The sequence below is a fragment of the Thermobia domestica genome, chromosome 7, assembly GCF_964235325.1.
Source record: "Thermobia domestica chromosome 7, izTheDome1.hap1.1, whole genome shotgun sequence".
Lineage (NCBI taxonomy): Eukaryota > Metazoa > Arthropoda > Insecta > Zygentoma > Lepismatidae > Thermobia > Thermobia domestica.
The window spans coordinates 279,510,743-279,582,831 of NC_137460.1; the positions used below are offsets into that span (position 1 = coordinate 279,510,743).

Here is a 72,089-nt window from a genome sequence, read left to right on the forward strand (position 1 = left end):
TAGTGAAACAAATGGTTTTTGGCAATGATATTAGCTTTAATAGGACTTCATATTAGTAAAGCTCCACTTGTAAACAGTATACTGTGTCTTTTACAGAATTTCAACAACTGACATTCGTTATTTTCGTGTAATTCTATAAAACGCAAACAAGGTATGTCAGAATCTTGACATATACGCGCTATTACCACACTGTCTTTTCCACCACTAAATCATAGCAACTGTACTTCTCCGCCAAACAGTCACTTCCGCCTCCGCATATAATATCCCTTACAATATCAAACACAGCCTACAGAAATCTCTATTCCCTTCACCTGATTTTCCCTTACTCTTCCACTCAAACCAAAATAAATTCTCCAATTCACCCTGTAAATTTCCAAAAATTGGTCCGGCGATACAACACTTACACGGTAAAGTCCTTGCACAAGCACAACGTACAGGGATTTAGTAAACGTTACCTTGAACGTAAGCACCAGAAGCCGTAAACACAACCTATACAAACCAGTGTAGTGCAAGGTGCACATAACCATGTGTATGGAATACTTACCCTTGCACTTTCAATTCCATACTCTTGATTTTCCTACATACGTTAATGGCACCCAGGGAACAGTCGGAATATTATTCAGATAAAGTCACGAAAATTAGCATGTTGTGCATGTTTTTTTTTTAAAAAAACTAGATTTAAAATGTACATTTTGTAATCAGCTTAACCATGAAAAATTGTTTCAAAGGAACTATGGCATAAATTACTGTTTGACTACTGAAATATAATATACATTTTAGACAAGTTAATTCATTTAAAATATCCAGATACTATTATAAATACAAAATATTCCATTTACTTTTATATGTGACTCGTTTGATTGGTTGCTGGAATCTTTTCAATCTTCATTCAAATAATGCACAGACAACACATCAACCGAAAACACACAATATGGCGTATGTTCATGTTACCTTATTGTCATGGATACATTCTTCGGTACAAATTTACTGTACCCATAAATCTTCCATGTACCCACTAGTTCATGGGTAAGGGCTGAGATGCGTTGTGTACCCACTAAAGTCTTCGGTACATTGAATTCTCATAGGTACATCAGCAAAGTTCCTTCTATTTCATGGGTAATTGTGCAAAATCATGAGTACTGTTTTTAGAGTGTATCAGCAGTGGAACAACTGACCGGTGGAAGATTTATCGTGAGTAAGTGAATAATTAATTATTCGAGCCACCTAGCCACCTTTTTATTGAAGGAAAGCAAATAGAAATGAAATGAAAGGTTGAAACCATCAAATAAAATTGAAAAAATCTACTTGACCGCTTGTAATCTCTTAATGTTCTCTTAATTTGTGTAATTCAGATTCAGCAACACATTCTTTGCACAGTTTAATTAGTTTTTTTTTGAGTTGTATCGTAAAGTGGTTTCTTTGTTATTCGTTAATATTTGTCTTGAAATTAATAATTTTCATATATTTCTATTTTACGGTCAACCGTATGTGCCAAGCTTCGGGTTTTCGATAAGATATAAGTTCGGATGTAATTGTGATTTGCCGTAGTAAAGCTCGGGTGAATGCTTAGGTTTATAGAGTTTTAACAACGGCAAAAAAAAAAAAAAAAAAAAACACGATTACAAACACATAGTGACCATGATAGGACAAAATGATCAATCTTCGGATGTAATTGTGCCCGAAGATACTACTGATTTACTTGGTAAACACGAAAGTATTTAGAACAGGTATTGTAGTGTTTGCGTATAGATTCCAGAGTTTGAGTCACGTAGTATATGTAGCAAACTAGTTAAATTTAATTTCCTTGGAAATAGTTCAAACTTGTGAAAAAGGAAAGAGAAAATAATAAGCAGGCTTTAAATAACATAAAATAAATTTAATTACTATAGAAATATTACTAGTATAAGTTTTTCGTAAGACATTAAAATATAACATTTTTATCTTTGTTCGCAAAGTTTTCCAACCGTCAACTTCCAATATTACGCACAGATGAATAAACACTAATCAGCAGATCACAGCCAAACACACACCAATATAGACATAACCTTCTGTTTACACCTTTATTTATACTTATGCTAAGAATATTGTGAGAAAATAATTATAGGATACGTGTTAAGCAGGGGAGGGGGCAATTGCCCCCCCCCCCCAAGAGTTTGAGGAATACATATACTTTAATCATTGTATCATCATCAATCAAATCCTTCAGACGTCTTCCTTGTGACAAAGTGATCTGTACGATTCAACATAGTCATATATGGGACTATGCGAAATAAGAACGAAGATGTAGCTATTTACAATATATAAGTTATCTGCATATAGTATTTTTCCACATTACTTGTAATAATAACTAACTTAGTGTTGTTCAGCTGTAAATTTCTCCTCAAGGGATAGAAAGAAAATAAGAATAGAACATGATTCAACTAGGAAAAAAAACTGCCTTTTCTGAAACATGAACCTAATTAATCATTAATAACCGAACGTCACGTTTGGATCGTAGTTATCTAGCATCTGTGTAGCAAAGAAAGATATGCTTAATAAAACAAATGGGTTACACACGTACAATCTTTTATTCAAAAGCTATCATACATGAAGGGATTTTTTCACCCTTTCAAAATATACCTCTAGGGTTTTATAATGTGAGCATTTGCATGTTCATTTCAGCTTCAGTCACATCGCACTTTATGTGTGTTCATTTGCCTGTCAACATCGCGCTTTGTTCATCCCTTTTCCCTACAAAATGGAAAAGGAAAAAAATTCTGTTAAAAGACGAAGTGAATGCAAATATTCATAAAAAAATAGCCACAGAAAAATCTAATAATTACGTTAAATAAGTATGGATGTATGGAAAGTAGTAGGGAGATGACACTTGTTGGAATTACTCGCTTTATTATTATGATCCAGTCATAAGACAATGAGACCTGTTTTGCTTGAATTGAAAAATCTTTTCGCTAGAAATATGTAAGTACATGTGATGCTGCGAATCAGTCGCGCTTCTGACAAGAAGTGAATATAATACTAAGTATTAATTATAAACCAACAACGAACTTTAAAAAGCAGAGAAAGCACACGAAGTTTGGATTTAGTTCGCATAGCGATGAATATATAAAGTTAGCCTTTAAATCAGTAATCAAGCCAAAAGGCAAAGACAAGCAACATAGCTAACTGTCCAGGCCAATCGAGGCACACACACATTCCAGTTCGAGCTTTGGATAATGACGTTTGTCTCTTTTATTCATTGTTGAACATTACTGTCCCTTGAGGTAAGTAAAAAATTGTTTCAACGAAAGAAAAAAAACTATCCATTGAATTCATTTACTTTCTTTTGTATCAGATGTCATGTAAAAAGTGGAAAACGGAACATATGAAGCCAAATTACTAGCATTACTTTGTTACAAACCTTGAGATAGAAGTTAGAAAGGAGCAACTAAGTAATAAACAAAATACAATATTGATACAAGTATTTGCAATGGGATGACCAAAAATTACCCGAACCGTACAAAAAAGAACAAGATTTCCGCTGGACACACACACACAATGAAGATAATGTGAATCAACTGTGGTGTAGAAAAGGGTGTCTACTGGTACTTGAAATACTGGTAATCTACTGGTATTTGATTTTCTTACTGGAAATATTGGAATGTACTGGAAATTATTGTCTAATACTGGAGAAATGTAAAGATTTCCTTTGAGACCCTTCAAGATGGCAGTCCCATTATCTGGGTGTCGGTGATGATAAAATGAATTGGTCAAACATTGAAAGAACTTGGTAATTCGAGAAAGAAAATCAATAGTGTTTCCTTTTTTTTAACCCACTAGTTTCTATGCATTCTTTCCATCAGAATATTGAAGAACTAGCTTTATCAACACATTTTAGAGCTTCTTGAATATCATAGTATGACCTTTTTTTTTAAATCCAGGCTGGTGTTTTGAAAATTTGCAAGTCTAGACGTCAACTCCAGTAAACACCCTGTAGAATCCCGAAGGACGATCGCCCCCAAGCAGTCTTTTGGCATGTTTATAGTTTATGTGAAAGTATATCGTGTAGGATTTCTTGGGACATGGCAAAACAACATTAAAAACGAAGACTGCCTGGCCTGTATGGAGATAAAAATACAGAACTATAATAATTACAATAGCCACCTACACTGGCGCGCGTTGGTCATAAAACGTATTTAGTAGCGACACATCCCACTTCGTAAATGGGTTTCCATGCCTATCGCGGGTGCGTTACACATGCAAAGAGAGTGTATTATTAATTTTACAACGACTTTTCTGGACTATTAAGTAGGATCGCACAATGGTGTCTTTGGTGCGACATCAACAATACATTATAATACAGAATAATTTTCTGTATTATAATTGATTGCTTGAAGCTTCCGTTCACCACGTCGACTAAGCAAGAGCAAGCAATTTACAAACCTAAAAGTGTCAATATGTTACTTACGTTTCTCTCTTTTCATTCTTTCCGTAGCGTGACGAAGCAAGCATTGAACTGGTCTTTTGATCTCAGCATCTGTAGCAAATTTGCTGGACGCGTGTTGCCTCACTGTCTCTGGAAATATAACATTGCTGAATGAGAAAAACTGGCAAATTTCTGCAATAGATATGTGTGATAACAAGAAGGAATATGAAATATTCGACATGCATTTCAATAGGTGAAATGAGGTTCCAAAAGTTATGGGATACAAAGATAATAGGGCTATCGTGCTATGCCTTCTCGAGCATGGCGAGTGCAGCAACTTGGAATGGCATGGACTCGACAAGTCGGTGGAAATCCTTCATAAAGTCTTGGTTGTTGGCTATTATGACGTGATTGTTGCAAGTAAAACGTGTGCACAAATGGTTCGTACGATGATATCGTACATGTTTCTATTAACTTTATGTCTAGCAGTATAGTTGGCCGATTCATTGTTTAGAATGCTCTGCAAATCAATCGCGAATAATTTTGGCTTGCTGATATTTTCTAGGTCAATCGGACTGGAGGATCCAAGAATGCCATATAAACACGCACCACATAATTACAGGCCACAAGCTTGTAACTGCCTTGTTGACAACTTGAGTCTACGGCGTCTAGAGTCTCCGCCACATACGCGCTCTACCATCAGTTCGTATCAACTGGGATCATGATCAGTATGGCTATCCGGCATATTGGCAGTTATCAAGAGCAACACACACATTGATAGTTTTCGTCGTAGAAGCAACATCACGGTCAATGACCTTTTACAGAAGTTCAAGTAACAGAAGTCGAGTGCTATGTGCATTTATATTTGTTTTCCGCAACACATGAAGTGGTTCTATACCGCTATCCCATAACTTGTAGGACTTTAGTGTATTTCAAAAACAACATCCTAATTTTATTTAAAATCACGAAGCATTTCAGACACGTGGTAGCTTGTAATTCTACCTTATAACTAAGTTTAGAGGTTTTTCAAAACATGAGAAATATTTGTGTACTATACCATACTTCATTCTTATCGAAGTTGGTTGTTTTCAATGTTTCAGTTAAAAATATTTCTCGGACATTAAGAAACACCAAAAAAATACTCAATATATTGTACACATAGCGAGAACATATACCATTATATTCACGATACATACTAAGATTTATCGCACAACAAAAAATTTTCGAAGACTGGGCTTCAGCTAAATGTTTGTCTCCGACGGTGTGGACAAGAAAAAAAAAGAAATTAAATCAAGATAAAAAAGAAAGAAATAAAGCAAATTTTTTAGGCACTCAAGGTGTATCTGACACATTCAAGCCGGTTGTCTGGTTGTGTAGATTTATTAGTTTCATTTGGTGTCTCTTGTGGTTTGTTTTTTGAAAAATGTTGATTGATTTGTCTGTTGTAGGTATGGTAAATGCCTGTTTTATTGATGATTTTTTTCCGTATGTAGGTTTTTTTTAAGAACATATTGGCTGAGCACATATGTAACCATGATCAACGTTTTTAAAAAATGTTCTAGAAGGGTCTTAGCTCTTCGTAGTCTCCTGTGGCAACGGGCCTGCTACATCTTAAACATACACATAAAACTGAATAAAACTGAATTAGAAACATATTTGAGGCTGGCTACTCTTTTGGGATTTCAAAACTCCCTTACTCCAAGTTTTCTCACAAAATTTTACACTAAGTTACTCAAATGGGTACTTTCGAATTTTGAAAATAAATAACACACTTCAGCTATACTATAGTGGATAAGAAGAGCTAAGTAAGGAATTGTAGAAGCATAAGAATATTTTAAATGTTACAGAAGTTATAAATATGTATCTCTATTTGGCAACTTTCAGTCTGAAGCTTAGCACAATTTACATTACCATTAGTGCACCACAAAAATACAGTAGTCTACCTCTGTATGCACGTTTACATTACAAGAAACCTAAACTAAAAGGAAAACGTAAATTTCAAGATGATTATCAAAAACAAGAACTGAAAAACTGATTGATACTACTCTAATTTAAATTTAAAACTTCACAGCATGGGACCTAAAACTGCAAGCAAGTTACGCCACAAACGTTCCTTATACATTTAAAAGTGATCACCAGCATAACAAAAAATGAGTAGTAAAAAACTGCACAATTGTAAGTTAAAATACTTCGATTTGACAAATGTACATGACTCGCACATGTCCTGTTACCTATAATTTATATGTATAACATAGGAGAACCGAACTACCGCTCTTCTTTTAATCACGTAATAGTTTACTTCTTTTAGTGCTCAGCCAACAGAAATGGAGATACTATCTGTCTCACCCATAAGAACAGTAGGGGTTCCTTTACAATAAGTCATACAGAAACAAACTGGTTTTGCAGTGATTCTTATGTTTTCAGTTAAGCTCAAATTTCCCGTTTTTTTAAAAAAGAAATCCCTGACTTTTCCAGAATCTTCAAATTCAGTGGCTTTTCGCGGTAGGTGGCAACCCTATATTTGTCGTTTGTAAGAAAACATACATTTTCTTCTCGTAACTAAATATATTCAACAGATACGGAGCTAAACATACCAAACGTCTCCTAAATGCTGGATCATTTGCAATCCTCCTCTCACACTCATAGAGGTCGTCCAGCGTTTGAAGAGGGAAATTCTCCAGCGGCGATCTTCCGTTATATTCCTCTACTCGTTGGTTATCATTCGTCTTGAACGTTCTAATAGTGTCTAACTTTTCTTCTGAAGACAATCCACTTCCCGATATGCTTTCATCATATGTTAGCCTCTGTGAAGAATATAGGGGCTCCTCCACATCTAAAGTATTACCTCGAACATTTGCTGACACGTAACCAGTGATCGGGGACGTTCCATTGTTTGATTCAATATTAACTTCCTTATCTGATGATACAGTCTTCTCACAGATAGATAACATTAATTCATCTGTCACTTCTTTTATCCGTCTTCGTAAATGCCTCGAAGATATGCAATCTGCGGATTTTCTCTTTCTTTCCATTTCCTAGAATTAGTGAAAAAAATCAATGCTTGAAATTTCAGCAGGGCTCGCAAAAGCCATGTTTGAAAACAGAAACAGCTTTGAGTTTAAAACCAGACTTTTTTTGTTAGTGTTTAAACCAGGTTTTTTGGTTTAAATTGATTTGCTTTAATTATTTAGATTACATGTGAATAGAACTAATTTCGTTTGACCTTAGCTCCCTCATTGCTGTATGGTTAGCGTACGCGCCTTTGATGCGGGAGACTTGGATTCGCGATGGGTGCTCATGTGACTCAGATTCCACGTTAAGCTGTAGTTGCACTGCTACTGAGAGACCCTCCACTCCAAGCCCAGATTGTCCTTAACATCTTTATGTAACAGCGGAGACCTTATGAAGGATGGAACCTAATGGTTAAAGTGGGATCAAATCACTTACCCAGTTTCACCCAAGAAAAACTGTCCTCCGTCTGGCCTGGAACCCAAGACCTAGCTCGACCCTCTGTAGACTCATGTACAGAGGAGACCTGAAAGAAATGTGTTATATTGATCTTGCGTACTTGTGAATATTTAAAGTTACTTTAGAAAGACAACTGCACAAGTGAAATCACTGTACAGATTATTGAGGTGAGCGAGCCTTTTTTTTAAAAAACAGAACTAGTCCCAGGTATTTGGTGACCGAACTTGGCAGGATAATAGCCGACTAAGTTTCAGAACTAGAAGTTGCGAAACCTTATTGGCTACATCCACATCTTATCAATTGGACTTTTCAGTTTTAATTTTAAAGTTCCAGACTTTTTTAAGAAACAAACGTCGCTTTTAGCGAACTGGCTATTATACAGTGACAATAAAATAAATTTTAACACCATGTGCGTTGATTTCCTCGGGGTTTTCCCATTTCCTTACATTTCTTTCATTTCACCATTTCACTTATTATTATCATCAGTCTAATTTAGCCTAGGGCATAACCCTAGGAAAATTAGTATGAAAAATATCTGCTTATGAAAAATCACACCGGCACGATTAAAGCGGGAGCTTTTCGATGTAAAAAATATATATATACCGCTCAGCTCTGTACTGAAACTGCACAATCCCGATTCACAGAATACTATCCGCATTAGAATAAAGTGAAGTGGGCGAAGCCCAAATTCTGTTGTTCCCTAGTAAAAAATCAGATTGTAATTATGCTAAGGTACTGATTGCACCAAACCAAACAAGGTGCTTTTTACGAAAACTTGTATTTTAAGCGCATGCCTTATCTTCATTACATCATTTTTATCGATGTCTACTTTCGGAACAGCCTTTTATGTTGTGAAAGGGCTCACCAACCTCCTGTTGCATAAGGATGTTAACGCTACACAAACTTAGTTATATGTAAACTAAATGAATAAAGAAATCAATTTGAACAAAAAGTAACAATGTAAAAAAAAATATGGTTTAATCAAATTCTTTTCTTTCGACAAAACATGGTTTCTGCCAACCCTGGCAATAAGATGGATTTATGAACAGTAAGCACAATACGTTCTAGCTTTCCATTACTTTTACATCCAACACCGCCTTCCATCACTCACTGGCCGGTGTAGGACAAAAGCTCACTAGACCTTTTGTCTAAGCTGACTAAACATATAAATAAAAGAAACATATGACTCGGATAGTCATCCATATTTTTCGATTATATTTGCGAATTACCACTTTTACGTAAATCACACCGTGCAGATTAAGAATGAGGTAACCTGTTCCATCCAATATTACCCTTCACAAATATTGTTTTTCTATTTTCCTCCTCTTTTCAGAATACAACCCTCGCTCAGCTTTTACAATTTGAGTTACTGCAGTACTTTTATCTTTTCTTATATTACAAATCGTTGTCATAAAAAAATCTAAACTAGTATATTTTAATATATTAGCATTAAATTAAGTTTGCGTATTTTGCGAATAAAATCCAATAAAGTGCGTGAAGAGTGCAGTTGCCTAACTGGGATGGCATTTAGTATCTCCCCCAACTCGATCCATGACTTCGGAACTGGTACTGCAGCTCAGTGAACCATTGTGCTAATGAAAGAAAAAAAAAACTGCGGGGTTTCTCACCCTTTTCGCTCGTTCAGCTATATTTCGTAACGCAACTAAGTCACTGTTTTTCAGTGAAGGCAAAAACCATGGTTTTTATTGAAAAAACTAAAAAAAAACGTTTTTTGGGGTTTAAACCAGGTTTATTTGTTTAAAATTATTTGCTCTATATATTCATATCATATATGGACAGAAATAAGTTTGTTTCGCCTTGATGTTATTATGCAACAGCCTGGTTATGCTGGAAGGGGTCACATAAGCTTAAAGCGGAATAAAAAGTGCTTCTCGAGTTACATCCGAGAGAAATTGTCCTCCATTTGAACTCGGAACCAGGACTAATTGGCCACAAATGCGATACGTCTGCCGACTCACTCACGAAGGAATCCTGATAAAAATACGTTGTACTGATCTTTACATGCTTCTTAATATAGCTCTCAAGAGTCATTTCAGAAGGACAAAAAGATAAACAGTTGCACAAGTGAAAACATTATACTGAATTACATATGGACAATTTCAAAGTACAACGGAGTACAGAAGAACTAATTTAATTCAAGTTAGTTAACAACGACTTATATTGGTCCAAATTAAAGAAATACAACGATTTAATTTGCATATCACAAAGATACGAATTTTTGGGTCCACTTTGGCTCAGACTCATTTATACATAAATAGATATCGAAGATACTTCTCATTTCACTAAATGCCTCTCGTGGGGTCTGTGTGACCCTCCCCCTCACACACAAAGTACGGAATTTCGATGCATTTTATCAATAGTAAACATTGAAACAAAACAACATTTAGAATGTATCTTTGATTGCAATTACATAACAATAATAACTACAAAAAATCACAAAACAAACATTTATAAACTCACAAAAAAAAAGGAGTTGCTTTTGTAGTGTAATCTTTTTGAGTAATGAATGAATAAAACAGCTGGTTTAAACCAGCCAACCCTGCTTTTTTTAATCAATATCACTACCGTAAAAGACTGGAGGAGAAACAAAAAGCAACCCCCTAATTGAATTTCATTAAGACCTTAGTTCTTCGCATAAAATCTTTCGTCACTGGTGCCTGATAACCCGTATCACGCTTCACAGTCTCGATATTTGAAAATTCTAACCTTTCAACCTCCGTTACGTTTTGAAGGGGTTCGACTATTATTTGTAGTTGTAATTCGCAAATATGTTCGGGGGGCTTCTAACACCGTTCGCTCGCTCAGGTAGACCTACATTTCGTAAAGTAAATAAACCACTTTTAATTGAAACATTAATATAGTGGAGAGATGTAACTCAAGCTACGTAAAAAAAAAAAGCCTCCACCGTACCCTTTAAACTGTTTCATTGCATCGTCTTTGCAAGTTTCAACACTATGATGAAATTTGCATGAGATACGTCAGGTTAAAATTTGTAAAAAGGCAGATTCTGCTGCGCTGCTTTTAAGTGCAACACTGTTGTGTTTGCTTAAGTCACTTCACAACAGAAAAGAAACACAAAACATATGATGAAAGCAGTTTTAATTGAAAATAATCAATGTTCATCAATTTCGTTAATACCTTGGCGGGTTAACTTTAGCAGACGGCTCTACCAAAAGAAAAATTTATAGGTCGAAAAATATTAGTAGTAAAATAGTAAAACGGTAATATAATTGTTTAAACTCATAAACCATATGGGGCCGCGGTGGCTCAGAGGTAGAGCGTTTATCTCTGGTGCTTGGGGTCCCAGGTTCGATCCCAGCTCGCGCCAAGTGAACTCTGTGGTGGACAAACACCGTCTCCTACCTCTTTCTTCATTCCACCATTTCATTCATTTCTGATCATCACCGTTTCCCTTAGCCTCGGTGCACATTCGTGAGACGTTAAACTAGATATTTCATTTCATTCAATTTCATAAACCATATGTGGTAGTAAGTAACATAGGAAAGTATGTTATGGTGGAACTATTTGCTAAGGCAGAAGGCGGCTGAATACAAGTTAGGAACGAGATGGTAAGTGGTGTATCTGAAGATTTGGGAAATGGTTAGAAACAATGGTTGCAGTGCAAAGGCAAGGTTCTAGATTACTGGTCCCCCTTCCCATTGAGCAGTAATAAAAACAGAAAACAACGTGCCCTGCGGGGCTCTAATCCGCCTTCACTCGCTAACGCTCGCTCGGCAATACTGTATCATTTAATTGTACAAACTTTAGTACAGAAAGAAATCTACCCATCTACTAATCCACATCGGGGACCAGTAATCTAGAACCTTCCCCATGCAAATCATGTGTCACTTCAAAGGAAGAAAACAACTTGCCCTGCGGGGCTTCTAAGCCCCTTCAGTCGATCAGCTATAAGTTTTGAGGAGCGTTTTGTAACACTAGTGCTCCAAATCTAGTAAAAAATAACTAGACAATATTTGCTCATCTTCGCTTTACCACACATATCTTAACAAAATCCCAGAGGCTGGTGCTGGACACTAAATGGCTGCTTATCAGTTTGGTACATCAGGTACAATGCAGGTTTTATGGTAAATCAGTTTGCGTGCTTATTCTTAAACTGAACGCCATATTTTCAGCATGAAATAACAGTGTGAAATAAGAATAAGAAGGTTTTAGATAATTATTTGAAACATAAAAAGTGAAAAATATTTTAAAAGATTCCGACCTATTGTAAATCTGCCCATATTAATCCATTGTTCATAGCATTCCTGCTCTGTTGAACTTTAAACATTGAGTACTACGGCTGTACGATCACCATTTCATCTCTTTTTTTACAACTAGAATAACAACAACTCTTTTTTTTTTTTTAAATCACTAAAATTTTCATTTCACACACTTACCGAAATCAATTATACTGCAGACTAAAATCTGTTGGAACACAAAATATTCCACTAACATCTACCACTGCGTCACCGCTGAACCTCACGTATTCCTTCCAATACCACAAACCACAATGCAATTGTGACAAACAAATCACGGTTCCGAACGCGCACCACAGCACTGAGGACCAGGCGAAATTTTATGGTTTATATTTTCTTTTCTGCTGATTTTTAAACATATTCTTTTATTATGAGAGAAATACGTATAATTTTGTGAATTTCTATTTCCCGTTGCTAGTGGCCATCCTGCGGGACAACCGTGGGATTCCCATCCATATAGACCCATGCCTGTCTCAAGCGGGACTTCCCTGGGATGACCTATTTATATCCTGGATTTTTTAGGATCGTTGTGGGTCATATGGGACGTCCCGTGGACTACTTCTGCTATTGGGGATGATTTTTTAAGTTCCATTTCCATTTGCAGTAAAACGTAAGGTAATTGTTTAGTATTGGTGGGGCCAAAACTAGCAAAAAGTAGGATGATTTAGGGAAGAAATGAGTTGATAGTGATGTTCAAGTAGTCAAGAGAGTATCGAACACATTTGTTTAGGGCAGTAACGGATTTATACAAAACGGAAAGGTAAGTGGAAGTGATTTATGTGAAAAAAGAAAGTGAATTGTCGGTAACGAAGATAAAAAACAACGTGCCATGGGGGGTTCTAACCCGCCTTCATTCGCTAACGCTCGCTCTACAATGCTGTCTGAATTTAATGTTGGTAACGTAATTTAACGTATGAAACCATAAAACAACCGCATCGGAATAGAATATCGCAAAAAAGTAGGTGCATAAGCTGGCTCCCAATGTTAAAGAACAGCCAAAATTAGCAAAGTACTAATTTACAAATGAAGAAAATTAACCATTTTGTAAAATAATTTAGAATTATGTATAATTAGAGATTAAGTGCTCTTAATAAACCTTGAACCACCATTAATAATAGACGTCGATCTGTCTGCTCTCTCTGACTCGAATTTCTGAAGAGGTAGGCTACTTGGACTTCTTTTACATGTGAATTAACGTATGGAATTTCAAGAAATAGATAGAATGAAGGGTCGTGTATGGAATCAGGTTGAGTAAATCCACTTACATATAAATTTAAACTGTTACTATATAATTTTTTCACACATATTTAATTGATAGAACGTATTGTAAATAAATATACATTTATGTGTACTGTCTGAAAATAATCAAGTGGTAATAAGGTAACATAAACCGTTCAGAATGTACATTTTAAAGAATCCTCTGAGGACAACAATAATAATATATTGTGATATAATAATTAATTGAACTTCGAAATCATAATATAGTAATATAATGCAATTTTCTTTCTGATTTTATATAAATTCCCATTTTGGGAATCTTCCCGAGAATATTCCCGAAAAATATCTTTCCGGGAATTTTCCCATCACTAGTCGTGACATCCTCATATATATATATATATATATATATATATATATATATATATATATATATATATATATATATATATATATATATATATATATGTGCCTTCTGCGTGTGTGTGCCTCCCCAAATATGCAGAGAAATGGGCGCCCTTGCGTAGTACTATATACCTGGGTACTTGCTAGGAATTACAGAAGGTTATTCGTTTTATACCCTCCCATTTTCGGTTCGGTGCTGCCACCTGGCGTATCATAATGGAATTATGGTCACCTTACAAGGGCAGTGTTTGTCTGACCTGGAATACTAGGAGACACATTTAAAGATGCTTTTATCATGGAATCTGGAAAGTCCTCAAAACTTTCCCTTCTGTTCTTTGAGATATTTGTTAGAGATTTATGACCCCCTTACGTGAAAATCAACGTTGCTACTTCCGTCTATTGTCCCTTTCTTTTATCTACCATTCATTGTTTTTTTTTTTTTTAATGATGAATTTTGTTGTTTATGAAAGGTTACGGAAGTACGGCAACATTGAAGAGAATGACAGCGCACGTGCTGTTTAAGATCAGCCCTGGGTTGTGTGGGGGGAAATGTGTAGTGTTTGGGGCAAGAGATCTCTAAGTTTGTCTCCAATAGTTACAGTAGGTGCGTGAGTGATGGTAGTGACTGTTATCAAATGGCACCGAAAATCAACGTCTTATTCCACGAGACGCTTACACACAAAAGCCACAACCAGTTATTGTTCTGAAGTGAAAAAATTGTGTTAAAATATTAAATTGTTCGCACTAACTATCTTAAGTCGCGGCACAAGTCACAATCAAAAGTAGCGTTTAAAGCAATAATAGCACGTGTATTAAATAAAATTAGTACCGGTATACGCAACGGGAGATCGACAGTCAATCAAACCGCAATGACATACAGAAATACATTATTTGCTATTCCCGCTAAAACGATAAAGATGGATGGATACCTTATGAAACACGAGAATAGCGGTATGTGAGAGTGAGCTACACTAGCGACAAAAGATCTCACTTGAACGAAATATGAACTAAAGAAGTATACATCCGGGTTCCTTTTCTTTTTCCTCCGGCTGCTACAAACAAACAAATAATTGCCTAGAGAGCGATCGTGGCTAAGGAAAGAAGGATCTGCAGAAGAAGATGATTTTAAATATAAAGTTGCTTTTGTGAACGTTCTTGTAAATCATTTCATTAAGACTGGCAACATAAAATATAAGGGAAGTATAAGAACAGTGTTATATTCTTATTATATTTCAATTCACAATGGCTGGTGAGGCGTCTGTTAAGTTGGAATTGATGTGCAAAGAAGAAACTGCTTTTGACTTACCTCAGGAAGATCCACTCGAAGGGAAAGGGTGGACTTACGAACTGATGACTGACAAGAAAGAGTTAATATTATCCACAACGAAAGGAGAGGAAACAATGGACAAGGATACAGCTATGTGTTCTTTGGATGTGAAACTAAACGTTGATAGGGTGAAATCAGAATTAGCAGTAGAAGATGATCCTGAATTTGAAAGGAATATAGAAACGCCTCGAAAAATAGTAGTTCAGGAGACTTCCGCGTCGTACTCTAATGACTTCCAACGATTAACAACAAAAAGTTTAAATTCACTTCGCCCACAAAGGTAATGTTCAATTTTTCATATACTAATTGGCTCAGATTGATAATACGGTTACATGCGTTCGGAAAGTTTGTTGGCTAAAAGCAATACTTCACGAGAAATATTTAGATATGAGAGATATCTCGAACGTAAGTTAGTAACCTACAATTAGGAAATTGGAAGGCACAGGTAGATAATCTGTATACCAAATAAAAATAAGATAGATACGACTAATACAAATCTTGTGTAGTTTAGATCTTGATAAACTAATTATTTCTTTATAATTGATCACACACTTCTCACTAATTGTTGCACATATTTAAAATATGGGTGCTCGACAATATTGTTTTATTTATATAGAGACTTATGTAAAATAAGAAATCGTGAGAATGGTATATATCCTAATATTTTGGAAATTTAAGCGTGGAATATATTATATTGGAACAAGAACTATGGACGTTTGTGTTTTTACTTAGAATTTAGCTCAAATGTGTCTAGCCTCATTTTTCCGGAGGGCTTCGAAAGACATTAGTAAAATACAAGAGAAAGAATATTTTAACCATCAATGGATGTTCGTTAATTTTTGAGGTCCATACATCAAGCCATTTCATAGCTGCACTCATTTCTTTCAAGGAAGTCGACTTTTTACATTCCCAGGAATCATTTCTAGATTATGGACCTAAATTTCTCAATGTATAATCACTGTAGGGGCTTAGTGAACGTACATGATGTGTAAATTATTGTACAGACAACGCTAACCAGCATGTGCTAGATGGCTGTAAAAAATAAGATTGCTATGCAGATTAGGGCATTAGGCAGAATGTTGGTAAACGAGGATAGCGGAAAATTCTGTATTTAGGATAAACTTACATGTCTTACGTGTTGAATGTGTTCTTGTACGTTCATAAGTATTTTATAGGTAACATCTTGAAATGCTTTCTTTGCTTGTATATTTGTGTTCCAAACTAACGCAATATATTAGGGACGTAATTCCTTAGTTATATGAATTCCTTCCTTCCCAAAGGTTTTTCTAGTTTTGTGTCATGATTTGCCACATTGAATGTTGATATTTCATTTCGCTTACAGTGGTAACTAGCTACCGTAACACGGGGTTACTTTGCACATTGGGCATTACTTCCCACAAAATATGAAAAGAGATTCAGTCATCTGTTAGTAAAACCCTGAACTGTAAACAGATTGGTGGTAGTACATAGTTTTCTCACTGGGTGTCTGTACAGTCATATGGTACTATGTTACTGTGGCGCCACATATTCTGTCTGCTTGTATGTGTGGAATGCGGTGAGCGGGTAATTGAATTTTGGTTTCATGGCGACGATCGTGGTAACTATTCTACAACCAACTTTACTGAATAAAAAACTTAGTTCTTTTCATTTTTAATAGTTAAGTTTAACGAATTTGGATATGTGCTTTTTACAATTTAGAAATTTATAAGAACATCCCTAGGTGGCGAATACAAAGAAAGTTTGAATTCGTTCTATTTCAAGCGCTTTCCAAGTCGATTTTTTTTTCGCTGCTCTGAGCCTATCGTAGAAGTATGTATTTGACATCTAGGTGTTCCTAGTAGAAGTGGCAAGTAGCTCGCGAGTTTTTTTTTTTTTTTTTTTTTTTTTTTGTAATGAAGAAGGAAGTATTAATGTGTGTACTGACAAACAATGAAAGACATTTTGATCCTAGCTTTAAAGTTGTTTCAAACTTCGTGATCAGAACGGCTCCTACTCTGCGGATGGTATAATTTGAGAACGTTTCATTTCTTTTAGCCGAGTGAAATAAATTGAGATCTTATTTGAATATATAAAGGAAAGTAAGAATATCTCAAATACAAACCATGAAAAATTTTCCAACCATTATATTTTTAACATCTTTAAACTTTAACAGCTATTGCCAGTTATTTCGCTTCTAACTGCAGTGAATGTAATTTGATTTAACGTCTTTCTTATTAGGTGAGTTAAATATATTTTGTTACTCTGCTTTTAGATTTCAGTTGGAAGTGAGAATGGCCATAGATACAATTCCCGCAGGATTTTGTGTTTTTATATTTAAGAACATTTTTGGAATAGACGATTAAGAATAGATTTATCAATACAAAATAACTATGCAAAGTATCTCTTTTGACAATAGAGAATCTTAATATGTTTTAAAAATGTGTCCGACTTCGGTTTCTTCTTTTTGGGTTCCCTTTAAAGGGCGGTTGTCATTATGACTACAAATCGAATTCTAAGTGACGTTAGTTTCAATTTTTGTTATGGGGCAGCAACATTTTATCAGATAATGTTCTCGTTGTACTGTTGAAAAGGGTATTTTATAAACGACTTTTCGTTCTTCTACATAGAAATGTAGAACTTCTGTATAGATCATCATTATTATTTAACTTCATTTCAGAACGATGCTAAATCAAATTTTATTGTGGGTTAATGAGATGTACTCATGAAATGCCAGCGAAGCGTTATTTATTTATTTGTAAATTAGCCCTTTTAGAGTCCAGATTAAGAATATCATAAATACGATACTATTAAGTACATCCCGCCTTTTCGTTCTTCTACATAGAAATGTAGAACTTCTGTATAGATCATCATTATTATTTAACTTCATTTCAGAACGATGCTAAATCAAATTTTATTGTGGGTTAATGAGATGTACTCATAAAATGCCAGCGAAGCGTTATTTATTTATTTGTAAATTAGCCCTTTTAGAGTCCAGATTAAGAATATCATAAATACGATACTATTAAGTACATCCCGCCTTTCGAACAAAATTTCTTATTATGATAGAAAACTACATAGTATAAGCTGCATTTCATTCTTGAATGTAGGTTTTGCATTAGTAAAGCACGATGATGGCTGAGTCCAAGTTTTTATGAGACAAAGATTTAAATTGCTTTAAAAAAATATTTTCCACTTTATTATATTTCTTACACGGGAGAATATATTCTATGATCCAATCGAAAGTGAGAGTAAATCTAACCAATACAGACGAAAAGGTTATGGAGCTAATGGTTTATGGTTTACTTGTGTATTAGTTTTCTGATATATTTTGTGTTTTCACGCATTTTTTCTTTCATTAATTTGCATTTTTCTCAATTTTTAAGATTTTTTCACACCATTTTAGACTAAATTCCACCAAGATATGAGTTTTCTATCATTTTGTCAGTACTTGTGTGAATTGATAGCTTTTCCCATAGTTCAAACTGCCTTTTTGGACAGGTCTATATTTTTGCTCTTAAAGTTGTAAACGCTGAGCTATTCCATATAAAATCAGGAAGTTCACGAGTGAAGCCTTAAAAATTAAAGTTAGATCTTATGTTTCAAATGAAATTGACGTTTGTTTGATTTGCACTTGCTGATGGCTCAAACCTCATAGGATACAGACTTGGGTGTCGTTTCTAAGCTTGTGCATCACCCTTTACAAGAATTTCCATTAACAAACCTAGATTTCTTTAATTTGTATTATTGTTTTCTTTTGAGATTTTAGCTTGCATTCCCCGTTTTTTGTTGACTACTTACAGCTTTATCTCGGGCACTTGCGTATTGCTTTTTCATCCTTGTAAGTGTCTATTTCCTTTGTTTTTTTTCTGGTTAGTTATAACTCAGTAGTTTACGAAAATGCATTTTAAAATTTGCATCGTCCCTGAATTTTAAACTCAATCTTTTTCTCCTTCATTTCCTTCTGCTTTTTAACCCTTAAGAGGAAATATGTGTATGTCAGACACCTATGGTTTTTCTTTGTATTACATTGGCAACACTGATTCACTCAATGTATCGGTTCTTTCAGTACCTTCCAATTATTTAGTTGTATGTGTTTCGCAGTAGTCTATTGTTGGCGTAATGTCTGAGTGAACATTTATCGATGATTTTAGAAAGAAGCACACATTTCCATTAATGTTTATATTTTTGCGTGATTATTGGACACACATTTCCTGAAGAGAGTTTTGCTTTCAAAAATTTTTTTGGTTTACTTTTATTTACCATGAAATAGAAGCTATTGAGCTCTTGAAACATACTATTTTGTTTGTATGAGATTTTATGTATTTGCAAAATATAGACCTAGTACCTCGAGAAAGAAATTTAAGAATGAAACTGTAAGTACAGCAGATCCTTATTTCACGGCAAAAATTCCAAAAATGTTGAAAGTAAAGAAGTAATTTATATTATTGTCTTCAGCAGATTCTGACTGAGACGCATAATTTTTTCCTCAAAATCAAGAATTATCTACTGACAGTGAGGGCGATACCAATTCTGATACAGTGCCAGGTGTCAGCTCAAGTAGTAACAGAACTGTCAATGTGAGCAGCCCTAGTGAATTTTCATGTGATAACGAAGGCCTTAGATACAGAGGTAAAAACAGGTTTGTTTGGAATTGAAATGAACCACTAAGAAACCGAAGGGTTCTTCATCAAAACATAGTCAGAGGGATGCCTGGTATAGTCACCCATGTAAGAAATCTGGGAAAAGAAATCCTGTCTACCTTATGTGATGATGATATAATTCAGGAGATTTCAATATGAAGTGGGAAGAAAATCGAAACAAATTTGAAGTAAATTAGAGCAAAGTCAAACTACAGATCTACTGACCTATCTGAAAATAAAGCCCTTATTGCTCTCCTAATATTGTGTTCTATTTGTAAATCAGGCAACGAAGACATGTATTCACCATTTTCAAGACACTTTGGGACGACCTCTATTTAAAGCTACCATCTTCGTTAAACGTTTCCAAGCTCTTGGACAAATAGAACATTTGAACAGGGCATGTGGATAAATAGCATATTTGCAGGGTATTAATATGTAGAATTATACTAACTTAAAATTTTCAGTTTTTAAAATGTATGTACTATTTTTATTTAGATATTGAAATATTTTCCGAATTTATATTCCAATAAAACCGAATTAATATATGAATTCTTGTTTATCATATTTTGCTCGAAGTACAAAATATAAAGTTTCATTATTCTACATTACACATACGTTTTTAAAGAAAGATATTACTTTATACATGTCCGTATCCCAGAGACACGCATTTCCTTTAAGCGAAAAAAAATAACGTTCCCTGTTAAGGGTTAAGATATTTTCTGACTTTAAAAATTACTCTAATAGCATACATTTTACAAAAATGGAGATCCTAAAAGAGCTGGGAGTGAATCAAAAAACTACTCTCTCTTCTTTGCTTTCAGTTAAATATAATGATACTATTTGGATGAATCCTTCGCGATTAATTCGAATCAGTATTGTCATAAAATCGATAAGATAAAACGCAAGTAAAATGGAATTAAAACAAGAAGAAACAGCTGGCAATCAACGAGGATATAATCTTAAAGTTTGTTCATGGCTTTCTTTTCATTCTTCCGAATATCTCTTTTCCATTTTGTCTATTGTAATACATCATCTGGAATTACAAACATGTATTATAACGAACATTAACAAAACGGAAGTGATGTTCACCTGTTCCTCGTTATTTCGAGAGAAGATAATTTTGTTTATAACAAGTTTTCGTCTTCGTTTATAAAGATTTATAATTTGTGCTGAAGGAATGTATGATTTTTTCTTGCTTTCCTTGTTTTTTTCTTCTCCCGATATTCTTTACTATATACTGAGCTAAGTTCTGAAAATATTTTTTTTATCTTACCATTTGATGTTATCCCATGTATCTCCATTAGCTTTTTCTAATATCAATATTGTTCTCGTTTCTACCAGGGTCATAATGAGAAGCTGTGAGAGGCGTAGACATACAATCATAAATAAGGCGCACTGACTGTAACATAGGGACGTTATTTCATATGTGTATTTTTTATTAAACAGGCTGATCAACAGTTGTATATGCAGTATTATTACAAACTATCCTCGCAGACCGTTTAAACGCTCAAAATTGTAAATAAGTAAAACGCAGCGAAATGATAACTATTTCATAATAAGTTACTAGGTTTAGAAACACCTGCTCGACACACAGGTACCGTAGTGAGTCATCAAAATTGCCAGAAGGCCATTTTATAACATTTTATAACTTTTTCGTTTGTATAAAAAGTTTAATCGAATATTTCTGATTCAGGCCTACACATCCGGGATAACAATGCTACCAACTTGAAATGTACAAAATATAGCTAGAGGACCAAATATTTAAACATGTACAAATTTTGCCCTGAAATCCAAATTGAAAAGTTGAATATAATACAACTCAAAGATATGGTAGTCACATAGATTGATTATTTGATCTCTGTGGATTCAAACTTCAGAAAAAGCATATGGCATTTTACTATATTTGACCCAAAAGCCGTTGCTTGTAGGCAGCGCAAACCGTTGACCGATTTCTTCCGACGTTTGGTTTACCATGCAGTAACATGTTTAATCACATTAGGTATTTAATCTTCTAGTATAAGAATTACAGGAATTCTGACTTGTAAACATTTTCATCGTCTCTTCGTTTAATTCCCTTTTTTAGTTTTAATAGTCGGTATATTTTTTTCAATTTGTCATCTCTTGGTTAATTTTTACCATGATATGCATTTTCTGTTGATGATTGCTTTTTGCTACTTAATAGGAATTGTTCCAAATATTTCTTAAACGTTCACTTATTTCTCTCTAATCCAATTTTTTATCACTTTTCCATGTCAGCTAACCACTAACATTTAAGGGGACTGGCGTTCTAAGAAATAGTAGCTCCTTCCTCCAGTTTAATTCTTTCAGTTTATGTCTAATAGCTGGACACCGAACATGGCAACACGCATGCCCCGAAATATGACATGCCAGTATATTTCTCCAATTGGAGCAAGAAAGAGTGAATATTTCGCCATCACTTAGAGACGCACTAGATAGATTTGATAAACTACATTCACTTTGAATTCTAAGGTATGAAAATTAATGCAAACAAAATGAATATAACAATATGCATCATGCTAAGACAGAAAGCATGGACAGGACAACGAAATTTTAACTTTTAAGAATAGAAAATCTGCATTTCCCATCTTTTTGTTTTTGTTTTTTTCTTTCCTTTACGGAATATACCGCTTTTAGTTTCAATAGCGAACATAGCTTACCATGCTTAACTCCCTGAAAAGCAAACTGTAGTTCCAGGCTGCCATTCGAACGAAGATTAATGAGAACGAGTCTTACACGCTGTCGAATTGGGTGCACAATCTAAGGCGTATGCTCAAATCAGCCATAAAGCTCCACACTGCCATATAGTTGTCCCCGGTTCCATTTCAATTTTTAGTTTATTTACGGTTTTTAAATGTTTATGGGTTAACATCTAGCCTCAGAAAAAAACATTGTATTTCTAGATCAAGGTCAGGCAAATTTAATCCACTATCTTCAGAAGTTACTGTTAAGTCTAAATATATGTAGGATCAATCGAGGATTTCCATTGAGAAAAGCTAAAATATCTAAGCTAGAAGCACTTTGAATGTGGTCTTCGCGCACAATGTTGCGTATATCATGGACCGAAAGAAAAAGAAATGAACAAGCACTAAGGGTTGCTAATGAAGGACAACAGATCATGAAAATAATGGGAAAAAGAAGAAACATTATGCTTTGCCATCTTATTCGGCACTCCGATGTGATCACCATGCTGATAGCGGGAAATGCAATAGAAATACCAGGAAGAAGAATACCAAGGATACAATATATAGACAGTTACAAAGAAGAGACGTTATCAAGTTTTAAAACTGATCTCCCACGGTAGAGAAGAGTTTCAAAATTTCCATGTTGCCCACCTATCTATGGTTGGGGTGAACAGGATGGAATCGACGATTTAAAGATTGGTTTCCCTAATTTACTATATTCACACTAGTTCTTTAAGGATAATTAGAACGTTGATTTCATAAATCTACGAAGCCAGTTGTACCTCTTGAAGGAGGTGTACTCACCAATAATCCATGCGGGAATGACATTTCTTAGCTTTGTTATGTAATGTTCGGGCAGCGTAAATAAAACTTCGAAAATAATATTCGCAACCTCTCGCATGAATATGTCGGAACTAGGTCGTGTTATTTTTGAAATAAACCGCGTTCAAATATCGGCTGGTACAAGCTATATTTTGCTCTCAAAACACATTATTTTGTTAATAATAATATGTTTTCTGCATTTCTTGTAGATATCTTAAATTTTATTTGCCAGTGGTTAGTGTAGGCTAGTGTATGTGAAATATCTTTACACTTCTATTTCTTTCTCTTAACTACGTGGATTATTCCTGTGACCATGAAATCCTGTTTCCTGTCGTTGTTAGAATTTTGTAAATATATTCGGAAAGTTCATATAGATTTTCGCTTTTTTCCCAAAAGTTCACACATCCTTCTCTCTGTCTGTTACTTGTTTAGAGCTAAATACTGTACATTGCGTCTATAATTCATAATTAAATTTATCTTATTATATTGCTCCCTTTGATTAGCTAAACAGTTTTAGTTTCGTTCAAATTGGTTCACAGATGGCACACGCTTGACCTGATCTTACAATCAAACTAGTTTAAGAGAACTAGAACCTTACAAAGCTGCCACCAGAAAAAAATGCTGGTCAATTCGTATGCATAAACATTGTTTCGGCTTTATTTGTAGTATAATTATCCTCGTCCTCCTTCTCGTCTTCCTCCTCCTCCTCCTCAATGTTCTACCATTAATAACAGGCCAGTTTTCTTGAATGCAATTCTTTAGGATATTCAAGATCAACTTCTAATATGTTACACGCATCAGAATCATCAGGTATATTTGTGAAATCAGTTTCTTTTATCTCGTCTTCATTTAACCATCATAATCCCTTAAATGGCAAGTATTGCCCATCCATACAAGTTGTTAACATCCAAGCACATTATGTATAAATCTTCTTTATTCTCATCGTAATATTCCATATAGTTATTGTTTGCTTTTACATATCTTTTACTACATTGTGAAATTCCTCCTCTTATACCTTTCTCTATCATCAGTGCCATATCATTATCTGTTAATAATTCTAAATCTATATTTGTCATCTTTAACATTGCATCCCAAGCTAAACCTGGTGCTGTCATATACCAAGCTGTATCAAGACCATAAGCCTTATGACATGTTTCTCTAAAGTTCTCAAACACATCTGCTAATAACAACACATCAGTTTTCCATATAGGTCATTGTACTGTCCGAGATTATTAATTTTAAATGTTTTCCACACTTTCTTCGCATGCGTATAATTCTCATAACTTATATGTGTGTTGATAAGCTTGTTTAAGAATGCTTTCTTTGGGCTTAATTGTCTCTGTTTAAACTTTTTCCAGTCACTATCATAATCGTACGGGTAAACACCTTTTCTTGTTACAAGGTTAAATTGTTCTTCATTAGGGTAGAAGTGTTGTGTGTGAGTCATTTGTTCTCTTGTTAGGTTTGATGATAATTTCTCTAAACACTCCATAAATCTAAACGAATATATGAATTTTAATTTGATAGTTCCAACCTTTTTGCTGAATGAAATGTAGCGTTCTTTTTTATTAGGTATAAATCAATTGTTTCCTTATTACATCCAAGTTCTTTAAGGAATAAATGTGAGTCGTATCCTGTTATGTATAATGATTGGCACAAACTTTTTGAATTATAACTTTAAATTACAATTATTACAGAAAGGAGCTATAAACTCTCCTGTTACATGATCATGATGTTTAACTTTATAATTCTTTTTAATGTATTTTTCTTTACAGTAATAACCAAATTCGGATCTATTAAACTCTCTTCTCTGTTTCTTTCTTAAAGGTAATTCATTATTTTGCTTATAAATGTTAGATATCATTTTAGCTTCTTTCTGTAATTTATTTATGTACCTTTTATCTGCATTTTTACCTCTAAACAAATAGGTTCGGTTTTAGTTCCATCGCTTTTTACAATGTAATACAAAATCCAGAAGGTTTATGTTGTTGATATTTTTTTTTTTTGTATATGGTTTATTTTCTAGATAACATTCTTCACATCCGAAAACCTTATGCAATAAGCATTCAAAATCGGCATAGATTACAAAGGCCATTCTCATTTTATACTTATAATTCTTAAATTTAGCATGTGTGTTTTCTTCAGGCATTATTATTTTTACTGCTTTATTCGATGAACAATCTTGCTCATGTTTATCTAATGCACTTTGTTATTAAAAGTATAACAAACATCTATCACACAAATTTTCGAGCTCTCCATTTACTTATTTCAGTACTAACTAATTTACTTAGGTCTTTAATCCAACAATAATGTGTTTTAACATTTTCTTCAACAAGTTTTTATATATCTGACAAATTCACATGTTTTTCTTTTTTGGTCTGTGTGTGATGTATTATATAGATTGAATAGTCTTTATCATACTTTAGAAGAAAATGGAGAGAAAACTAAATACATGGAAGTGCGTCGGGACCGAAATACAGCAAATTATGGATGCGTTAAAATATTAAATAATACTTTTGGTAAAGTGGATACTTTCAAATATCTAGGATCAATATTAACAGAGGAAAATCATATTCACGGAGAAATTAAATGTCGACTAAACGCAGGGAATTCGTGTTACTATTCGGTTCAAAATCTCTTGTCGTCGCGAATTCTGCCGAGGAATTTGAAACTTAAAATATACAAAACGATAATATTGGCTGTTGTTCTGTATGGCTGCAAAACATTTTCGCTTATTCTGAGGGAAGAACATAGTCTGAAAGTATTTGAGAACAAGATCCTGAGACGAATATGCGGACCCAAGGGAACGAGTATGGAGAATGGTGGAAACTTCATAACGAGGAACTACATATTTTATATGGTTTACCCAACATTGTGAGGGTTGTCAAGTCTAGGAGGCTTAGATGGGCGGGTCATGCAGCTAGAATGGAAGAAAGAAGAGACGCTTTGAAAGTCTTGACTGGAAGACCAATCGGAAAACGACCATTAGGAAAAGCTAGGCGCAGGTGGGAGGACAATATTAAGATGGATCTCGCAGAGATTGGAATACAGAGTAGAAACTGGATGCAGTTAGCTAAGGATAGAAGACAGTGGAGAGCTTTTGTGAACGCGGCATTGAACCTCCGGGTTCGATAGGCCATAGAGAGAGAGAGAGAGAGTCTTTATCATTCGCATAGACATTTATAGAAATATTAAGTAATTTTTCGACTTTTGAAATATCGCTTAGTTTTACAGGAAAATGAATATTTTTTAGTATGGATTCTAAGTTTGACAATAGTTCATCATCTTTTGGTACTCGTTCAGGATGTGAATTTGTAGGATATAAGGCACTGTATAATGAGTATAAGAAGCATTTTTCGTCTTCATTTTTACATTAATTACTGCCTTTTTGTTTGAATCTGTTTAGGTAATTCTATGTATGATGATCCTCTGTATGGTATATATTTAACAAGTGCTAGTTCAAAAAAGTTAATGTTTATAAGAGCCCAGCCAGAACTTCAAGCTTGAAACTCATCCATTCTTGTTCTTAATGCTTGTTTCATATTAGTTAGTGGTTCCTTGACATTGGTTTTTGATATATTACTCGGTTCTCAGTATTAAAATAATAGTCTTGCATTTCTTTTCCTTTCTTCTATTTAGGACAAACATAGATTAATTTTCAATGAGCCATGTTTTTGTAAGCTGAGTTGAATTATTAATTTTCAATGAGCCATGTTTTTGTAAGCTGAGTTGTATTCTGTTTAATATAGCTTTAGATGTTGTTTTAATATTATGTTCTAATGGACCTTCTGGTTTGTATTGTGTTGTGAATCTCCATGTTTCTAATTTTGATTTAAATGTAGTATTTACATCGATTGGTATTGATTCAGATTTGATTTTTGGTTCTTCAAATACTTCTTTTTTAAATGGAAACAGTTTTAAAGCTCTCTTCCTACCTAATCTCTTAGGGTTTTGTTTTTCCAATATGTCTTTTTTAAATGGAAAAGTTTTGTTAAAGTTTAATCTGTTTTGTTCATCTTCATATACTTTAATACGGTCTATGAGTTCTGTTTTTCCTTAGTCGGGAATAACTTTTGATCCCCTTTCCTTTACATAAGTTTTTTTTTAATTCCACTACTGTGCGCTTACTTAAATTCATAATTACTCTCTTGTTTTTATTATACAAAAAATAATTTTTAATCATTTTCGTTATCTAATACAACAGCTGATATTCATGTGACGTAGGAAATCTCGATGCCTATTAGCATATTGTATTAGAACATGGCTTTTATGGAAATAACCCATGAAAGTTACTAATGATCTAATGAAAACTAATTCATTTTTATGATTATTTTTTCAAATCTACCTCATCTTGTTCATCACTATCATTTGTAGGCTCAAGTTCTTTGTCACTATCATTTGTGGGCTAAAGTTTTTTGTCGCTATCTCAATTTGATTCTAGTGTATATCTTTCTAATACTCCATTCTCTTTTTCTTTTAATAGCATTTCTTGTTCTTTTGATATTTGTTTTTCTAGTAGTACTGTTATGAGTTGAAGATCTTGATGAATAAGGTTAAGTTTATTCTGTATCCATTCATACTGCTTATCCATATTTATTAAATACAGAAATGAACAAAGATGAATACCTACTTTCTTATTATTATAAAAAAGGAGGTTACGGAAAGGAAAACTATCCCCCAACTTGAGCAATAATGTAGAGAGAACGGAGTACATGCTTATTCAAAACTTAGAAAAGCAGAAGTAATAGCCTTAATCAACAAGCACAGAAATAAGTCTCTAGCAACAACTGCTGCAAATTCACAACAACCAAGTAAACAAGATAAAACAATGATGAATAAAGATGAGCTTATAAAAGACACGATTCAAAGTTTAAACCCTGAGCATATTGTAAACTACTTTCAGAATCCGCTTTGTAGAAATATAGTTATAAATGCACTTAGTAGTCGAAAATTCGAAGAATGGAAACAAACTTTAGAAATAAAGAACTTACCCGATAACTTTCTACATATTTTCAAAAACAAGATACATTGGTGTTCAGTTACATCAACCCATAAACTGTCACTTTCTTTTATAGAACGTTATGAAGAACACATCAATCGGGTCAGATTATCAAACAGGAGAGACTTAGTTAGATACGAAAACATTATTAATAATATAGTGATAAACTTTTCTGAGACAAATTGTGTGAACGAAGGTACGGTTCATGTTGTTTCATTAGAACAGTTATTATACTTAACAACAAAAACAATGAATATCCTGAAGAAAATCCTGATTTTGATAATCCGTTTTATTTTCTGTGGAAGATTGGAAATAATAACATCGAATATTGATGTTAAGTTTTTATGAAATGATAATCATAAAAGTTATATCGAAAGTTTTTCATAGGACTCGATGTTAACCGATAATAGAAACAATCAATTTTTTAAATTTCTTTAACCAAATCTTCATCTGATAGGGACGTCCAAAACTCATTACCCTTACCTTTACGAATATCTAATGCTTTTTGCACTAGGTTGAATATCTTAATACTGTTAAGATCTCGAAACTTTTCGTATATTATCTCATGATCTGGATATTTCTCTTCTGCCTCATTAAGAGGCTTATATAGACTTCTCTTTTGGCATCTGATAGCATAATAAGGGAAAGGATAATTAAGTTTGTTCTTCTTGTATATGATTAGGAAATTATCTTTTGAATCATCGTCTGTATGTGGTGCTGCTATTTTTTTAAGCCCTTGTTCTTAAGACTTAACTTTTCCGTCTGTATTTCTATATCTTGCATTCGTGTTTGGAGTAATTCGTTGTTAACTCTATTTTGCTTAAAGTCTTGGATGAAATAGTCTTCGATAATATCATAACACTTATTGTAAAAATCTTTAGTTAACAAAAAGGCAACAGCTATAAATATTTCTTGTGTACATAAGTTCCACATATGATTAAGGTTGCTTCTTTGTCTCCTCCTTTTATTAGGTATGTGGAAGAGCAATTCCTATAATTAGAGTAGTTGGTTAATTCTAGCTCACAGTATCTTATTAATTCTTGTGACTTTATTTTTTAACCAATTATCAAACCTCTTACCACCATCTTGACACAACTTAGTAGCAATGAAGTATCTTTTACTCTTATCCACAATAAATTTAAAATCTCCAAATATAGCATACCAATAAATGTCTTTAATCTGTTCGTAACAAATAACGTTTAAACTATCCATAGTACTCGTATTTATTGTTTAGAAAATATTTTTTAACATTATTTCGTTACCAGCTAGTTTTACTGTATAAGGTGAGTTTCTGAAGTGGCCCGAATTCGGTCCACTTAGTTTGTTATTGTAATATTCTAATATTTCATTTGAACCTTTATTTTCTAACTTTTTTAAAAAAATCTTCTACCTCCCATTGCTCACAATTTAGTAGCATTGAAGTAACCTGTGTTCTTATCTATAATCAGTTTAGAATCACCAAAGATACCATACCAATATCTTAAGTCTGTTCGTAACATATCTCATTCAAACTTTGATCCATACTAACCTATTATGCTTATTATTATTCCATAAAAATAATATTTAAATTTATACTACATCATTACTTTTATCTATGCAGCTATTATGTGAATCATCAAATACTAACCATTTAACGTATGCTTTGTCACCTTTCTTTCTCAACACCTCCACTAAGTATTCATCTTTATGTTTCGTCTTTAATAGTTCTGGTTCGTAAAATCTACCTTGCACATCCTCTTCTTCTAAAGCTTTAATTCTATACGTAGGTGCATTAGATGGTATAACTTCGCTAATAACAAATACTTGTGTTGACCAATTAGGTGTATATCCTTTTTCAAATAACCCTTTCGATTTACTTATTTGCTTATTCTTTTTATTCACTTCTATAGGCTTTAAACCAATGGTTCTATGCATACGATTATTATACTTGTTAACTAGTGTTGGTAATATTTCTATCCATTTATAATCTTCTTGTGTTGTAAATTTTTCCACATGTTTTGTTTAAGAGTTCTATTGAATCTCTCAACAACAGAAGCTTTCTTACCCCTATAGGTTGAGTAATGATTAATCTTATTTTCCTCCATCACCTTCTTAAATTCTTTATTGTAAAACTCTTTGCCATGATCAGTTTGTAAGTTACTAGGTTTTCCCGTTCTTAATATGGATTCAAATGCTTCTGTAACATTTTTACCGCTCTTATCTTTAACAGGAACAGTAAAAGCATATTTCGAAAACACATCTATAATCGTTAGCAAATACTTATAGCCTTTTTTTTTAACTTGGAGTTACCTTTTAACATGCCACTATGCATTTCCACAAGATCTGCTTGCCATAAATCATCGATACCTTTAACAATAACATTTAACCTAGGATAATTCTTTTCGGAACGTTTGTGAATTTCTTCTATAAAGTCTTCTCTAATACCTTTACCTTGTTCTAGTCAATCTTTCTTTTTAACGAATTACGATTTAGTAACACCACATACTGAACCAATACCTTTCTTACTATATCTTCCATTCTGTTTATTTCTATTCTAATAGTGTTTTCCTTCGTATCTGTTGATTTCTTACACTTAACACAATACATCCTGTTTATTATATAGAAATTTAAAACTCATCATTATCTAATACAACCCTCCTAACATTATCATTATCACTTGATTCGTTTTCGTATTCATCTTCATCCTCTCTTTCTACATACATAATAAGCATTAATGATTTGCCTTGTTTCAAATCAGAATTTTGGGATGGTCTAATTGTTAACTGATTATTGATATTAAAGTGTAATGGAAAAATTTCAAATAGAATGTCATTTAAAATGTGTCTATAAGTTATGAATTGAAACTTGATTCTGTATGCATTAACTACTTCCATAAAGAAATTTGTAGGCAGCAGCTAAATTATATACAAAAATGACTGGTTTCTCAACATCATCTTTTGCCAATCGACATGGTAATTCTACAGTTTCTTTTTGTGTAAAATCATCGTTTGCTTATTCAAGCTGCTCTAATGTTACAAGATCTTGTTTATCGATAGCATTAGATACATTAACCAATCTTTTTATTCTTAAAATCAACCCAGGATGTAAAATTTGACGTAAAAACTTCTTTTTTACTTTTAATGTTAGATGTAAGTTTTAGATGTAAGTATTTTATGATTTTAAATGTCATTAAAGCCTATGCGCAAAGCACCCTGCCCAATCTCACCCCACTGAATCTGTGCTGGTCAAAGATATTTCCAAAATGGGTTGGCCTAGAGTTTGGCCCGGGAGTTAGGTTATTACACTACTGTCCTTTACCCAAGGAAAGGCTGTAACTTCGAAAGGGTGTTGTGATAAAGACACACTCTACTTAGGTTCTGTTCGATTTTCACATTATCCAGTAGCTGACACCTTTTTCCTATCGTTTCTTTGCATAGTATCTCATAACTCAATTCGTCCTTATATAGGGTTAAAAGAATTTATTTTCATTTCTGTAAGTTCAGTATGTTTATTTACATTGCTGTAGGACGTAATATTGAGGTCTGAAATATTCAATAATAATAATAATAATAATAATATATGTAACAATTTCCGTATGAGGACACATTGTATTAAAATCTTTAAAATCGCCCGTAGCGTTACCCAGAAGTTACAAAATAGTCGGGATTAGAGAGAAGTGTCAGGATCAACAGGACATACCCTCTCAAACGTCCCTACAACTAGCTAAATGTTATAACGGAAAGTTTCCCTAGTACTAGTTAAATGTTATAACGGAAAGTTTCGAGGCAAATTTCGTTTAGAAAGTATGGATTCTGACCTCACAAGAACCGTAAGAAAATTTGTTCTTAAGTAATGGTTATGCCGGCTAAGCTACAGAACACGTCGATGATGAGAATGAAAGAAAGAATGAAATAAAGAAAGTTCGAGGAAGCAGAACACGGAGGAAACTTATACACACGTTGTTTGTTCAGCACAATTCATACTAGGCGGGAGCTAGGTAGAACAGGTTGTACCATTAAATTTACAACACTTCAATAATAATAATAATAATAATAATAATAATACTATTAAAAGTTTATAGTTGCACTAAAATTCGACAAAACTTACTTAAACGTAGGGGTTTCGAGGAAGGGGTACAGCTACTCTAATTTAAACGAAAGCTTTCTGCTAATATTTCGTGTAGAAAATATTCTACTTTACGTTTCCAGGAAAATAACTGTAATAGAAAGACCTGAATATAATTGAACACTAAAGCTTGTAATAAACTAACGTGTGGAGTTTGCAGATGTAATTATAAAAGTCTTGCTACAAAAGTATATACACAGACCATAAATCAGTGAGCTCAAAGTAGCATAGTAGTAGAAGTACAAAGTAGCAAAATAATATATAAGATTCAGTCTACATAGCAATTGTTGCTTAAAGAGTGGCATATACTATTTCTAGAATCGAGATAAGACGAGAAATGTTTACGATACTTTTCGTCTCGTCTCGATTCTCATCTCCAAAGCATGACGATAGAGTGAGTTAGCCTTGTTCCGTCTGGAATTAAAATGTTATGTCTCATCCCGAATTTGTTTGGTTTGTTTTTAGAATCGAGATGAGAAATTCGTCTTTTCATGGGCAACGTTACACAAAACCATTTTTTTTAAATTTCTGTTTGTAATGGTATGACCTGAGCGATAATAAATTTTTAATTTTTAAATATTTTTCCGGATAATATTTATTATCACTAGTATTATTCCTGAAAATTTGATAGTTGAAGTGTGGAAACAAACGAGTATTTATTTATGTATTTATGACTTCTTTTACGTGGCGAAGTTAAGGATCTGCAGCCTTCTCCGAGCACTTAACCACGTGCATATATTATATATATTTAAAAAAACACAAATATACAGGAAATATTAACAATTACAAAAGAAAAGTATTGAACCACATAAGAAAACAATATACTACTTAATTTAAAAAAATGGTTAAGCACTTCAAAGAACAAAAATTGAAAAATAATATTCAATACGGGAAACAAAAATAACATGGAGAAACCAAAAATTGCATATTGCATATAGCAGTACTAAAGGTATGAATAAGCTGTACAAATTAACTTAGGTTACCCATTGGTTGTGTGTTCATATGTGGGTTATTAATAATCTGGTAAAACGAAGATGCCTCATGTGCTACCAGTGTCCTTATTTTTACTTAAGAGAAGGGAATATACCGATTTTTTTTAAATTTGGTGACTGTGGAAACCTTGTGTATTAATTGAGGTAAACTGTTCCAGAGGCGTGTAGTACTTACTGTGAAGGATTTTGAGTATGAATCAGAATTGTGACTGGGGATGGAGAGCAAGAAATTATCTTGTGATCTTGTGCTTCTAGTATGAAAATCTCAAAAATATAAAAATCTACGGGCTAGATACGATGGTTCTGACGTAGTAAGTATTTTGTACAATAGGGTAAGATTATGTAAATTTCTTCTTCCGACTAACGTCAGCCATGACAGTTTTTTATAAAAAGATGTGAGATGTTCCCTGTAAGTTATATTGAAAATAAATCTATTGCAGGCATTTTGCACTCTTTGCAAGCGCTTTGATTGATTTTCTGTTAGATCAGAATAGACTGAGTCGCAATATTCAAGATGTAGGAACACCAGTACCTTGACAAGTTTGATCTTCAAAGATATTGGTAAGAAAATTCTTAGTCGATTTAACGTATGTAGGGCACCAAACGCTCTCTTACAAACTCTATTTATTTGATCTGACCAGGAGAGATTTTGATTTATTATGACTCGGAAATTTTTGGCAGCTGTAGAGAATGGAATAACAGTATTGGACAATATTATATTTGGGAGCTGATAGATATTAATAGAAGAAAGAATTCTTGGGGAGCCAATTAAGATGCACTGCGACTTTGTTGCATTTAATTTTAACCCATGAGCCGTAGACCAGTCGCTGATTTTGTTTAACTCAGTATTTATTTTCTCAATCGCATTATTAATATCTTGTTGGAGAAAAGAAGCATATAACTGAAAATCATCAGCGTAAATATGGTATTTACAATAGGTGAGAATTTTAGGGAGATCATTAATGTAAAGGGCAAAGAGAATGGGACCTAGTACGCTACCCTGCGACACTCCACTGTTGATACAATGCCATGCCGATGTGTGATCCTGATTGATCACTACTCTTTGTTTACGTTCGTGACGGTAAGAATGAAACCATTTAACCACTGATTCAGAAAAAATAAACAATGATGAAAATTTCTTAAGTAATATGTCAAAATCAAAGGTTTGAAATGCCTTACTATAGTCAAGTAGAGTAAGGAGCGTCAGTTTTCTGTTATAAATAGCCGATCTTATATCCTCCGTTATGTTTACTAGTACAGTGCATGTGCTATGATTACTTCGAAAACCAGATTGAAATGTATCCAATAAATTCTTTGTTGTTAAGTATTCCCGAATTTGATCATTTACAATATATTCAAAAACAGTTGAAAGCTCGGGAAGGACACTGATTGGACGATAGTCTGCAATATTATCAGCGTTGTTCTTTTTTGGAAGTGGGGGAACCTTAGCAAGTTTCCATACTGTGGGAAAAGTACCTGTTGCAAGAGAGTAATTAAAAATGTCAGTGATAGGATTAAGTACATGCAGTAGGATTTTCCTGACCATGGTTATTGAAATATCTGTACCAGTGGCTTTAGATTTAATTCTTTGGATCGCTTTTAATGCATGTGCAGGCTGTACGTGAGAAGACGAGAACAGAGAGTTAATTTCCGAAGCTACAATATTATTCATTGTTTGCAGTTTCATGGAGGCTGGTACCATACAGGTTTGACAGAAAAAAAGTGTTCAATTCATCTGGCGTATAGTTAACAGCGTTCTTGGCTATGTTTCTGCCAACACCTAATACTTTAGCCATTTCCAAAGAACTGCTCCATTATTTTGGAATTCAAGTATTTAATAGGCAAAGCGCCGTTTTGCCTTCCTTCCTTCTTGAGTGCAACGGTTTCTTAACATCCTATTGTTTTCGAATTTCGTATTAGGATTTATGGTGCTATCACTGGAAGGATCACTATTTTTAACATATCTCCTGTATGCTCTATAAGCTTTATCTCCGCGCCATTAACGAACGTAATTCATCGGTTTCGCATGGTGATGGGTGTTGCGAAACACGTTTCTTAACTACAGGGGCGTGTCTATCATAGAAATTTATTATTAAAGAATTATTATAGAAGTATTCAAATATTTGAATGTGATAATGCGTGTGTTGTCGCTTGTCAACCGCCATCAACATTCCTAAAGTAAAAAAAAAAATAATGCTCGACGTGTATTCGATCGAAAAAGTTCCAGATTACTGGCCAATCGCCTAGACCACTGAACTACAATCACTACGCTGTAAATGATTCGTCTTTAGTCTGGTTACGTTAAGTTTCTCTGCCTCAGCTTGGAAAGTTGTATGTTATTTTTTTTTTTTTTTTCGTTTCAAAAAGCCTTTCGTGTTCCTCTTATAATGATATAAGTGAATGATATTCGGTACAGTTTATATTAATAAGTGTAGTTGTTCTTAAAACTTTGGATCACAAGTTTGTTTTTTCTCCACCCGAAACTACGGATAAGACATTTTTAATTCACATACTGTGCATTTGTTTGAAAGCAGCCACGGTCAAAGACTTATGACAGCCACGGTATAAACGATGGCTCAATTTGATATATTGAAACAAACTACAGCCTCTTATTATGAGAATCGAAGGATTTGGAAACTACTCAGTCGTACTCCATTTCATATTTGTACAATATTTCATGTAATAAAAAAAAATGAGTGTAATTTTATCATGAAATAAAGAGAATGATTATTTTTTTGTTGCTACTTAATCATCTCCATTCACATTTCCTTATTTGTTGAATTTGTTACAGGCGCGATAACGTATTACCATTCCACGGAGAAGACGATACGTGTATTACTTTAAAGGAAACCATTTCTCATTCAGATGAGGAATCTCATACTTCGATGCAGTTTGGCAAGGGGTTTCATCCATCACTTTTGTGGCATATTCTAGCTCAGGAGAGTGAAAAGCGTCATACCTACCGAAAGAGTGAAAAACACTTTAGTCAAAGTTCAACTTTGTCAAGCAATAACTTAGTGTACACAGGTCAAAAATCCCACATCTGCGGAGTATGTGGAATGGAATTTAGTGTATGTTCATGTTTGGCTACGCATATGTTAAATCATACAAGTGCAAGGTTACACACATGCCATGAGTGTGGTAAGGGATTTAGTTCACGCTCACATTTGACTAGACACGTGATGATACACACAGGAGAAAAACCTCACACGTGCCAAGAGTGTGGTAAGGCATTTAAACAACGTTCCAATTTGTCTCCACACCTGTTGATCCACTCGGGAGAAAAACCTCACACGTGCCAAGAGTGTGGTAAGGCATTTAATCGACGTTCCAATTTGTCTTCACACCTGTCAATCCACAAAGGAGAAAAACCTCACACGTGTGAAGAGTGTGGTAGGAGATTCAGTGTACGTTCACGTTTGTCTACACACATGTTAATACACGCAGGAGAAAAAGCTTACAAATGCAACGAGTGTGGTAAATCATTTAATCGACGTTCCAGTTTGGTTTCACACACATTAATCCACACAGGAGAAAGACCACACACATGCGAAGAGTGTGGTAAGGCATTTAAAGAACGTTCCAATTTGTCTTCACACTTGTTGATCCACTCGGGAGAAAAACCTCACACGTGCCAAGAGTGTGGTAAGGCATTTAAAGAACGTTCCAATTTGTCTTCACACCTGTCAATCTACACAGGAGAAATATGCTACACATGCCACGAGTGTGGTAAGGGATTTAAACATCGTTCAGTTTTAGTTAGACATCTGATAATCCACACAAGAGAAAAACCACACACGTGCTAAGAGTGTGGTAAGGGACTTAGTGCACGTTCAGATTTGACTATACACATGTTAATCAACATAGGAGTAAGACCACACACGTGCAGAGAGTGTGGTAAGAGATTTAGTGTACGTTCACATTTGGCTACACACATGTAAATACACGCAGGAGAAAAACCTCACACATGCGAAGAGTGTGGTAGGGGATTTAGTGTACGTTCACGTTTGTCTACACACATGTTAATACACGCAGGAGAAAAAGCTTACAAATGCAACGAGTGTGGTAAATCATTTAATCGACGTTCCAGTTTGGTTTCACACACATTAATCCACACAGGAGAAAGACCACACACATGCGAAGAGTGTGGTAAGGCATTTAAAGAACGTTCCAATTTGTCTTCACACTTGTTGATCCATTCGGGAGAAAAACCTCACACGTGCCAAGAGTGTGGTAAGGCATTTAGTCGACGTTCCAATTTGTCTTCACACCTGTCAATCCACACAGGAGAAATATGCTACACATGCCACGAGTGTGGTAAGGGATTTAAACATCGTTCAGTTTTAGTTAGACATCTGATAATCCACACAAGAGAAAAACCACACACGTGCTAAGAGTGTGGTAAGGGACTTAGTGCACGTTCAGATTTTGCTATACACATGTTAATCAACATAGGAGTAAGACCACACACGTGCAGAGAGTGTGGTAAGAGATTTAGTGTACGTTCACATTTGGCTACACACATGTAAATACACGCAGGAGAAAAACCTCACACATGCGAAGAGTGTGGTAGAGGATTTAATCGACGTTACGATTTGTTTTCACACCTGTAAATCCTCACAGGAGAAAGACCTCGCAAGTGCAGAGAGTGTGGTAAGGGATTTAGTGTACGTTCACATATGGCTACACACGTTAAAACATGCAGGAGAAAAACCTTAGAAATGCAACGAGTGTGCTAAATTATTTAATCGACGTTCCAGTTTGGCTTCACACAGTAGTAAAGCATAACACATACCAAGAGTGTGGTGAAGAATTTAAACATCGTGCAACTTTTGCTACACACGTTATTTCACAAAAGATATAAAGCTCACACTTCCCAAAGTGTGGTTAAGTATTTAAATGAAATTCAGAGTTGGCTACACGCATGTTAATCCACACCCGATCCAAAATCTCACACGTGCCAAAACCCTGGAATGGAATTTATTCAACGTTCATACGTATTAAGCCAACTAGGACGTAAATCTCACACATGGAAAATGTTGAAAATCATTTAGTCTACGCTCAATCCTTGCAAGGCATTTCAATACACAAGTGACAAACCAAAGAGATGCATAGAACGTAGCCTTCTATTTACTCAAGGTTCATATTGAGCAAGAAATTGTTAATCCACACAAGACAAGAGTCACACGCGCGGAGTGTAGAAATACATTTACTGGCAAATCGTATCTTAAAACACATAGTTCAATAACGACAGATATGCGAAGGAAGTTCAATATGATTTAGTTTAGAATCAGCTTTGGCAAGACATGTAAATAGACAAGGCATATAGAAAAGAATTTGCCGCTCTCACAAGTTAAGTTTTGGCAGAAATATTATATGCACGATAAATACACTGCTAAAGAGGACTACAACAGAATTAAATATTAAAAAAGTCAGACCACATTAAGCCCTTCAAATGTACCTGCCCTTTGGAATGGAATGTAAGTTGTGAAGGACAAATTGTTAATTCGGTATTTAGCTGGCAGATGTTACAGGAAATTGGTTCCGCATCTACTCCACGAATAGCTCTTCTGCATTGCCGCCACAGTGATTGCTGCATAATGTAAAGGTGGCTGACGCCGACGAAGATTCAAATGACGATTTTGCAAAGGAACATTTATGTATAGAGAAAAATTTTAAATGTAGTCCATGAGAGTTCTTGTATGTAAGGGAGTTAAAGGCTACAAGTTTAAGCGACATCCATAGTGAGGGCGCACCTTCCTCATCAGCTACAAATGTAGATATAGCGGAAAAACATGTCAATTCCAACACTAGAACTTTCTGGACCATCTCCATTTTAGCTGCATCTTGCTTGTCGATACATGGTTGCGCAGTTCTATTTTCACCGCAAACATTTATATTTCCCGCTTTTACGACAATCTTTCATGCACTTGACAGAAAATTTTATGCAATTTGAAGATAAGAAGCGATCATAAACTCAAGTCTTCGTCCCTTTTACAGGGGTTAAATTTTGCGTTAAAATCGTATTAAGGTTGTATATGTCAAAAAATGACTGACTAATAATATTGAAAACGATTGCATTCCATTTGTTGTCGTCTTTGATTTCAAAGCGAGATTAATAGCATATTTATCCAAAGTGTTAATGACTTTACCGGAATTCGTGGTGTTTGTGCGAAAAGAGGCTCTGTACCAAAATTTCGACGCAAATATCTTCTACTCTTTTTCGTCCACAGTCGTTTCTCAAGCGCGGGATGATGATATAAAGTGAATGTGCATGTGGGTTGATAAAAATGAAGTTCCAAGCTATGTTTCGCATTCCTTACTTATTCTCTTGTATACTTAGAAGTTTTTGAGTATACTGACTTACTAACTTTTCACTCGTTTTATAAGAAAAGTTGTTAAATCAGGTTTTAAATTTTATTCAAAAACGTTCTGTTTACCTTATAAAAATCTGGTACTGTAAGACGTCACACCTGTCAAAACGAACCAGCATACAAAGTTTTACACCATTGTATAAATATATCGGTATTTCAACACATTTCTATAAATTTTAAAGCGTGATCCTGTAAAATCAAGCAATAATTAGTTAGCAACTTCTGATTTGAGTGCTTCATATAGTTCGCCTTCAAGCTTGGCAAGACAAATTTTAATATACACAAGTGGAAAACTTCACATATACGAAGAGTTTGGAATACTACTTGGTCTATACTCAAGTCTGGAAGGATATTTTAATACACAGATGAAACTCTCACACATATGACAACACACAGGCGAAAAGAAGATTTATATGGAGCTCACGTTTTACAATGCACAAGAGAAAACATACTATTAAATACTAAGGAAAAAAATTAAGCGTTCTACGTGTGTAGAAAGGGCTTAATTAAAGTTTCTATTTCCCAACAGATATATTAATACAGATGGGGAGTAACTGCTCAGTCAAGACTATGAAGAACAATTTTGAGGAAACATGCTATATCATACAGGTAAAAGATGACTGTGTATAATTGTGAAAAGCGTTTACATGAAGTCCATATTTTGTTAGTAGGAAGACATTGTAAGATATGTGAAACTAATTACTAAAAAATCATGTTTGTACATAAAAAGTATATTCAATTTACACACGTGATAAAATATACAAATGCGAAACATCTTAGTTATCAAAAGTGCGATAAAATTCATTCAATATTACGTATCAATCTCACGTACTGCCAATTCACGTTTCCGCTCGCGACGACGGTAATTCGGCCGTGATTGATTATTCACATTTTTCAGCATTGTGCATGATGCAAAAAGTATGTTTTGGAGCATTTAGGTTTAGTAAATCAAGACAAATCATTGTTGAACAAACGTATAAGTTTAATTAAACTATAATACTGTTAAATATGGGTGAAAACACTGTACAAAACACAAATTAACAGATTCGAACCTAACCAATATCCATGTCATTGAGCTTGTTGTTCTAATGCTGATATTTAGTGCAGAGAGCAGTAATCATTGAATGCTTTTTGCATATGTTTTTCCACAATATGTAGACTCAAGGCGGGTTCAAAGTTAATCAACATCTACTTCACTGCTCTCTTTCTGAGTTTGCTTGCATGTATTGCAAGTAGTGATAATTGTTGACTGCAATCTGAACATGTATTTTCCACAATCATTACATTCAAGGCGAGTTCTGTTGCTTTCCCTTGACCCGCAGATGTAGCAAATATCTCTTCGGATTGGTTACACTGCTTCATCATCGGTAGTTAGTTTTCTGTATTATGCTAAGCACACCACCAATTTTTTTTTTTTTTTTCAAAGTTGATATTTTACTATGGGCTTTCAGGTTTTCGTTTATTAATTCTAATGCTAGCACGTATAGATATGGTTTTGTAATATTTTTTAGGTTAGGGCAGTTAAAAATGAAACAGCGGATGAAAAATAATGAAACTTTTATTTACAATTTTATGCAAATGCGAAACAAAAAATCACAATTTGGCTCCCTCTGACGGCAGATTGGCTGTCCACCCTCCACTACCAACTTTGTGATTGTACTGAACGGGAAGTAATGCATTTGATAATTTTCTCGCAGAGGATTGATATGTTTAGAGTAGCGAGATATTGCTTTTGCATTACACATTACTTTCTAATCCACATTTACAAATGGAAGAGAATCGGGCTGTTTTCCAAGAACAGGGAAAACAGGTTTCCCTGAAACATCTATTAAAAATGAGCGAAAGTGGAAAAGAAATAATATATGATTTCGAATACAGAGAGGTCCAGCTTATATTGTCCTGGCCAGAGGCTTTCAGGCCGGAGTGAAAATAAGAGTAACTCATACTCTGAGGGAGTGATAGATAAATGAGATAAGGTGGACGAGTAAACGGATTGAACAGGGAGGTACGTCGATTATGCAGTTGAGAATTTATTAAAATTTTCTGTTTTTCCCTCAATTTGTGCACCTGGTTATAACATTGTACTTTAAAAGACTTATGCTAGAAGTTTTAGATCTAGGTCTGATAAGATACCAAAGTTGTTTAGTGTTGCTGATGCTGGTGTCTTTTTTTTTAAGATATAATCTAGGTGTTTGCTGCATCTCAATAGCTTTTTTGTATTAAGTCGAATATCAGAAATTATTTTAAGATATGTATTCATTTGGAAATGCACACCACAATTCCCAAAGTTGTTTTTTTTATTTGGTAATGTGTAGCGAATCTGTTCGCCGTGCCTCATTGGAAATTTCATTGTTTTTACTTTTTTGAACAGTAGAAAGTATTTATTGTTGCATTAAAAACATGAGGGAAAGAATCCAGTGCCTCGTCTATAGTTCAATTTAGTAAAAGTGTCCACTGTATCACCTGTTGCACTTTGCAAATTTCACCCAAAGGGGCCTTCCTTCAATCAGGTACAAACATTCTTTTTGAGTTGGATTGCTGGCTTCCGGGATTGGGGTAAGATAGGGAACGGGCAACTCGCGGTCTCGGAGAAGGAACTCTATATGAGATGACGGATTATATCAGAAAAATAGACATGACATAATTTAAGCTGCTATTTTTACGCGCGTTATGAAAATCGTACAATCCCAAGTCGAGTGCTTGAGTAGAATGTTCGACAAAGAATGTCATTTGTGTGATGTTATCCCATGTTTACTGTAGTTCCATATGTAAGCCCAAGATATATTCACCAAAATGAAGAATTTTGTCACCTTGTGACAACATTTGGAAATGATTCGTGTCATGTTTCAATTAAACTTGAGGACTGTTCGTATATTATCTGCAGAAACACCGGACGAAGTTTGTTTTGGATAGACTTACTTGGGCTCAAATAATTTCACACTCACGTACGAGATCATTCTGTGCTCTGCTGCCCTATTTATTTTAATACTACAAACAATCCTCCCCTGTGGTCTTGCGGTCGTTTATCTATGTAGAGAATTGGTTGAGAAAAGGAATTCCACTGTTCCTTACCAATACTTTCAGACACGTTTCAATTACCACTAGACAGCCATATTCCAGCAACTAACTAATATTCATACCACAGTCCGTAAAATTGATTATAATGCATTGCACATTTAGATAGTATAGTTTAAACGTGGTTTTGTTCACTGCACTTTTGATCAGTATTCTTCTGTACATCACCACATTAAACGCAGAATATGGAGCACCTGACGGCACACTTCTCTAGCGTGGGATCACGTTGTTCTAGTCACTCTCATTCTTTTCTTGCCATCTGGGTTGAATATTGTAAATTATATTAATTCAGTGTTCTTTAGCAATAAGTGAAAACGGTATATCACAGCATTGCCAGCTGGAGATATTGTCAAACGCACTCAAGCCCTAACCTTACTACTGGGTTCACAATGGAAATGAAAAAGCACAGAAATAGCACAAATATTTTCCCGAAGCAGGAACACGAACTTTAACTTTTCTACGGTTTGATGACATTTTTTTTAACTTTATGCATAGACTATCCTAAGTACATACAAAGATTTCGATTTGCAAAATTTAATACACAGATTTACGGTGCGGATAGCCGCATCATCCATAATTTATGAAAATCTTTTGATCCTCTAACCAAAAGTTTTCCAAAGAGCTTTCCTTTTTCGATTACCTAGTCCTACTCTTTAGCTATACCTATGCATAACTTTCCCCATATTACAGTACGATATCGAAAAACTAAATCTCACGTATATCAGCAAACGCTTCCAAACTCAGCACCCTTTATTCATACAATATCTATTACCTCACTCTAGATCCTAGACGAAATCGCTATCAGCATACCCCTTGTCCCTAATGTTTACGCCCTGTTAGTACACTTTACCCTCGTGACATTCATTGTTCTTAACCCTACAATGGTAACGTGAAAGAAAATGTCATGAATGGTAACACTTTGCTTCCTGGACCCAGGACCATTTTCACTTGATAAGATATGAACTAGGATTTAAATTTCTATTATATTTACAATATTAAATACAAACACCAGATAGTGGATACGCTTTAAGCGAAACTGTACATTCACTTTATTGAAGCAATATCTTTCTTGTTATAATTAAGTTCGATACCTATGTGACTATTTTATTGCTTAAATACCAGCACTCAAAATAACATATTTATTAACTAGAAAGAAGTAAACAAGGATTTCTCCTAATAGGGGTGTATTACACATAAAGAAACTCATTATGTTCACTGTTAACTCATTATATTCCATATCGAAAAGGCGAGACTTCACGAGAAACTAATCAATTTCTTTATACTCATAAACTATTAGCATTTGGCAACCACACTCTTCAAAACGTTCATCTTTTGCACAACCATGAATATTACACGTTCAGCAGGCAGCTCGCAACATTCTTCACTTCGATTTTCATGCCACTTACAATGGTTCGTACGAGCAATTTCATGTATCTTCACTCGAAACAAATATTTAACTTCATAGTGATCATATATAACTAGGTATTTGACTATGACTTTTATTTCTATTTCTCAACAATCTCTTCTACTTACTTCATAAACTCATATTTGAACAATTATTATACGAGGAAAAATTTCACACATTGCTTATCAGTAAAACGCATCTCACTTCCAAATTTAATTGCAAATTTACCGGCTATCAACTCATTCGACACGATAAGAAGCTTCCGACTCGACGCGCCACCAGCGCCGTGACAATAGTATTTTATTCTAACACATGGTAAAGTATTGACTCTCCATCTAATATTCCAGAACATCTAATCATAACTATTTATTACAGATCTTTATGTGTCACAATGACAGTCATCTATGTTCGACCAGGTCGTCCTATTCCCCTCCCATTCCAATATATTTCAAATAATTTCCGACATTACCTGATCTCTTCCAATATTAACATCCATAGCCGCTCAGACCGAGAAAAAACAGCTTTTAACAATTTTATCCCTGCCTCCACTACATGCTTCATTCACCCATTACCAAAACCAATCCGTTCCTGATCTAACACTACTCCTGACATAGTGATCACATGGTCTCTCGCCCACAGTATTTTCATCTACATTCTAGATCCTCTGGGTAGTTAACATGTGCCCATTACACTCACTCAAAAAGTTTCCACTACTTCTTCTTCCGTCTGAGCACCTCATCTGCTAATATTTCGCTACTAAACTTACTAAACTCATACACTGTCAGCGACCTATCCTCCTTTTACTAAAGTGAATTCAACCCTTTGAATACAAAAACTGGGTCAATTTGGACCAGATGATCTTTTATAAAGAATATCAAAAAGAGATAGTGGGCTAATATTTTTGGTATTCTTCCATTAGCAACCATTTTTACTTTTGGAAATCATTTCAGTAGAATTCATATATAAAAAAAATACCCCCCAAAATGGCAGAAAGTTTAGCTAGGTCATTTTCACCCAGTTTTGGATACCTCGCGGCACGGCCCACAAAAATATCGTTTTATTATTAATAATATTATTATTTTGCCAATTGAAATGAAACCTGGAATAATCAATTCTCCGTTCTACCGAGCTTTGACTCGGGTAAAAGTAATAGTAAATATTATTTTATGAAACTCCTTTTTTCCCCACTCTTTCCCACGTCCACACGTCACTACATATTTCCTTCTCAGCAATTGTTATATTTTGGTTCAGTTCCCTAAAATATCTGGTTTTATTTTTAGCAAGACACGTGATTCTTCACCCCTTAAAAGTACATAGGTTGGATAAAAAGTACTGGCAACCCTGCCGGCACGCGCCAGTCTTGTGACGGAGAACCACGAGGTGGCAGCACCGGAGAAGACAATCTCAGTTGAGGAACTTAGGTGAGTGGGAACGCTGTTGAGTCAGTCAGTCAACGAGAGCAGTGGCGTCAAATTGGTATCGCGAGTGGAAGCGCTCTAAACACAATCTTCACTAAACATGAACAGCGTTCGTGGATCAAAATTGAATTGGCACGTGGTCGTAGTGCACGAGAATATTTCAGGGACTGCGGGAAGCCTGTGGTGATGCAGCGTTTACATACCTCACCGTAGCTCGATGGGTTAAAGTGTTTCGTGAAGGCAGACAGAACGTGGAAGACCGACAATGTTCTGGACGACCTCCAGTGGACAACATGACAATTCAGCTCCTTGCATCCTTGCTGGACGTGGATAGACGGTGGACTGCGCGTGAGTTATCGGCAGAGGTTTGGGTGTGCCATAAAACTGTGCTTCACATTTTGAACGACATCCTGGGTTTTCGCAAATTTGCAGCACATTGGGTTCGACATGTCATTACCGAGGTGCAGAAATGGTACCGATATGTACTAGCACAAGAATTGCTCGACCGCCACCAGAGGGAGGGTGACAATTGCTTGGGCAGGATCGTTACCATTGATGAAACCTGGGTTCGATCCTAGGAACCATGTTTGAAGCGCCAATCCAACGAATGGAAGCATCCCGGTTCCCCTCGGCCAAAGACTGTGCGCCCTAGTCAGGGAGTAGTAAAGGTGATGTTGATAGTGGCGTATGATGTCCAAGGGGTTATCCTGCACCATGCTGTACCAGCAGGGCAGACTGTGAATGCGCCATATTACTGTACGTTCTTGCAACACCATCTGCGTCCCACACTTCGGAGAAAGCGACCTGGTCTTTTGGCATGGACATCAATCATTTTGGACGACAATGCACGCTGTCACACAGCTACTGCCGTGACGGACCTTTTACGTGCCTGGAACTGGGAGATTCTGGAGCTTCCACCATATTCGCCGGATATGAGTCCGTGCGATTATGGCCTGTTTTCCAAGATGAAGCAACCACTTTGTGGACAACGATACAACACCAGACAGGCCATCCTCAATGCTGTAGGGCGGTCGCTGCGAGACATAGCCAGAGCACAACGTGCTGACTGAGTAGGGCGCCTTCCATACGTGTGGCAGAAGGTTGTGGACATGGGAGTGATTACATTGAAGGAATGTAGAACGTATTTTCCCTTCTAATACAGTCATTTGTAAATTATAACAATTGTGTCATTACTTTTTATCCATCCCTTGTATGTAATCTGTCACAAGCTTGTTTGCAAAGCGCATTGCACCAGCAAACCGCTCTGTAAGGACTGTCAGGTGTAATGAAAATACAATGTGTGACAGAATTTATTCCTAACAAAGCGTATTTCTATGTATAAATTTCTAATGTTACAGTACTATAATTCAGGTATTGTTTGAAAGAATCAAAAGCCGCCACTGACAGTGTATACAGCGTATGAAATTTACTGTAAGAAGCACGAATGGGTCAAAATAACCCACGCTTAGTACTTTACCTAACATTTTAGGTTTGGTTCTCTAAGGGTTAATCCACTCTAATCTCTACCACCAATCATTCAACTCGCAATTGAGCTTTTCATCCCTCAAACCGCATATATATCATCTAATAATCCTAAAATTCCTCCGCGCTACTTTCGTCTAGTTAAACACTCACCTCAAATCTATACAGAATATGTTTACACTGGCAACCACGAAGCTCATTCAGCAACATAGAACCCTCCACCGAACAGTGTATAAATTACGACAGTGGATTAATTCCTGAAACACAATTTCTGCCTTATCACACCCTTCGCAATATTAGATGCGTTTCAACGCATTAGCTGGTAAAATTACCTAAACCTCTTATCCTCTCTTACATCACGATTAGGAATTGTACAGAGACCAAGGAAAAGCTAAAACCTTTGTTTCCTAATTATATTATATTATTTTTACACTTCTATTATTCACTTAGCATTGTAGGCCTAATTATCATCCTGTAGGCATTTCAACTTCAATTCACCACATATCCATCTTTAACCCAACATATATACTCACAAAGCACTCACTACCTTCATTTCTACCACTGAAATCACTAATTTCATCTATTATAAATGTTATAATGACCTGAAAATCAATAACATCTATCGACATGTAACACAAAGTCCACGAATACTGCTAAATCTTATAAATCATCCAAATTTTTCTTGTTTTTTAAAATCAACAATACCGTCCGATACAGCTCAACAGAATCTTCACCAAAATTCTATGGAAAAAATATCGTCAAATGACTTCATGCTCATGTTTCTCATTACTATCTTTACCACACCATCAAGCCGGCTCCCGCCCACAAATCACCATCAACGATCAGCTTCTGCGTCTCCTCAGCTGCATCCATAAGCAAATAATACCACCAAGCCATCGTGCCTGGTACTCTTTAAATTAGAAAAGGCATTTAATGACGTGTAGCGTTAGGGTTTGCATTCAAACCTGCTACACTTTCGCCTTATCGCATTTATCCGTTTTATTTACAATTTCTTGTCTGGCCACCGTACTTACGAATACCTTAATCAACAGTCATATCAAATGATATTTATGCACTCAGCCGTATTTAAGGCTCTTCACTGTCACCCTTATAATATCTTTTTTATGTTGTTGACATGCCTCTTTCCCCACAAAATATTCAGTTATTTCCATACGCTGATGATACAGCTTTTTTGCAATTAGCAGTATTATACACTAAGTAAACGACGCCTTACAACCAATAATACAGACGTTTGGTCTGTGGTGCAATAAATGGCTACTGAAATCCAATGCTGCTAAAACCCAAACTACAGCATTTCTGGCCCCTAAGAAACGCTCCAGATTTCACAGTAATTCACTTTCATCACTGTTAACGACAACTGTTTTACAATCTCCAAAACTGTTAATACTTAAGACTCACCATAGATAGACACTTCAGATGGAAGACTTATGTCCAGGACATCAATAGAAAGGCATACATTTGACTCAATCTATTAAAACGACTTCCTGGCACAATCTGGAGTAGTTCTACAAACCTACTCTTAAACACTTATGTAGTCTTCCTTCGACCTGTGATTAGTTACGGCCATACCGCTGGGTCTCGGCAGCTACCCCTTTTTTATAAAAAACTTAAGGTTCTCGAACATCGCACACTCATAATTCTATACCACATCAATCTCCTGAGCTCTATGCTCGCGTGACTTTTCCATACATATGGTTCCATGTAGAAAAGCTTTGCCTCAAATACTTCCGGAACGCTCCATCCTCATCGTCCACTCCTCTGTGATTCCATCAACGCTCATATTTATTTTTATATCGTTCACAGCATCAGTCATTCTACCTCTTCCTCCTCTTTACAATGTATCATTATTCCTTACCACCGAATCATCAAGATCTTTCCCTCATCAGAAAATTTCTTCTCTATCACCCTCCGCACAATATCATACAATCATATTCTACACAATAATTCCTTTGTCACTAACAGAGCTACCCATCCCTTTGAATAATGCTTGATGAAGTCCCCGAGGGATAAGAATATCCGTCATTTTACAATATATTATAGTTTCTCTCGTCCAAACGCACTTCGTCTCATAGATTTCACTCAACAACGTAATATGATGAAATGTAAATCCAAATATTTTCGTCATGATGTCCATAATTCATTGTACAATTTCCTTTCTCCACCATCATTATAATTTCGATTGTAAAGATCTTCATGTCCTATTTACTCACGTTGTTTATAACATAAAATACAAAATTTTGAAAATCCCTTAGAACATCTTTAACTCCTTTCTCGAAATACCCTTCACTTCTCTTTCTCCCATGGAGGGCATAACACTTGAGCGGGTGGTTATCTAAAACAAACGTGCGCCATACCTTTACTTTATAATTTCAATTATTATGTTATTTCTAAAGGGTGTCTTATAGGTAATTTATGTCTTGAAGCAAAGTAAAGTTCTTTGTTTATAACTTTATCACAAGACTGAAGTCACTGTAAGACCGTAAGTAAAATTTTGCCCAAATATGTACCCCGTTGGCACTTTCAGATAATGCATTTTTTTTAAAAAATCCGTATCAGGGAGTCATCACAAATATAGGGAATAAGTGTGAGGTTTAGGACAGTTGGAGATGTGGGACAGTGATATACCTCTCTGGTGATTTGTGTTAAGCCATAGTGGTTACTAGCAGATGTGGCGGCTACGTTTAAAGAGCATTGCTACCAGGTTCAGAACGTGCACAAGGTTTTAGAAGCAAAGACAGATTTTCCTTCACCGCTGATAACTATTATATCAGATGTATATTATAAACATATTTCACAATATGAAGAGGTAGTAGAGGATTTGATATAAAATTGGAGAGTTAGGTATTGAAAGTACATTTAGAACATTTTTTTATGATTCTAATACCACAGTGCGTAGCTTTATAGTGATAGTAGTTAAAATGGGTATACAGGGAGGATTATAACATAATTAGTTGAGGAGGATTGGGACACTGTCCCACTCCTATCTGCTCACAAGTGTGAAAACGTTGGGTACATTTATTATAATTCCTGTGTTTCCGCTTGGCTAACGCTATATTTATTTAGTACTTTTTCTCATCAGTGTTTCAGAAAAATGCCAAGGAAGTGGAAGAAGATAAACATAGACTAAATACAAACAGCAAACAGTGATATTCTGCAAGCCGTAAAGATAGTAGAGAAAAAGAAGAGTATTTGAGAGGTAGCAAGAGAACACAACATATTGAAAAGTACAAGCAAGACTCAAATAGAGATGCTGTAATATTTCAAGGAAATCTCTTTGTGAGAAACTCTCGTTAGCGCAAGTAAGACGAACTATGGGTTTAGAACGAGGCCCGGACGAACTTTGACTTACGCATATGAAAATGCCTTGAAGAAGAATATGCCAGAATTTTAAACCGTGCAGAAAAGTGCGGGATATGGCTGGCTTAATGGTTTTATGGAGCATCCCCCTCAGTTATCTCTGCGATCCCTGGAATCAAAAGTTTATCAAAAAGTACCAGCTTCAATAAACAGAACGTGGACGACTTTTTCAACAATTTGAAATCAGCATATGAGAAATGAAACTTCACTCTGAAGTGTACTTTTAACTGTGATCAAACTGGATTTAGTATCATACACACAACGCCACCTGTGATAGCTTCACGAGGACAGAATCAATTCGGACAGGTAACTTGAGTGGAACGTGCTGAACAAGTGACAGTCCTATGTACCTTCAATGCAGTTAGGAATAGCATTCCTCCAGTTTTTCTATATTCGAGCGTAGGGTACAAGAATTTCTTTCTGACGAAAATACCACCTCATAGCTTGGTATTAACAAGGATCACTGGATGGAATATTGCTGAGGTATTTGGTGTTTGTTTAGAACACATTAACCGAATTTCAAAATATTCAAAAGAAAATCCAATCATATTGCTCCTCGAACACCACGAAAACCTCGTAAACATCATTGTGGTAGAGAATGCTTACCAAAATCGCGTGTTATGAACATTTTAACCCGCATTGCAGTCAAATTGCAACTGGTGGATGTTTCACTTTATGGACCTCTGAAGACCTATTACAATCGTGTGTGCAATGACTGGCTGATTAATAACCAAGGAGAAACTATTTCTCCTCATTCTATTGATGAGTATATAGGACGGGTATACCACAATATGACACAATAGAATATCATATCTCGATTTAAAAAGACTGTAATATACCCTTTCAACAGTGCTTCTTTTACAGAAGACTAATTTCTGATATCTTTAGGAAATGACCGTCCAAATCCCTCGTTGAACAGAAACGCACCGTTTCACCAGCAAAATCTATAGGCAACCTTACCACGCAGAATGTGGCTGTCGTATTTGAGGGTATGGACCATGGTTCATCAGAGCTTCTGCCTCAAAGCTCGCTTATATTAGCTATCCAAGAAACTACATATGTTATATTTTGCAACAATATCTTCCACTGCGTTACTATTCACTCAGAATATCCGTCCTTATCCGAAGGCTGCCTACCCCTCTTAATAAAACCAACCGTGAGAAAAAGAGGAGTGGTCGAACAAGAATACTAACAGCAACTCCAGGAAAGATGAAACCAGAGAAGAAGGCTTTGCACAGCAAAAGCGAAAGAGATGTCGGTATTAGAATTCATTTACAACAAGTAAGAGGAAGGTTGATACGAACTCAGAGTCCTCAATCGAAGACAGTATTTTCTCTCAAGAATAGTGTTTTGATATATCCTTTAGTACTTCTGTTAGTGATGTAGGTTTGTCAATGAACGAAATAGGATGGGAAGACACTAATGTCAATGTTGAAAACAGTAATATTATACTTCTTAAATTTTACATCAATAATGCGTACAGTTTCTGCCAGGTTTTCCAGACCAATTACTAATGGTTGAGATCACTCAATGGTAATGGTTACTTCTTCTTTTCAAATTAAATAATATGCTTCAGAGTAACTTCCGAATTTCTTTTCATGAAGTGAGTAGTGTGTTTTCTTGAAATGTAAATAATTATTAAGTGGAAGTTATTATGTATATTGTTGAAATTATTAATATGTCAGGGGATGTAATTGTAAACTTAATAAAAAAAATAAGAAATAGCTCAACTCTGCGCTGCACAGCATTATTAGTTTGATAGAGATTATTATTATTATTATAGTTCGATGTATCTAATTCTGCTCTGAGTTTATGGGAGTAGGTGATGGTGATGATGGACGACATAGTAGACTGAAGAACGTGAGATGAATCGGGTTCGGGACAACCCTGAGAAGTAACGCGGATAGGATGTTTATCTACCTAAATGCCCACTTAACGAGAGCTAGGATCAAAACAAGTATCCTACATATCAGAACTGATCGGTCTACTACTGAGCCACTTCGAGAACCGGTAACATTCATGTTGGAAATGAACGTATTTCTTTCTACTCCATATCTTATCCCGAATTGCATCCAAAGCACCGAGAATTATCAAAAACCCTAAAGAAAATACACATACTTCATATTATGTGAAATCAAATGTACATTCTAATTATCCATATTCTTCTCCACATCCACATTTCAAAAACCTGCAATCTTTTATCGTCCCTTTTGCTTAAGTCCATGTTTCTGCCCCATTGAGAGAAAATGTATAAAGCAATCTAAACATCTGAAAAGAAAACAGGCTCGCAATTATAGTATCGGTGTCTAAACGTATGAACAAGTACTATGACTACGGGCTATCTAGAAGCAAATGTGATTAAGAGGTTTGGATATTTTATCTATTCATGTTACAATGTTCAATATTAATGTTTACAGCGTTGAATTTTAATGAAAAACGAAAGTGTAACTCTGCAAAAACTAAGTCACTCACAACATATTATAATAATGCTTAAATATAGTTAGTGATGCCCACGAGACAAGATTTGAGGGTGTCTCGTCTCGAATTTTTTTTTCGAAAGTTCTCTCTCGTCTCGAAAACCGTATGTATATTCTATTGAAATAGATCTGTCTCGTCTCGAATCTTGTAACGATAATTCCGTATCATCTCGTGCGTATCACTAAGTATAGTGCGTGACGTAACAAAAAATCAAAATCACGAACCTTAATCCTTCAATAAATCCCAAATTTTAATTAGCCTTTAGTCTAATTTTTGAATAGATTTTACAAATGTTAAAATAACTTATTCGTATGTTTAGTTTGGACCCTCAAAAGCTTTGGATTCCTTCCGAAATAAGTTCCTGCGCACGTGACTGAATATTAGATATTCATGATGTTTGTATATACATAGTTGGACTTCCGTCCTTGTTCAGTTTCATCCCTTAGTAATTACAATACTTCAATATGAACGACTCGATTATGTTATATACAGAAACAGTATCAATCAATATTTGATACGCTTAGTTAACTATCTACTCTCTGTATTTCGCGATTCATCGCCATATTTAATCTCACCCTATTAATAGAAAAACTCCAATTTAATCTTTTCAGGTGGCTAAAGCGCGTAACTCCATGGTAGATTCATAATAATGAGCGACTTGTTTTTCGAAGTGACTGAAAATCTTACCTGGTGAGGGATAACGCGCTCTTTAGTGTCCGAATTCTCGTTTATATTCGCGAGATCAGACTATTTAAAATTCTTTGCGGTGTTACCTCTTAAGAGAGAACCTATCCAAGTGAAACTCTGACTTCGAGTCGAGACTATGGCCGTTGGATACCTTGTCCCAAAATAACATAACACGAAAAGGGATATCCTCGATCGCAACCATTGCGGAGATAAAACGTGAAAAGTTAAATATTGAGCTCCATACTATACATAACAAAGTCGGATTCCGGGTCAAATTTTTCGGGAACGGTCCCGTAAGGAAACGTAGCCTATACATATCAAATTAGTGTGGGGAGCCCAGCACCTTTTGAATGAAAAGTTTGCGTCCCCGGGGCACTCGCAGGGTCCCAGGCGAAATCCAACTCAAAATTTGCAAATCGAACCTGGGGTCAAGTAGCATACTGTATAAGAGCTATTGTTAAATAAAATAAGATAGAGCAAATCTCAACTCTCTACGATAACGCTGTGCAAACGGGCAAGTGGTCAAAATGTCAATACAACCTACATCAGAAAATCTATGGCCAAGCTTCTAAATCCGTTAAGTTGCGACTATAACAAAACAGAAAAATACGTTTAAAAGTGCAAGGTATTGAAGTCAAACAAATTGCTGCAGTCTCTCACAGAGTTGCACAACGGACCTTATCCAGGTATAAGTGTGACTTCGAATGACCAATGGACCATAGAATGACCATGGCCATTGGATTTCGTGTCCTAGAAGAGAAAGGTTACATTGTTAACCGCAACCGTGGTGGAGGGTGAGAAGGTCAAAAGCCAACGGTATATGCGTCGCACATCGGGACCCCAAATTCATAGATTCCACCGTGGAATTTGTATTATAAGGTTGGAGAAAACTGGAATAATGGTGCAGAAATAAAATATATCGGAGGATGCTTTTAAGAGAGTTTCTCTGCAGAAATTTCTTTTACTTCAATACCTTGCACTTTTAAACTTGTTTTTCTGTTTTGTTATTGTCGCAACTTAACGGATTTAGAAGCTTGGCCATAGATTTTCTGATGTAGGTTGTATTGTCATTTTGGCCACTTGCCCGTTTGCACAGGGTTATCTTAGAGAGTTGAGATTTGTTCTATCTTATTTTATTTAACATTAGCTCTCATACAGTATGCTACTTGACCCCAGCATCTATTTGCAAATTTTGAGTTGGACTTCGCCTGGGACCCTGCAAGGCCCCGGGGACACAAATTTTTAATTCAAAAGGTGCTATTCTCCCCACACTAATTTGATATGTATTCGCTGAGTTTCCTTAGCAGATCGTTTCCGAAAAATCTGACCCGGAATCCGACTTTGTTATGTATAGTATGGAGCTCAATTTCTAAATTTTCACGCTTATATCTTCACAAAGGTTGCGATAGAGGATGTATTCCTTTTCATGTTATGTTCTTTTGGGAGAAGGTATCCAACGGCCATAGTCTCGACTCGAAGTCAGAGATACACTTAGATAGGTTCCCTCGTTGGAGTTTATTTTTTAGTTACTTTGTTGTTAAGCGTTTTATATTTTCTAATTTAATCTTCTTATATATCTATTTTTACTCTATTATCTTGTCGAGCTTATATCTAAACATCAATTTTCTCTAGAAGTCTTTGCTTTGAACAAGATGCATGTTTTGGGCATTGGCCTTATCGTAACGGGAATTAATAGCTTCGATGCTTTCATCACATTAAACCTTAATGAATTAATCAGTCAATTGTAGATATCGTGCCACATAGGATCGGTGTTAAAGAGGGACGTTAAATTTCCATCCATCAATCAACATAACATAATAATGAAAACAGCGAAACATATTTCATTTTCTACTCTTAAACAAACAGTTCTTGTGAATTGAATGATGTTAATTACTGAGTGGCTGGTCACAAAGCGATTCAGCCACTAGATGTCAATGTAGGAAAATCCATTCACAAGGAGATGATAATAAACCATTCCCATTGTATTAGGGAATTATAGGTACATGCGAACTACCAATTCGAAAGACTTTCATCAGATATTGTACATTTGCCATTTCCATCAAGTTAGAAATCGCTTTAGCTTTGGAGGAAAGTCATTTACACTTAGTGATCTGCATGGACCAGGCTCAGTCTGAGACCCGCAATCCGCTTCGGCCTACAGGTCGCACTTGGGAGGACCAGCTCATTTCCTTCTTTGGATCGGGTCTGGCTCGGGCGGGTTCGATACTGCTTTCTCTTCAGGGCAGGACGGGCTCGAGACGATTAATTGCAGTTCTTTAATAATGTTTCTTATTAAATGATAGTTGGAATATAGCTAAGCGTTGAAGTCTGTTTGCACGGATGCTTGTGTACTGAAAGACATTGCAAACAATGCAATTTGTACAGTTAGTGATCCTTAGCTATAGGACCAGGCTCGGGCCAAGACGTTTTAAAACTTAATGGCCAGGTTGGGTTCGAGCTAAAAACCTTCAAATCTTTGCGGGTCCGAGTTGGACTGGAGTTAGCTACGTTAGCGATGGATTGGGCTTGGGGCGAAAAGTTCGGCTCATGTATTTCTCTAGTACAAATTCAGCAACTCTAGTTCATGAAGTAAAAAGAAGGGGGTATAGAAAGAAAAATCTGCAAATCAATAATTTTAATGAAATAAGACTTGTTTGTCAATTTTTAATATCAGGGTATGGCAGATCGCTTTAGCTTGGTTTCAAATTATATGAATGCTAAATTTAAATCTTATTTGTAGAACGGATATGTATCCACATGTGCAAAAAATTGCGCGTATACTGCCACTCACGATTTTCCGCGTTTATTTCATTTTCCGTACGTTTATGGGTAAAATTTAGTTATTAGTATGTGGTAATAATAGAAAGCAATCCATCTAAGGAGATATTTTCAAAAAAAATATAATAAAATAATTAAAACATGAGCAAAAACAAAATTATGCTCGGTTTTGTCTTTACTTGCAACGATGATTTCTAAGAATTTTTCAGTAGCAGAGCACGATTGCGGAGGGAATTCAGTAGGGGAGTCAAGGAGTTGGATCAAGGAACTGGATACTGTAGTAAAATGTTGCATTTATTGGTTAAAACCTAGTGTGTAGATTGCCTGCCAAATATAAATTAGCTACTGTAACTAAGATGTCGTTCGAAAATTAAACAGAAAAACTCTTATCTTAAAGTTCGAAGCGATACGAACCATGGTTATTAAGATTATTTCTTAAGAAAAAAGAGCAAACACAGCATTGCCTTCGTGGTTAGGTGGACAGAGTGGCGGACTCGTTGTTTCTTTATTATTTTGACATCACAACGAATCCCATCCCATCCCATATATTTTTTTACAAAACATTATAGGAAGTGTATAATTGATATATCCTTTAATCGACGTATTTATTCAGTATTAGAATACGTGTACTATTGGAAACAGTTATTGTTTTCACTTTATGTTCTTGTATGTTACACCTCCCCTACCCGTTCTTAAACAGCAGACAACTCACTTCGGATTTGTGTGTCAGGAACAGGAAAAAGAGCATACGCGACCTTGACAGTCTTTCCAGTGTTACCCATTGTTATATCGACATGACGTTATATCGAATGACGCTTGTTGTCATGAAAAAAGATTGAAAGGAAAAAAAGCTGATGTCAAATTATCGTTTGTGTGTGTGCTTGTGTTTTTTCTTTTTAGAGTATTGACTTTCTCTCTATCTTTCCTTTTTAATATCCAAAAGTGCAAGAAATGCAATCAAAGTCTGTGTAAGGAATGTTTTTGTTGAACGAAACTAAATTATAAAGATCTATCTATGCTGAACACGAATACTTCCAAAAGAGAGAATGATAATGAACGATAATCATACCATATTTCAACATTATATAGTAGCGTGAAAAACTGATATTAAAATTATATAACAAACAGGCATAAGTTTTTTTCTAGCATGGCAACATATTAAACGTAACTCATTAAATTTTGGGAATTGCAAGTTATCACTTATGTGTCATTGTATTCCTATTAGTTTTCACGTTCGAGCAACGAAAGAAATTCTAGTAATAGTGATAAAAATCGAATTCGAGATTTCAATGAATTCACGTTTCACGCCCCCACCTATCGGAAAAGTGATTTTGATATATGTCCATTTGTTCGTCTGTCGGTTCGTCACGTTTTTACATGCATTCAAATAGAGGCCATATTGTTCGACGTATCTGGACCGAGTTCTAGACATGAAGTTTCAATAACACTTTTTCGTTTCGAATTCTATATCCCCGACACCTAAAAATAAGGGCAGTTTACTGAAGGATGAAAATTTAAAATAATTAAATTGTCTCAAAAACAGCTGTAAAGATTTTGCTTATTTTCTACAAATATAGTATGAGTCATTGCTCTGAAAAAATACGTAAGGTCTAATTTACTGTATGGGATGCGTTTTTTCGAACAATCTTCTCAATCACATTTCATAAATAAATGTATCATTAATAACCAAATAATATGACACAACTCGTTTGTCCAGAAAAGATACACAAGGGATATTTTATTCTTGGGGACGACTTTTTTGACGATTTTCTCAGAAAGTACTCAGACGTTTTGCTCATAGTTCACATACAATTATTTCCTTAAGAATTCTAATATATGGCATAAGTTATTTCTAAGAGAAATATGACCACTCGGTACTTTAATTTTGGACGTAAGTTGCTTCCAACAAAGTTTTCCAAGACACATTATTTTCTTCGCATTTCCCAAATAAATGTTTCAGTAATAGCTGCAGCCTAACACGAGTCAGTTTAAGAAATTCGAGCGAGAAAATTCAGTGCGTTTCATCCGTACCCATTCTTAAATATATTTTTAAATGTTACACCTAATCACAATTTTCCTAACAAAATCGAAGCTTCTTTTTAAATGTGCTTTGTTGTGGCAAAATGGTTCAAGTGCATTGGTTCTGGATTCCCGGTGAGAGCTAGTGTATTTTTCTCCAACGTTAAGATATAGGTGCAAAGAGAAAAGTGTTTAAACAAGCCTAACCAAGCTCATGAATAATACAAAGAAATAATACAATATTACGAATTTATAGAAGAAACGTTGTTAATATCAGATATTTGCGTGTGAAATGTCCAACCGATGACAGTCAACTCCAAAGGTAAGAAAGTGAAACAACCAATATAAGGTTAATCAGTGGTCTCTAGTTAAAGATATCCTACTAGGAAGTGATTGAGATACCAAAAAATGTTGTGATTGCTGGGAGGCATGTTAGGAGAATACATTGGGTGAGAGAGTTTAACTCATGAATAGTCTGCACCTTCGTTGAGTATTGAAGTGCGTAGGTCTATATAGGTTTGCATTGAAATGAGTATTAATACACAATATCTGTTGAATATTACGGAGGCTTGCGGACAGGTTTGCAGTGCATTTCACGGAGTTCGATATTGTAAGGATCCTAGCGAACTCCTGAGCCTTCCCCACTGTACACTATAAGTTAAATTCGTGCTTAATTAAAAACTATTTGTTTAAATTTAACACTGTGAACCGTTATCACCTGTGCACTACGGGCAACAATCCACTAGTACTTCTTCAGTTTTGCCCTTTGTTTTATCGCCATAAATTTTTTTGCTCATAAATTTCTTTGTCTATGATTTTGCATATACGTAGCGTGGGCATTATATTTTGACTTCTACTTCATATGCATCTAATTACAAACACACTTATAGAATGAACACAGTAAACTTGGAATATATAGTTTGTGTACTGAAAATCATACACGAGGCGCTGCACGGGAGAGCAGTGTGCATACTTTTGGCAGTCGACTTCCTAAGAAATTTATAATAATAATAATAATAATAAACAGAAAACGAAACAGTTATTTACATAATTTATTTATTTATGTATGTAAGTGCAATGTACTTAAGTTATTTCTCTCTGTCTCTCTCTCTTTGAAGGCAACAACCCTTAGGGTACCAAGACGTAGAAAAGAACTTAAGGCACTTACGACTATAGGGTGGTGTGTGTTTGGCACATCGGCTAATCTTGTTGTTAGTCCCATTTTTGGACCGGATGAGTTATTCACGGTAGAATATACAAGAAAATATATTTGGTCTAGGAATTAATTCGTGCGGGTGGACAAGAGATGGCGCAACGAACGGAGCGTCCCACAGTTCCGTGTATCCACACATGTGTTGCAAACCCCTGTCATCGCGTATCGTTCGTAGTATAGGGCAGTGGATTAAAGCGTCAGCAACACCAGTTTGTAATTAAGTGAACATGGCGCAATTTGTGCCTGATAAAGTGTTTTTGCGGGGTGTCCTGCTGCATTACTTTAACATGCAGAAAAGTGCGACTGAAAGTCATCATATTTTGGTGGAAGTGTATGGTGACCATGCTCTAGCTGAGCGAACGTGTCAGAAGTTGTTTGCACGGTTTAGAAGTGGTGATTTCGGCTTGGCAGACCAAGAGCGAGCTGGACAGCCAAAAAAATTTCAAGACGAAGAATTGACAGCATTGCTCGAGCAGGATTCGTATCAAACGCAGGAACAACTTGCAGCAGCATTAGGCGTTGATCAAACAACAGTCTCCAAACGCTTGAAAGCCATGGGAATGATTCAAAAGATGTCACATTGGGTTCCACATGGATTGAAAGACAGAGACGTTGAAAGACGAAAAACCATTTGCGACTTGCTGCTTCAACGACAGAGCAGAAAGGGGTTTCTGCATCGAATTTTTACGGGTGATGAGAAGTGGATCCATTACGAGAACCCTAAACGAAAAAAGGCCTGGGTGAAACCAGGTGAACCAGGTCCATCACAACCAAAACGAGATATTCATTGTGCAAAGGTTATGCTGTGCATATGGTGGGATATGAAAGGTGTGGTGTACTATGAGCTGCTGCAACCGGGTGAAACTATGAATGGATAATGTTATCGACGACAATTAATGCGTTTGAAGCAAGCTCTGGCCAGAACACGACCAGAATGGGAGAACAGACATGATAAACTTATTGTTCAACATGATAACGCTCGCCCACATGTCGCAAAACCGGTCAAAACCTATTTAGAAAATGTCGGATGGGAAGTTTTACCCCACCCGCCGTATTCACCAGACGTTGCTCCTTCGGACTACTACTTGTTCGATTGCATGAACAACGATTTGATTGGACAGCGGTTTACTTCTTCAGAAGATATCGAAACATGGGTCTCTGACTGGATCGCTTCCAAGGATGAGGACTTCTTTCGCCACGGAATCCGTACATTGCCTGACAGATGGGCCAAAGTGGTGGCTAGCGATGGACAATATTTTTCTTAAGGTATTTATGTATTTTGTGTTTGTACTACAGCTTCAATGTGTGCGTATCAACCGCACGAATTAATTCCTAGACAAAATACCTTTCTTTTACTTTTAAAGTAAATAATTACACTCATTCCCTCAATGTGATACTTGTTTGTTTAACTGTATACATATAACTGTATCCGTGGAAGAATCGTTGATAATAATAAATAAAATAAACTCGACAAATATTCTTGTAAATAATAAGAAAAAGTTTGCGTTACACTCTTCATTTTGCTGGGCACGCCAGTGTGCCGTTTTATCCGGTTGTGGCACACTGGAATATAGGGTATGGCTTTCTATTTTTTCCCAGTTATTTTAACTGCTTCAATTGAAATGAATCTACAATAAAAAGAGAGTGTATTTAGTCTTCCAATCCTTCGATTTGAAAGTAAGGTCCACTAGAATTGTATATATAAAAATAATAATACTCAAAATTCTATACAGTAGTTTGTTTTATTCGAAATGACATACTCCCTGCAACTGTTGGGTTGGAATTATTTGAAATCAAATCTTTAAATTTTACGACCTACGGTTATACCGGCTAGGCTAAAGGACACGGTGATGATGAGAAATGAATGAAATGGTGGAATGAAGAAAGTGGGAGAAAACGGGAGAACCCCGAGAAAACCCTTGTTCATGGTGTTTCTCCACCACAAAATTCACTTGGTGCGAGCTGGGGTCGAACCAAGGATCCCATGCACCAAAGATGAACGCTTTATCACTGAGCCACCGCGGCCCCTCTGAAATTATTTATAGGAGAGATGACTACTTTATGAAAACTTGATATCGAACACATTTGTTTAAAAATACCAGCTTTTTGTGAAATATTGCTTAATATTGAAGAAAACCTAAGTCAATAATAATAATAATAATAATAATAATATTAATAAATTGAAAACTCTCTGGACCTAGTGCATTGGCACAATTCCAACAATTAAAAAGAATTTGTTTCCTTCTCATGTAAGTGTACAACGACTTGATCCCTGTTGCTTTCAATATACGAAGAAATTGTCCAACTGTCAAATGAGATGCTACATAAAATGCCCTATGCAACATAATGTAGTACAAAGCCATCATTTCAGGTTGTCTAAAGAACACTTTCGTTTTAGCAAGAAAAGATGAAAATAGGAAGTATTTACTTTTAACCTAGTAGAAAGTTTTCAGATTTAAGGGTAAATGCACAGAGTTGTTGGATATTAAATGTAGTTCGGATTGATGGAGTAAGACATCGTAAGTAGTTTATTGTTTGACATATACTGGGAGTGACCAAGCCATTACTTACGGAAATATCGAAAGAGATACGTTAATGGTGTTAGTTTCAAACTATTGTAGAAATGAAAAATTTAAGGAAATCTCTAAAACTCTGAAATCACAGATCCACATTGACTGACTGCTAAGTAAAACTGCTAAATCTGACTAAAGCCAAAGAAAAAGTCTTAATGACCTTTGTTACAATTTCAGATATATCATTCTCATATCAAAAGTACGATAGAAGTAAACTATGAATAAAGGTGAATTTAGTTTTGGAATACCAACAAATGATTTTGCTAGATGTAAATTTTGGGAAAACTTTTTATAAGGCTTTAGATTTTGTTTATTGGTTTGTTTGTTTATTAGCTTCCCCATGCCGTAAACGTCGCCAATACCTAGTGGCTCACTTGACGGTAAACGGCGATCGTCTATATAGCAACGCGTCGAAGGATTGCCGCTAGTGTGCCAAGAGTGGCAGGGATTCGTCGAGTCGAAGGAAATATCGGGGGTATTGAAGTTACCACCACATAACAGCGAGAACTTCATTTTGATCCGCGATCCTTTGATTTGTCACGGAGAATGGGAAAGGGACAAACACGAACTATCGCCAGTCACGTGCATACGGTTATTACTATATAATATTTTCCCTGACGAATTGTTATTATAAGGACAACACTTGAACTCCGGGGGTCAAGAGTAACTCCTGCTTTTGCATCATGAAGTGAAAAATCTTGAGATGAGTGCGTATAATTGTATGAATTTGGTTGGGAACTGTCACCGATCACTAGGAAGTGAATATGGGGGAACTATGAAAAAAGTAAATAGACGCTTGTCATTTTGTTATAAAATTACATGACGAGTGCATTTCATCTGATTCCAAACAGTTATTGTCAAATACACACGGTTAAGGGAGCACTCTGATTAGAAACATTAAAACGACTTCAACGATTTATCACTCTACAAGCTGTCTTAGTAATCGCCTCCGTGGCGAATTCGGAAAAACACGCAACTAGTAACCCTAAGGCTGGTGTTTCATGCCGAGCTCAGGGCACGTCTTTTACTTTTTTAAAAGTGTTTTTAGACTCACTTGATGCAAAGAAATTACGCATATAGGCGATTTAACGTATTTTAGGGGAATAATTTTGTGGTTCGTTGGCGTTCCGTCGCTTCTCTGCCGGTAGTGGTATAATTTTCAAAACGGAAGTGGGATCAAATTTTGGCTGCGGGACCGCCAATTATTGCGGACGTGTCGCTAGTTGCTTATCGGTGGTCCACCGACGCTTACGGCATGAGGTTGTCCCCTCACTAGTTTGCAATCGACCAAAACTGTTTTGGAAAAATGGGAAACATCTTCCGACTTCGACTTCCGAATGATTCGTTTAGGATCAACTCGAATCAAGGCTGCGCCACGGGAAGGTAGAACAAGTGAGGCAATCGCTCCAAGCACTACGCTCTTGAGCCTCCGTCTCATTGAAGACTTAGACTCTTCAGGGAAAGTAACAAGTTTATTACTTTATTACTAATACTCAAGATTTTGATTTTGAGTATTAGATTCATAAAAACAGCAAAGTGTCAGGAAATAATAATCCACGAAAAACAAATTACATAAACATTGTAGTTATTGCTTTTTAATGTAGAAATACTTATGCAACGATGGTATGATGTACGCTTTCTCTAGCAAATTGTTTCATTACAGGAAATTAAAATCAGAATTCAATTAATGTCTGATTGAAAAGAATTGGCAGAATTCGTTGTAAGTAAATTTGTAATATGTTTGTGAACACAAGACTCTTCTCGGGTATGTTAGAATTGCCAGGAATTGTGAGTCGATTCATTCCAAGCATTGCCAGTCTTCGACCACAATGAGGAAACATTGCGTTTCCTAGACAAGAAAAAGCACACGCTTCTGACGTCATGCAGATGCGGCAGATTCCAGGTCACAGAAAGTTCAACAAAAACGAGAGGACCAGAGGTAACTGGAGCAGCTGGACAGTTGAGATCATATCAGTCAGCAGTGATCAGTCGAGATCAGTCGGAGACGGAGAGTTGGAGAAACGGAACAACGACTACAAGTCGGAGATTGACGTTAAAAGTTCTAACTAGTAGAATGTCTAGAAACAGCTTTATTTAAGTTAAGCGAGTTAACGTTTCGCTAAGGCGAACTATGAAAGTTTATCATACGTTACGGAGGAGATATTATTATGCTGACCGTTCGCAAAACTTCGGCGTAATCAAATCATATCGCAGCCCGTTCTTAGTTCGAACCTCCGTTCCATCCTTTGGAGTGACCGCCAGCGAGATACCATCCAGCCTGTGGTTTGACGATCGGAAGGAGCTTTTGGTGGACCAGCATTTGCAGGAGCAGCAGAACAGAACACCAAGAGGTATGTGCTACTTTCTAAACATTAGTCGAAGGCTCAATGTTTGGTATGCAGTGTTAGTACTGGCAATTTCTAATTACCCGAATTCATACACGACACCTTACACGTACTTACACAAAGTAATGAAAATACAACAGTAATTCAATTATCGAAATCTGGAGTTGTTATTTAATTACAGAAATCCCCATAATAACATGAACCGAAATATTATCTCTCGCTTAGTTGTACATCATATTCCCACTCATTTCAGATAGTGAGTGGAAGGTAACTTGTCTGTGTTCACTCAAAACATCCCCAAGATTAGAAACGAACCAGGGAGGTTCAGAAATTGTAATTTATTCTTTGAGTCAAAGTATTTTGCATAAAACATCGTTTCGTAAGATATGTATACGATTGTATACTATTAATTTCGAAAATTGTACTCATAATATAATTTCCCATCATGGATTTGAAAAAACAAAGTTCGAAGAAAGAAAGATCTCCGATCCACATATCTCTTCATGTTTGATATGGAAGTCTCATCTTCATTATTGACTCTTAATCTATTTTAGTCCTACGCAACGCGAATCAATGGGATGGCTCTAAGTGAAAATATTCATTTAAATGGTTAAGTAATCAGGAAATTCCTGCTGTTATTTCACGAAACACAATAGATCTTGAGGAAAAAACAATTTTGCTTATCAGGGGAAGGGAGTAAATCATTTGCTTACGTTTGCTTTACTTAACTAGGAAGAAGGCAAGTGCGCCGATCCTGGGGGCCGGGCGCACCAAAACTCATGTAGGCCCCCTTTGTATTTATGAATATACAATATTTGGCATAATTTGAGTGCAATTTATCTTAAAATCCTCATATATATCTTCTGCATTTGAATACCCCCCACCAAATTTACAGAGAAATCGGCGTCCTTGGAAAAAGTTCTAGTGAAATAAATAAAAAATGTTATAACGTAATACTTGAATAACACTATCTAATGGTGGAAAGTAAATTAGTATTCAACACTTCTTTCAATTTTAAGCATTTCAAATATTCTCGTAATTTAGTATCGTCCCGGAATTGCATTTCTGAAGTACGAGAACTCTATCTATATCTTAACGTGGGAATCGGTTTCGGACCATGTACTTATGCCGCTTTGCCACAAGATGCACATAGGAGTTTTTTCTTTCGATTTCCTTACGAATATTACGAATGGTATGACTTTTAAAACTATGTTTAAAAAAGAATACACACCGACACAATAAGATGATAATCTGATACTAGAAAATATATTGAATTGTTTTGAATTTGTTCCACGCTACCAAAGCAGTACTTATGCTTTTTTATTCCAGCCTTTTAATATAAGCATTTCCCACTATTGTCTGTTCTAGGACGATACAATTCTAGTTCATTTATGTGCTAGCTTTAGAAATACAGTAGGCTTTCGCTTATCCCACATAAACAGGCAGGCAGAACGCTGGATAATATGGATGTGTTAAGGAAAGACCTATTAAAAATAAAACTTATGATATAATTTTACATATTACGCCTCTAATAATAATGTTTCATAACAAAAAACTTCAGTGCACTGAATCAGGGATGTATCCAGCGTGAGGGCCTGAGGGCTGGCTCCTCCGAAATTCAAGCAATTTTTAATAAACTTGTTTTTACCCTTTCAGGTTCTTTTATATCAGTTTACTAGTAGTCAGTGTTCAAACTTTGGGCAATGTGCTGTTGTCTTGTTATAATTCTAAGAACAAATCATAATGCCATTATACCAGGTGGAATTAACCCTTAAGTACTATGGACCGTCTCTCAGACCGCTGGTGCTTTTCTTATCATTATATTTTCTACAGTCTCACTACTACAAGTGGATCTTTTCGTCTACATTCCTGTCTAGCATATGGTTACGTAGTGTGAAGTTCGTGTTATAATTGATCCCCTGTGCGCGGCGCTGGAGGGGTTGAACGGTCTCACAGACGTACTATAGTAGTTACTTGAGTATTTTGCTGTTCAGTTGTCTTTTGTTATTTACTGATTATTATCAGTATTGAGTCTTACCGTGTGGCACGTCTTACACCACACATCAAATAATGACCCAGAGACTAGAAAACCTGAAATAATCATATTTTATAACATGAGTAAAGGCGGAGTGGATACTCTAGACAAAAAATGTACAGATTACACATCAAGTCGTCAAACAAGACGATAGCCATTGACAATTTTCTTTTTTCTGGTGGATGTTGAGTGTGGTGTCAATGTGTATGCCTTGCCTCAAGTCTATGCTAAGTCCGCAGTGATGACAAGACTTGATTTCATGAAAAGGTTTGCAAAAGGACTTGTTAGGCCTCACATAGAACGTAGAATATTCATTGGACATCTGCCATGAAAGCTGAGTTTTTCAATCAAGAGCATACTATAACTTGAAAGTGAGTTTCCCACCATCGCGCACAAGGAGTTGAAGAGGAGAACATAGTCCGCTCTCCACTAAGTTGTAAGCGCAAAGCAATGATATTCGTGTCAGCGGTGTAGGGTACCGATTTCCATGCAGTGAAGAATAAAGAGATGTAAGTGCCTACTTGAAGAAAGTTAATGCAATCAGAACAGTTAGTGCGGTACTTTACCGGCAAAACGAATTTTCTTTACTCTCGCGATCATATAAAAACTAAAGATAGGTTTTATTCATTACCTTTTTACTACAAAAAATATAACAGTACAACTGTAACAGTGCTTTCTTGTAAGTTTTGAAAAGCTAATATTCCATGTTTTTCCTCCGTTTTTACTGTATTTTTTATTCTCAGTGCATCTATAAGAAGAGCGTATTTTAAATTAGTGTTATTTTTACTACATAGAAACGAAGAAAACATTGAATATTTCAACAATTACAATTTTAGAATAACAATGAAAACATTGTTGCAAATTTTAACTATATTCTTTTTCTCATTACTTTAAAAATATAAAACTTTTTCTACATCGTGAAATTACTATGTTTTATTTTTCTATAAGCAACTAAGATATGTAGGATAGCATTATAAGAAAATATGCAATAAAACTACTATTCAGAAAATGTAAAACCACAATGCGGTCTGACAGATTACGTGATTATTTTCGTCAATAGTACTTAAGAGTTAAAGAATAGTTTCAAATAGGATTAACATTTCGTTTCCGTTCTATTTTTAACTTTAGTATATTAGAACGATACACTCAATGTCTTCTTGCTATTTTTGTTATGTGATATACGTAATAGACAGTTTTCTTTATTTACATTTCTCTCGAAAATATATTTCATTTTGTTTGTGCTTAATGCAGTTTCCAAAGTAAACCGGTTTATAAATGAAAAGTAGGAAAAAGTTTAAGAGAAGTACAGAACTGTACCAATATTATTATTATTAATATTATTACTATTATTATTATTATTATTATTATTATTATTATTATTATTATTATTGATATTTTTAAAACATTAGAATAACGTGCTTACGAGGATTCGTGTTAGGCCCCCTCCGAATAGAAAACCTGGATACGTGTCTGCACAGCATGATAGATGTATGAGTCAAGGTGTAGACAGACGCGATAGGCGATAGACTCCAGAGCATGAAAAATAGATTAAGATCACAACTAGCAGTTCTTCTTCCCGATTGGTGCTATCTGCAATGATATATTGGATCATACAGTATGTGGAACAAAGGATGGTCGGATAAGCGAGAACATGGTGTATTGGTGTTTAACGCACCTAAACTTGTAAATGTTTGTATAAACAATTATCTTTCACTCTTTAGCTAAATTTGTGGGTACGATCACAGATCTTGCCTCATAAAGTATAGTCTTATAAAGAAAAAAACTTTTTTTTTACCTAAAAGCTAAAGAGAAGCCAACTTCAATAATTTTGTTTTCTTTTTTTTTTAATAATGGCAAACTAGTCCATTTCATCACGATAAATCAGGATTGGTACTAAGATGTCTTCTTCTGTCCGTATATATCCTTGACACTTTGTTGGAGACAAAATTGTTCTCTTCCCAAGAAAACAGGATGAGAGAAGCTATACAACAGCATGAACTGAAAACAATAGCTATTACCAATAGTACTCTAATCCTTGATAAATACGTCATTACAGCAAAATATCAATAAGTTGACCTTATTATATTGCTTCGGTTCTTATTAACATGAAAATTATAATGTTTTGTAAAAAAAAAAGAAAAGAATGGGATAGGATGGGATTCGTTGGTAAGATAACTAGGAGTCCGCCACTCTATCCACCTAACCGCGGGGGCAACGCTGTGTTTGCTCTTTTTTCTTAAGAAATAATCTTCTTAACCATGGTGCGTATCGCTTCGAACCGTAAGATAAGAGTTTTTCTGTTTAATTCTATATTTTCGTACGACATCTTAGTTACAGAATCTAATTTATATTTGGCAGGCAATCTACACACTAGGTTTTAACCAATAAATGCAACATTTTACTCCACTATCCAGTTCCTTGATCCAACTCCTTGACTCCCCTACTGAATTCCCTCCGCAAATATGCTCTGCTACTGAAAAAATCCCTAGAAAGTATCGCTGCCAGTATACACAAAACCGAGCATAATTTTGTTTTTTGTTTATATTTGTATTATTTTATTATACTTTTTGAAAATATTTCTTTAGATGGATTGCTTTCTATTATCTCCACATAGTAATTAGTGAATTTTACCCATAAAATGGAATATATGCGAAAAACGTGAATTGCAGTATACGCGCAATTTTTATTTCGCATGGGAGTACGTCCATCTGTCTGTCAACAGCAAAACGGCAAAACCTGTCGACAAGCCGTTTTCAAGGATCGATTCAGCGTTCAAAACATATAGACCAACGGCCAAGGGGGTGATAACTCTCCGCCCTAGGGAACTTTTGCCACTATATTAGGAATGTTCCTTAGTGTCCCTAGAATCAAAAAAGAGTTGTTTGTCAACATAAAAATTGTAACACCTGGGTCCCTTAACCCTTTAGCACCCGTGTATCTATACAGACATCGATGGGATCTCTCTAAATAACCGTAGATCAAACCGTTAGGGCAACACAGGAACACGTTATTCCTCAATCGATTTATACGACTGTAGGTTTTCAGTTTACGTAATAAAATTGACATTCCTGTGTACAAAGGAAAACTAATGGAGGGATATTTAACAAAATTTCCCCTAAAACGTCCCTTCTTGCCATTCTTTTAGTTACTACGTGGCAACACTGCAAATTATGGGAACAATAAAATGCATTTATGGATTCAATTTCATGCTTAACTTACACTGAAAATTTCATCTTGATCCAACAAATAGCAGCAGAGGAAAGTTTGTTCTTTTTATAGTTTTCACAAAGTTCATAACAATAGATATTCACGAAAGTACGAGTATTACTTTGTGTCAATATTCTGACCGTCGGTGCAACACTGGAACAAGTTATACCTCGATCGATTTGGAAGAGTGTAGGCTCTCAGTGTACGTAACCAACGAGACATTTCTGCTAACAAAGATTAAATAATGGAGGGATATTTAAGCAAATTTCCCTTAAAAAGTCCCTCCTCGCGATTCTTTTAGTTATTACGTGGCAACATTGCAAATTGGGGAATAAAAATTAATTTAGGTATTCTGTTTTATGTTCAACTTAAACTGAAAATTTCGTCTTCCTCCTTCAAATAGCAGCAGAGGAGATATGTATTTTATATTCTTCACAGGGTTCATAATAATGGATTTTCATGGAAGTATGAGTATGACTTTGTGTCAATGTACAGTTATTACGTGGCAACACTGCAAACTGCGTGAATAATAAAATGTAATTATGTATTCTATTTCATGTTCAACTGAAACTGAAACTTTTGTCTTGATTCATCAAACAGCAGCAGAGGAAATATGTATTTTAAAGTCTTTACAATTTTCGTAATAATTGATTTCCATTTAGGTATGAGTATGACTTTGTGTCAATGTTCCGTTTTATTTTTCTATAGAAAACAAGTGATACAAATTATTCTATTCGATTTTCTCATTAGTTGTATTACGACATTCCCCAGTACCGAGAAATCACCCAGGAAGGTTTAATGGTTTGTTGGTTCGTGGTATAATAGAAAAAAATTTCAAAGCAATAATTTTACTGTTGCTCGATTACATTATGTTCCTTTGAAAATACTTGTTGTTCTGCTATTCTACAACGGAAACACTTCTAAACATGTCTGCTGGTATGTGAAGTTATTAAACAGCTCTCGAACGTATTGCGTAGGACATGTATCCTTATTGCATGTGCACATATATAATCGCACTTAATATAGTATGCAATATGTAGTTTTTTAACTGCCGTAATATTAAATAATTTGTTATATTCTTTGTGTTCTTGTCTGTCTGTAAGTTGATAATAGTAGAACATTCGCCCTGAAATCACGTGTTCTCAGTTATTCTGGAAAAGAATGACAAACAAAACGAAGGCAGTCCGACAGACGACAATTGCAAAAAGAAAAATGATTACTGTAATGAAGAATTGAAAATCCTGTGTAATACGCATAAAACGAAACTGACACGAGGACGATAAATTTCATTAAAAAACCTTCCGTATGATCTTTCAGGTCAAAGTACTGCGGCAAGAGACTGACACTGCAAAGCTGCATCGCTCAACATCAAATTGCATCCAAATTCCTACAGAACACGACACAAACAAACATGGTCTATCCTTGGGACTACCAAAATTTCACAAAATTACCACGATTGCTAAGTCAGTCTGCTGAATCCTGTGTAGCGAAAAGTTGTACACTCTTAGTGGATAATTCACCATATTTATAGAGTACTGCTATACGGCAATATGTAGCAGACATCGTGTTTAACGAGGAGCAGTGCGTATTTGGCCAGAACTAGAGCTAAAATGGTAATGACGAAAAGAGAGAAAGGATGTTTCATGGGAAACTCTGTTGACATGTGTTACTAGAATAGTTGAATGTGTCATTAAAGAAACACCTATTCGATAAGAAGACGAATCATTAGTGTTACAGATTCAAGAAGTGGATTTCATAGCAGCCGAAATGATGTACCGTAACTTGTACCAGATCGTCGAGCTGAAAGTGTTCATGGAAGAAACATTCCTAATGATAAATTCATTGAAGACGCAGTGCTAAGAGGGAGATCTCTTTATGCTATTCGAATGAAATCAAGCAATGATGAACATGAAATCAGAGCAAACAAAATATACACCTGCGTTTCAAAGAAGCTGAGCAACATTTTCAGAAACACAAACTTTATTGTGAAACTACTTTGTTAAAGAAACCTGCTTTCTATGTTTAATTGTAAATTTGGTGATTCTGTGGAAACTGAAATTATTTAAATTTTTCTTCAACAGAAATCATGTGAGGCACGCACGTACGCAGGAAGGGTAAGTGCCCCTGGTTCGATTCCACGCCATGTGAATTTGTGATGATCAACATTACGTTTTTGTGTTTTATCTGGGTTTTCCTATTTCCTTTCATATTCTTATTTCATGATGTCATTGAAAACCATTCACTATCATGGATTATCGATCTCTTTTAACTTCTACAGGGCATACAGTAA

General features: G+C 35.4%; 2 protein-coding genes across 5 annotated transcripts; one reads left to right on the forward strand and one right to left on the reverse strand.

Annotated features, from left to right (window-relative positions):
- Positions 1 to 2,554: 2,554 nt before the first annotated feature.
- LOC145689080 (uncharacterized) lies at positions 2,555 to 12,395 on the reverse strand. Of its 3 annotated transcripts, XR_014132086.1 has the most exons (4): positions 12,289 to 12,395; positions 7,850 to 7,937; positions 4,445 to 4,552; positions 2,555 to 2,730 (listed from the first exon to the last, which is right to left on the reverse strand). XR_014132086.1 is itself a non-coding variant. In XM_081763207.1 (3 exons), the coding sequence occupies exons 1-3, from the start codon at positions 12,344 to 12,346 to the stop codon at positions 2,690 to 2,692; spliced, it is 207 nt and encodes a 68-aa protein (XP_081619333.1). In that variant the 5' UTR covers positions 12,347 to 12,386; the 3' UTR covers positions 2,555 to 2,689. The 3 variants fall into 3 exon arrangements, 2 of the variants coding, with proteins under 2 accessions (XP_081619333.1, XP_081619332.1); XM_081763207.1 differs by lacking the exon at positions 7,850 to 7,937 and having other exon boundaries at positions 12,289 to 12,386; XM_081763206.1 differs by lacking the exons at positions 7,850 to 7,937; positions 12,289 to 12,395 and adding an exon at positions 6,997 to 7,825.
- A 2,083-nt stretch (positions 12,396 to 14,478) lies between these two features.
- Positions 14,479 to 42,908, forward strand: LOC145690959 (uncharacterized). Of its 2 annotated transcripts, XM_081766428.1 has the most exons (3): positions 14,482 to 15,374; positions 25,013 to 25,064; positions 36,124 to 36,251. In XM_081766428.1, exons 1-2 carry the CDS (start codon positions 15,010 to 15,012, stop codon positions 25,035 to 25,037), a joined length of 390 nt encoding a protein of 129 aa, XP_081622554.1. In that variant the 5' UTR covers positions 14,482 to 15,009; the 3' UTR covers positions 25,038 to 25,064; positions 36,124 to 36,251. The 2 variants fall into 2 exon arrangements, with proteins under 2 accessions (XP_081622553.1, XP_081622554.1); XM_081766427.1 differs by lacking the exon at positions 25,013 to 25,064 and having other exon boundaries at positions 14,479 to 15,374; positions 36,124 to 42,908.
- Positions 42,909 to 72,089: the final 29,181 nt, after the last annotated feature.

What these genes read in the sequence shown, in the direction of transcription:
- LOC145690959 (XM_081766427.1), top strand. Translation starts at nt 15,010, where the DNA reads ATGGCTGGTGAGGCGTCTGTTAAGTTGGAATTGATGTGCAAAGAAGAA. An exon ending in AATTCACTTCGCCCACAAAG is followed by an intron (nt 15,375 to 36,123) that starts GTAATGTTCAAT and finishes AATTTGTTACAG; the next exon opens with GCGCGATAACGTATTACCAT.
- LOC145689080 (XM_081763206.1), bottom strand. Translation starts at nt 7,434, where the DNA reads ATGGAAAGAAAGAGAAAATCCGCAGATTGCATATCTTCGAGGCATTTA.